General features: G+C 41.4%; 1 protein-coding gene across 1 annotated transcript; it reads left to right on the top strand.

The window, feature by feature from the left end:
- The first annotated feature begins 4,163 nt into the window (after positions 1-4,163).
- Positions 4,164-29,693, top strand: LOC101043355 (cyclin-Y-like protein 1B). Its single transcript, XM_074402140.1, has 9 exons — positions 4,164-4,219; positions 6,887-6,921; positions 12,248-12,348; positions 15,340-15,375; positions 17,507-17,558; positions 18,154-18,273; positions 22,287-22,453; positions 26,730-26,892; positions 28,441-29,693. Exons 1-9 carry the CDS (start codon positions 4,213-4,215, stop codon positions 28,552-28,554), a joined length of 795 nt encoding a protein of 264 aa, XP_074258241.1. The 5' UTR covers positions 4,164-4,212; the 3' UTR covers positions 28,555-29,693.
- The last annotated feature ends 32,379 nt before the right edge of the window (positions 29,694-62,072 follow it).

The following is a 62,072-nucleotide window of genomic DNA, read 5'->3' as shown; positions in this document are numbered from 1 at the left end:
ACACATGCACGTCTATATTCATTACAGCACTATTCACAATAGCAAATATGGAATCAATCTAAATGCCTATCAATGGTAGACTGAATAAAGAATATTTGGTATGTATATATCATGAAATAATATGCAGTTAGGAAAAAGAATAATATTATGTCCTTTGCAAAAACCTAGATGGAGCTAAAGGTCTTTATCCTTAGCAAACTAACACAGAAACAGAAAACCAAACACCACATGTTCTCAATTATAAGTGGGAGCTAAATGATGTGAACACACATAGGGGAAAAACACACCCTTGGCCCCCTGGAGGGTGGAGATTGGAAGGAGGGAGAGTATCAGGAAAAATCACTACTGGCTACTAGGCTTAATACGTGTTGGAAATTAATGTTGAGCTCTAAAACTGTTTTCCATGGTGTTGAGATGTAACTTCCCCATGTCATACTATGTGCTGTTTCCCATGTTTTCATAAGACGATGAATTAGGGGTGTTGCAAGCATTGGGAAAAGGAAACTGAGGTGGCTTAACGTTTCTGTGTTTCAGCAGTTGAATGTTTTTATTATTTATCTGTGTTTTTCTTTGTGTGATTATTTGGTTAGTATTTCATATCATGTAGTGCTCTGTCTTCTCCCAAAAAGATGTGTATTTAACTTAGGAAAGAAATGTAAAGTGTGGTAAATACGATGGGTCATGAAGGTACAGTGAGACTGACTCCATCCTACATTCAGGGATAAGGCATCCCTCTCTGACAGTGAAAAGAGACACTATCTTTAATAGCATTGTACCACACAGGGCTACAGCTTCCCTGAACCAGCTGGGGATTGTTACCTCGACCCAATGTTGTTTATTGTTAAATCTTGTGGCTTGAAACATCTACTAATTGAATTGTATATTTTAGACTAGGTTACTATTTTTGACATATGTAATTGAATAAAATGCAGGGTATATATTTTAATTTTTTAAATTTACCATTTCATTTCAAGTTATTCTACCAAGCTCATGAAATATTTCGCTATTTGTCATAAAAGTGAGGTTATGGCACGTGCGTTCTAAGATTTAATACATTGTTTCTGGGGCAGGTTCAAATATAGTATCCTGAATCTTAAATGTTATAGAAGTTTTAAACAATTTGTCTTAGTTGAAGAAGGCTGTGGTATATTTAAGGATGTTATGTATTCTACATTACTCCTTAAGAAACAGATTTTCAGGCATCGTGTGCTGGCTCACGCCCATACCCAGCACTTTGGGAGACTGAGGCAGGAGGATTGCTTGAGGCCAGGAGTTTGAGATCAGCTCAGGCAACAGGGCAAGACCTGGGTTCTATGAAAAAAAATTCAAAAAAGAAACATGCTTTTTAGATAATAGTGAGAAACATTTGATTCTGTTATAAATCACACTAAGACTAATTGAAGATAAGGAAAATTGATTCTGGAGATAACAGAGTCATGTTAGAACACATTGATTTCTGATGTAACAGTCAGTGTTCGATGAAACTGGTTATAGAAAGTAAAGCCAAAGTGCCTTGTTTTACTGAGATAGCTTTTAATAACCCAACTGTTAGATGAATAAAGCTTTTTTAAAAACTCAAAGCAAATGTTACTAATCATTTGGAGTCTGGACTTCCCAGTTCACAGGGTTACTTCTAACATGTAGAGCACATGCAGCCTTCTGATCAATCGAGAGTGAGGGGACTGCCCCTGCCAGAGTTCAATTCAGCCCGAGGACCCCATGGCAGCCCAAGGTCTTGGTTCATGCCGTGGAAACAATACAGAATTTATTCACTCAGTAAACATTCACTAGGGTTACAGTCATTTTAGTATAATTCATCGTAAGGCGATGATCTCTAGGAACGTCATCACAGTGGAGCAACCTGAAAGCTCCCAGCAGCCAGCAATGAATGAAAGGTAGGGGCGGGGCTGCCAACAGGGTGGGGCCTGGTGAGCCACGTGCCTGGGCTCCCACATCACAATGTGGGTAGGGCGCCTCGTGGAGGAGACTGTGCCTGATTGGTTCCTGGGCACCAGGTTGGAACTCTGGTGGTTGGTAGGGCAACCTCCTTCAGTTGGTAGAAAACACTGGAAGGAGGAACTCCCTCTGTGCTGTCTTCTCCGAAATCTCCGCTCTCAGGCTTGTTGTATCTAGACCCATTTTAAATCAAGTAGGTTCCCTTCAGACCAGTCATCTCAGGGGAGGCAGCTGAGGCGGGGAGTGAGCTGTCAGTGGGGTGCGGCCCCCTAGCCAGGGGCTGGCCCTGCCAGCGTGCCTGTGTTTCAAAGAGGGGAAGTCCTGAACTGTGCGGACCGGGAGGCAAGGGAAGGTCCAAGTTGCTGGAGCGCACCCAAGGTGCCCCATGGGGAACACGCTGAGTTGTTGTTTGTGCCCCAAAGGCAGACGCAGGCGAGGTCTGCGTAGGTGGCCTGAGGATCTGTCCTTCAGCTCTGACATCAATGGGGCGGTGGCAAGCAAAGGTCCAGGCCAACACAGAAGGAACAAGTCCAACACCGGTGCCAGACCCATTTGGTGCCCGTGCTGGCTGTGTGGGGCGGTGTCCGGCAGCTATGACCTCGATGAGGCAGTGTCGAGCACAAGTACAGACCAAGGCAGAGAGGAGCAGAGGCCGGGCAGAGAGATCACGGTGCTTCCCAATGCCAGACCCAAGCAGAGCCAGCACAGGGTGCACTGGGCAGAACCGATCTACAGCCATAACATCAATGAGAGGGAGGTGGCGAAAGCGCCAGACCTTACTGCTGTGGAGCCTGCCCTGCGGGATTTGGGAGCCGGCGACGGCCATGACCTGCAGCACATCAGTGACCAGGAGATGCCCAAAGGTAAGGCAATGAATGATACTGTTTGCCCTCAGGCACGCCTCTGGCTGACACTCATACCAGTTCTCATTCCTCCCTCCACCCCAGAGGCATCCATAGCCTTGGGCTCCTCCCTTCTGCCCCTAGCCATCTTTCCCAGACCCATGCACCAGGCAGTAGTACTGGCCCTGCCTCTTGCCTGCCCCCATCCTTGATTCTTTTTCCCTGCTGCATCTGGTGGTTTTTTTTCTCCTCCCTACCCCAATCCAATGCCCAGTCCTGGCCCCTTTCTCAACCCCAGGCTGGCTGAAAGCTAAGTTTTCCAGATAGAAAACGTATTCTACAGATTTCATTGCTGTAGAGGAAGTGTCTTATAGCTCTTCTGTTTACTTTCTTTGGTCTCTTAATTTATTTAAACGTTAAAATAATTAAGCTTCATGATGAATGTGACTTTGTAGCTGAAAGGTATTGTTGTCTCAGAATATTAAAAAATGGTGAAAGAATGAGCAAAGATAGAAAGAATGAACAATTCATGTGAATGAATTGTGCCTTTATATACAAAGCATGAAAGTTCTTGTGAAAGTTTTCCTTGTTTGGTGGTGTAAGGGAAGCCTCTGAGTGCTTTCACACACCAGGTAGCCGATGGGTAGTGTTGGATGATGGCCCAAAATAGACTCTTCATATCATTTTTGGGGATTTATAACACATTTACAGGTATGTCTCATTTGACCCTGTCTCTACAAAAAAAATGGTTAAAAAATAGCCAGATATTGTGGCTTGCACCCACAGTCCCAGCTGCAAGAGAATCTCCTGAGCCCGGGAGTTTGAGCCTTCATTGAGTTATGCTGGCTCCATCTCACCATTGTACCACTCCAGCCTGGGCAACAGAGTAAGACTTTGTCTGTTTAAAAAATTGTTTTTGCCCCAAACAGCTCTTTGTTTTAACACAGTTGAAATACTGAGCTGGTGTCTGACCACAGTAATTGATCGCAGCATCTCTTAATGCTTGAGACTTTCCCTGAAATGTGCTGGTAATAGCAGCCTAGAGGAAGGTGGTTATATTTGATAAGTAGAGGGAGGAGGGCATATATGTGATTCATCTAAAAGTTGCATCCGTTTATTTAGGTGCAAGTTTGAAAAAGAAGTCCCAGCCCCAGCCCGGTTTTACTTCACATGCATGGAGAGATTCTGTGATTTTTGCATTCTCCAGTAGAATTGGGACATTGGTGCCTTTATTTTCTTGACATTTATTACTAAAAGCTTTTCTCAAGACTGTAAAAGTGATTAAAATGGTTATGTAGCTTTAAAAAGAATCTTTTTTACTCACCTCACTTAAGACATTGTTTCCTCTTCTTCCTCTGCAGGTCTTGCTTCTGACCGTCCAAGGGCAAGCACACTCTTCCTGAGAAAGTATCAAATGAGTGGTAAGACAGTGTTGTTTCTGCCTTCAAGGAAAGCCTAAACATTTTCTGTCTTGTGTATTACAGAAAGTATTTAGAGAAACTCAGATATTAGTTAAAAATGTTCAACTTTTCATAGACTTACTTGTCTTATTTTCAAATTTGATATAATTACCTTTAGTTGTCACTGTTTTTGGAAACATAGAGGCTTTGTGTTTACACATGCGGTGACATTTTTACCAACACAATTAATTGGCCACATGATTTAGTGTAGTAGTCACGGATTTTTTCTTTTTCTTCATACATCTTTGACATTTTTCCCTTGCTCTAAAGAGTATGTTTTAATAATGACTGATAGGATTTAGGCCACAGCTTGGATTTCACTGGAGCAAATCAAAAGAATCCATTGTTCTAGATTGGATCTGTGATTTTTGCCTCCTTTTTCACAGTACTCACTGTCACATCCAAGTGGATGCTAGAACTTTTTCATTGCAATGTAATAGAAACGTAACATGCCCTGTGCTGTTTTCCATATTAGCCTTAGTGTGTGAAACTAGTGTAAAGTTTCCATATCCTGCCTGTTTTAGGATGAGAATTAGAACTGTAGGATTTTTCTGTACTGTTGCTTATGTTTCATAATGTTCTGTTATCTTACTCTATTTTCAAAAAAGCCATACACCATGTTTTTCAGATAATTTTAATAACAAAAATACAAGAACTGGGGATTCTAGAATAACATCTGAAATAATGCAGCACAATAAAAAAGGGTCGTTCACCTGCATTTTCATAGTTTGTGTGGACGTTGTCTGACTTGAGCTAGTAATTTCTGGTTATGATTGTTGTATTTCTCAGTTTCTTCCAAGAGCCATGGGCTTCTCACACATACAATATATGGAAGTAGAAGAAAACCAATCCCCTACCCCTGTCACTACTGTGGTGATAAATGTGTGTCAATGAGACCAGTTCAATTTCAAAGGAGGAGATATTGTAGGGAAGAAACTGTGGCCCAAGTCCCTCTTTGAAGCCTTTATTCTTTGGACATTGGTAGAACAAAATGATTGTGTGTGCTGAGGATACCCTGTTCAGTTAGGTTGGCACACTCATTTTGACATTTAAGTTTAAGGTAGGCTACCTTTCAGTTGAGTAAAGACCCATTTATTTTTTCAGTAATGTATGACTAGATGACCGAGAAGTCATTTGGGATGCTGCCAGATATCTAGTGCATCTCGTGATTGACTCCTGGCCAGAAACTGGTTCTTAGAGCTGTCAGCTATTAGACCCTGGTAATGAAAGTAAGCTATGTGTAAATGTAGAATGAGAAAAGAAAACACTGCTGCATAGGGGTTCAGAAATACAATAGGTAAACATCTTTATTAGCTAAATTTCTCATCTCTCCCACATTTTGGCATTTTTATGAAGGAATACTCGAGACAGGATAATTTATAAAGAAAAGAGGCTTTATTGGCTCACGGTTCTACAGGCTGTACAGGAGGTGTGGTGCTAGCATGTGCTTCTGGCAAGGGCCTCAAGAATCTAATGATCTTGGTGTAAGGTGAAGTCATCATTCACATGGTGAGAGAAGGAGCAAGAGAGAGTGGGAGGTGCTGCAGGCTTTTAAATCAGCAGATCAGGCCAGGTGCAGTGGTTCACACTTGCAATCCCAGCACTTTGGGATGCTAAGATGGGCAGATCACTTGAGCCTGGAGTTTGAGACCACGTTGGGTCAACATAGTGAGATATTGTCTCTACGAAAAATGTAAAAATTAGTTAGATGTGGTGGTGCATGCCTGCAGCCGCAGCTACTCTGGAAGGGAAGGTGGGAGGATCACTTGAGCCCAGGAGGTCAAGGCTGCGGTCAACCATAATCACGCCACTGTACTCCAGCCTGAGCATCAGAGTGAGACCCCGTCTCAGAACAACAACAGTAACTACAACAAAACCCCAAGAAGATCCTGCAGGAACTCACTCATCACCAAGGGGATGCCACTAACGCATTCATGAGGGATCTGCCCCCATGATCCAAAGAATTCCTCACCTCCAACCCTGGGGATTACATTTCAACGTGAGATTTGGAGGGCAGGCACATTCCCTAATTTGTTTTGCCTTTCCTTATGTACACGGGGATTCTTTCATTTGAACGTAATAGAATATGTGTTAGGTCAAAGAGTAAAACTGTGTTTTTAAATTTTACATTATGAGATTTATCATGCCAGATTATTTAAATGTTAAATTTTGTTTAAGTTTTTTTTTTGCGACGGAGTTTCACTCTTGTTACCCAGGCTGGAGTGCAATGGCGCGATCTCGGCTCACCGCAACCTCCGCCTCCTGGGCTCAGGCAATTCTCCTGCCTCAGCCTCCTGACTAGCTGTGATTACAGGCACGTGCCACCATGCCCAGCCATTTTTTGTATTTTTAGTAGAGACAGGGTTTCACCATGTTGACCAGGATGGTCTCGATCTCTTGACCTCGTGATCCACCCGCCTCGGCCTCCCAAAGTGCTGGGATTACAGGCGTGAGCCACCGCGCCCAGCTAAATTTTGTTTAAATTAAAAAAAATTTTAACATTGATTTTTTGTATAGTGGTAATCAGATTTGTCTTGTTTTATATAGTGATGATCAGATGATTAGCAACTACTTTTATTCTATGGTATTTTATTAAACCGAATTGATTAGTTATATTTTTATTTTTAGTGCAAGAAAAGAGGAGAAGCTTTCGCATATATTCTGTAAGTAAGCTTTTGAAAAGTTAAGAAATTAATTGTTTAAATTAAAAGTCTATCAGTCATGATTCCTTAGAAATATAACAGGGACCCAGTGCTGTTAGTATAATCCTTTTTTGGTGAATTTGGTGAATTTTCTAACTTTTTTCTATTTTCCTAAGTGTCAGATTTATGCAGGAAAGTCTTTAATTTACTGTGCCCATTTTTAAGGCTGTCTGATATTTAAGTTAAATTTAAATATTTCAGTTGTGATATAAAGATCTGCCTTAAATATTTAATCATTTAAAATCAAATAAAATTGAAAATAGCTAAGTCCATTTTCAACACTTTCTGCCCACTCCCTGTCATAGCAGCTGAAAGCATAGCATCCTCACTCCACTGTGACCTTATTTCCCTCCCATTTCTTTCAGCTGTAAGACATTTTAATTTAATCATGAATTGATATTTACATAATTATGACTATGCACATATCATTCACTGCTGAGTCATATAATGTTGTGAGTGAGCCTCCTCCTTGTACAGCCTTCATTCTTTCTCTTAAATATTTCTGAAACAACACTTCTGCTCTTCTCCCAGGTAACCTCCCTTGTCCTAGCTCATGATGGCTCAGAAAGCCAAATATGACCATTAGTCTTCTGCTGGTCTCTTTGTTTTCATATCCTTCATTTTCGTGTGTGTGGAATTGATTTTCTGACTATATTCTTTTGGCTCTCTAACAACTATTCTTCCCCAAGAGTTGTAACATTTCTCACATGCCTATCAAAAATGCTTTATCTACTAAAGAATACATTCCATGTTTTTTTCTTGAAGCGAGTTTCCTTGGCCTTTCGTTATCCTCCTCAGGATAGCCTGTGTTTTCCTAGGTTACCCTGCGCCTGTTGGCCTGGGAGCTCTCTCTGAAATCTTCTGGGACCACGAATGTTGGATCCCTGAGTCCTAGACTGTGCATTGCCCTCTGCCTTGTGTTACTCCCCAATGGTGCTGGAGCGCAGTTTCTGACGAAAGGCTCATGTACACACATGTTTAGAGAGCTGGGCTTTCTTAAACCCCCTCCTTTCATATAAAGTATAAAATTCTAGAGTGAAAACTAAATGTCATGGCTTGAAGACATTATTGCATTTTTATTGTACTGTTTTTGAAAGTACTGCCATTGTGTGATAAGTCATATGTAATCAGTGTTTCCGTCTGTCAAGTTTTTAAGACCTTCTCTGTCCCTGAGATTCTGAAATTGTATGACAGATCTTGTTAGGGACCTTTTATTTTATTGTGGCCATTAAGTCTACAATAAAATTTAGAGAATTTTTCTGTATGCTCTGTTTCATTATTATTATTTTAGTCTAATGATTCAGATGTTGGACCTCTTAGACCAGTATTTCTGCATTGATCTGTAATTTCTTCACCTCCGATTTTTCAGTTTCTCTTTTGTTCTCTTTCTTAGAGATTCTTTGACTGTCCATGCTAACTGTTCTATTGTATTTTTAAAAATCTCCTTAAGGGTGTTTTAAGATTTTTAAAAAAGTTTTGCTCCTGAATTTTTACTGGTCCCAGGAATTCCTTTTTCCTGTTTTTTTGATCTTCCATTGGAGGCTTTGCTCAAATGTGTGGTGGTCTTTGGCTTTCTCTCATTGAAAGCAGGACTTTTTTTCACTGAGGGGTCTCACTGTAGGGATTTGGATGTCAAGGCAGCTTTTCCTTTGAGGAACATCAGTGTATTATACGAGGGAATGAGGGTATTTTCTTTGCCATGGTTCAGTTTTCTTCTAAGAAGGGCCTCCCAATTTTCTGCCTGGGCATTGCAAGCATGGCTGCTGGTTTTCTGGAAGCAGGGTTGGGAAGCAAGGTGGAGTTTCACTTTGTGTGTGCCATTTGCTCCCATTTCCCAGGTTTCAGCCCTGGTGGGTCTGAGCTCAGAAACCTTCAGGTGTAATATATCCAGGGAATACACATCCACATTCCTTCTAAGATGGGAGGATAGGTGGACCTGCGGTTCTAACCACAGATTTACTATTGACCTTGCCGGCTCTGTTGTGTTTCACCCTACCTTCCCAGGTACCATGTGCTATGATTTCGGAGACTGTGTTAGGTTCTTCAAAATACACGGGATTGCTTGTTTCTGTTCAAGTCACTCCCTGTGGGCACCAGGGTTGTGCTTTTATGTCAGTTACCACTCCTCTATCTGCTTGCCACCTTGCAACATTGACTCAGAATCATGTGCTCTCAATCCTGTCTCCTGGTCCTGTGAATAATGTTTATTTTATGACTAATTCTCATCAGATTTCAGAAGGAAGAGAAAATAAATTTGTGGTCAATCCATCATATTTAACCCACATTTAGAACCTATATATAAGTGTAAATCTAAGTTTAAATTGAACATAAGTATGACATTAATTCAGACAATATTCTAGTGATACCTATTATAAGCATATTACACTTTTCCACTCAGGCCTTGTGTAATAACTCTATTCAAACTCCATACCTGCCATGTGGTCCCATTGCTGTGCAACATAGGTAGAACTGATTTTGTTAGCACACAAAGTATTGGAAATGTTCAAGTTAGCTAAAAGTCATTAATTATTTTAAAAATATCTAAAACATGTCTTATAAAAAAAGTGGGGAGAAAAAAGTGATCTTGAAGGCTGGGTGTGGTGGCTCATGCCTGTAATCCCAGCACTTTGGGAGGCTGAGGCAGCTGGATCTCTTGAGGCCAGGAGCTTGAGACTAGCCTGGCTAACATGGTGAAACCTCATCTCTACTAAAAATACAAAAACTAGCCAGGCCTGGTGGCACACACCTGTAGTCCTAGCTGTATGGGAGGCTGAGCCAGGAGACTTGCTTGAATTTGGAGGTGGAGGTCACAGTGAGTGATAGGAAATTTTAAATAAAAAAAATGGGGACAGATATCACCTAAAGTTGTACCAACTAGTCTGTGTTTTGGTGCATTTTTCCTGTTATTTTTATTCTCATATATGGAATTTTCCTCATAATTGACTTTTGTTGTTTTAAAGTATTATGCTGCATTACCCGTAATAGTAGTGACGTTAAGGGATACCTTCTTTCCCTTTGAATGAAAGTATCTGAATCAGTCCATTTTTTATTTTTTATGCCTTATTTGTTTTTGAGACAATAAAAGTATGCAACAATGTTAATGTAATCTATAACAGAATAGCTTAAGAAACATAAGAGTTTAGCTAAAGTTAAAACATTTCTATCTTAAAGGGTAATTTTGTCCTTCAAATAGTAATATTGTTCAAAAACATCTTGGATTTTGGTTAAGAAAGAAGTGAATTTGCAGTACAAAGCATCTGAAGCAGCAAAATGCTGTTGGACTCAATGGATATTTCTGATTATTGGTTACTGGCAATGTTTAAATGCAGCGTAGGTTTATAAACAACCACTAGATCTTCTCCCTACCCTGCCTTTTTTTCATACTAGCTCATTAGTAGTAGATCCAACCCTGTTCTGTCTTTAATGAGTTTGCGAGAGACCCTAATGGAAGAGTGTGATAACATGATGCAAACAAGCATATTAGGAGGAGGAAGGAAGGCTCATCTGAGTTAGTTTTGTTTCCAGTTAAAATAATCAGTATTTTGTGGTTTTAAATAAAGCTGTTGATCTTTTCAACTATTTGGTGACTGGCATTTGGCTACTGGGATTATTTTTAAGAAAGAGCACTTTCTCTCTCTCTCTCTCTCTCTGTCTGTCTCTGTCTCTGTCTCTCTCACTTCCCTTTTTTAAAATTTGAGATGGAGTCCTGATCTGTCACCCAGGATGGAGTGCAATGGCACAGTCTCAGCTCACTCCAACCTCCGCCTTCAGGATTCAAGCAATTCTCTGCCTTAGCCTCCTCAATAGCTGGGATTACAGCCACACATCACCACGCCTGGCTAATCTTTGTATTTTTAGTAGAGATGGGGTTTCACCATCTTGTCCAGGCTGGCCTTGAACTTCTGACCGTGTGATCCACTCACCTCAGCCTCCCAAAGTGCTGGGATTACAGGAGTAAACCACCTCACCTGGCCAGGAGGAACATTTACTTAACATAATTGAGGCAGTTTCCGTATTGACTATCGCACTCTCAACAAATGAATAGATATTTTGAAAGTGTTTTAGAGATAGTTGATTTTCTACAGGGCTCAAAAGGTTCACTGTCATATCTCTGATAGCACTGTGGATGAATTTTCACTCATTTGTATCTGTAGGAAGATTTACTTTCCAAATTGTAACTGATTTAAATATTGGTCAAGCTCTTATTGAACGCCTTAATTTCTCCCACATTCTGTGCTCAGCAGCTGCAGGTAGGACAGAAGGGGTTCTCCCTCTCCTGGAGAGGCTCACTTTCTCATGAGGGTGATGCCCTGCAGGCAATTGTATCATGTAACACACTGTGAATTAGACTGATGAGTACGCAAAAACAGAAATGTTTTGTGGTGTGGCTGCAGGCAAAGGGATCCCAGAAGGTGGATGAGGTCAAGCTTGCTGGGACAAGGGGGAAAGGAATAAATATTCCAGACAGAGAGCAGCACGAGTGAGGCAGGAATGTGCCATAATGTGCATCAAATAACTTAAAGAATGAAATCAGTTAACTTTTGAAATGAATGCAGAGTATTCTCAGAAGTTCTCATTTGAGTAGTGTCATAGCAGTCTTATGTAAACATGAAGTGTAAGGTAAATTCCCAGATTTGTTTTCATCTTCTGATTTTTGGATGTGAGAGAGTCTTAAAGCAGTACTTTTTCCATCCTCCCACAAGGAAACAGTCCCAGGGAGACCTATGGCCCCTCACTTGTTTGGTGAATGAGCAGCTCTGGCACACACACTCTCTGACTCTAACACACTGGTTCCATCGCACTCTCTCTTAAATGCACACACTTAGGATTAGTAAGGGAGTAAATGTAGTATTAGGTCTTCATTTACTGCAATCAAATGCTCTTGTGTCAATATTATTTAATGTATGACATTTTGCTGCAGTTAATGAATAACAAATAGAAAATCTCAGTGCTTTTTACTGCATAAGAAAAAAAACCATGAAATTCCATTTTAAATGTTTCCCATTATTTATAAAGGGAATTTATAATAGTGGCTTGCCAGGTTTGATGATCAGTGTCATATCAAGGGCAGCATTTTATAACCCATTTCTCAAACATCATCTGTGAAAGTTAAGAGCCTCCAATGAGTTTCCCATAGAGCTGCACATGATACCACACTCGGACAGGTCACGGGGTATAAAAAATACCTTAATGCCTTATTGTTTGACATTTTGACAAAGGGAAAAAACCCACACTTTGGTAAGTTTATCCTACTGTGATGTCTTTCTCTATCTTCCTTCTTCTTCAGATACCTCCATGGCATCTTGATAGAAAATACAGCTCATGTTCCACCATATTCCTGGATAACAGCACAGTTAGCAAGCCTGATCTCAGCCAAATATTAGGATGGTGAGTACAACGAGGTTGCCAAGGGCTGAGTGACAGACCCCCGTAAGCTAAAAGCATCCCGGCCATCCGCTGTTAGTTCAGCCATTTGGTTGCCCTTTTCAGCAGGCAGTTGGAGAATTTGATATCAATGATAAATGGCTTTTTCGGGACCTAAGTATGAATTTGCTGTATCTCTATTTATCTTAGACACTGTGTGGTAAAAGGGAAAGCCAGTTAGCAAATAAGCAATCCCAGAAAAAGCATAGTTATTTATTTGATGCATTTATGTTATGGCAGTATTGAACCTAATGGGCAGGAGAAGTGCTTTTTATTGGATGTTTCTAGGAAGTATTATTAGTTCATTATGGGCCATAGGCCTAGCACGATGGGCACTACTTTGGGAACTACTCTTGGAAGAAGGAACAGCTTGTCCTCCAGTGGCACCATAGTGTATCTGCATTTAAATTTTCCCATCATGCACCAGCACTTCATAGGCCACAATCAGAGATGCCCTTTCAAAACACCCTTGAAAAATGGGTTCAAGTTGATTTAAAAAGCCAGCTCAAGTGGAGATGTCCAAAAAACATTATTAACATCTCCTTCGATTATGAGTGTTGATTTTCAGAAAAAAGTTTGACAAGTGGTACCTTAGAATGTTAATCTCCTTAACCCTAACTTGACTTTCCAGTCTATTAATATGACTAAGTTATAAGCTTAATTTTTTTTCTCTCCTGTAGTAGTTTTTAAGCTAATTTGTTAGTAACTTCTACTTTAGTCAAAAATGGCCGTTTATACTCATAATAATGTGATTTTCCTCTCTCATGTATAACAATAATTGAGATCCAATTCTGTTTCAGCAAGAACTGGACTCCACCTGTGTCTAAAGCCCTGAGCTTTGATCTGTATGGTGGCATCACTTAATGTTTGTATTCAGTCCTAAGTAAAAAGCCACTCTTTCTTGGCTAGAGTCCCTGACTTCTTCTGATTTCAAAAGATTCTAATGTCTCAGTATGCAATTCAAAAGTAGTTTTTAAGCTTGCCCTTGTTCAAACAAGTAAAAGTCCTACTTTTTCTTTCAGTGTAGTCTAAATTTTACAAGATTTTTTAAAAAATTGAAATATATATACAAAAAATATATATATTTTTGGAGAAGGGGTTTTGCTGGTTGGCCGGGCTGGATTCAGACTCCTGGGCTCAAGCAATACACCCAAGTCAGCCTCCCAAAATGCTGTGATTACAGGCGTAAGCTACCATGCCTGGACTAGATGTCTATTTTTGAAGCATAGTAAGTTTTAATTTATTCTCCAGGTTTAGAAGGGATTATTTGGTATATTTGCTTTTGATGAAAGAAAGGTTTACTGAGCAAGTTAATATAGAAAATTGGCTTTTAGGAATGATTTTGAAAAACGTATTTCATGGTTAGTAGAGCATTGTTCTCAATGGAAGAAGTGAGCCATATTAGAATCACTTATACTGTTTCTTCAAAACATATGTCTGCAAACACATGCATCTTCCCAGCTCCACCTTCCAACCGGCTCTGGACATTCACAAGCCTTTTAGGAAAATGAGGAAGTATGTGAGACATCATTATATGAATAAAAGCATCCCAGATGATTCTGATCTTCACCCTAATTCAGTCATTCCCAACCTTTGCTGCACATTGGAATGACCTGGGGAACTTTACCGACAACCCTGATGCCTAAAGCATGCCCAACACCAATTAAATCAGAATGTCTCCAGCTGACATTGAGGTCCTGTTTAAAGCTCCCTGGGTGATCCAGTGTGCAGCAAATGTGGAGGCTACTGCTTCCTTTGTGTGAAAAAGTGATGGTTCTAATATAAAAACTACATGTTTTCCCTGTCATTTGCTGTTCTTTCTAACCATAAAGCCTTTCATCTGTGTGAGTCATTTCTATCTATGTGTGCATATGCTTCAATTTATACCCTACCATAGTGTTTTGTGAACACCTGCAGTTCACAGGAACACTGTTGGGGATCTTGAGTGAATCAGTTTTAAGCTTTGGTTCTCTTAATTATAAAATGGGCGGTGCATGGAGTGTCACTTGAGGTTCGGTGGTCCTTGTCAGCATGTAACTTCGAATTCTGTGATCTTACAATTTGGAGATGACACTGTTGGAAGCACTATAGAAATATCTCTCTTAGATGCTAATAATGTTGTAAGGCCTACTTTTTACAACTCCAATTTGCCTTCTGAAATTATTCTGAGCCTCATTTTAAATGTTGAGGGTGAATGGAAGGACAGACCTTATCAAAGAAAAGCCCCTGTTTCCTGACACACAACATCTGTGGATGTCTTTGGAACACAGTAACATACATCCGAAGAGTTGTATTTGTTCATTCATATTTTCTTTAAACTAATGTGGAAGTACCTGTTATTACTATTGTATGATGTGGTGTTATGCTGTGTGTTTAGTACTGCTTATTTTAGGAGAGTTACAAGTGTCATCGATTTTTGGATGCGTTATACTGTTTACTAATAAATTTTCTGCTAATCATGCATAGGCGATTTTAAATTACTTTATTTGGTATAAAGCATATTCCTTCTGTGCTTTTAGGGAAATAATGACAAATGGGTGAGTAAGTGATGGTGAACTAAATCAGATGAAATGCAGGGCCAAGCAACTTAAAAAGCAAAACACTATTGTCTGGCCTAAATGTAAGCATATGAACACATAGATATAAGTAACTTGCACAGAATGAAAGGTTCTATGGGCAGAAGAGCAAATGACAGGTAAAAGATGTCATTATTTATACATAATAACCATCTGCAGACACAAGTCTTCTAATAGCATATTGCCTAGCATTTTGGTTTTCCTATTTTTGCTGTAAAGCCAGAGGACTAAAACAAAAGAAAAGTGCTCACATTCTACTGTTTTGAATACAGGATTTCAGGGCCACTGAGAGGGTTCCCTCCCCCCGCTTTAGAAATACATCTTCAGGCCTAACAAATGATAAAATCAGTTCTTACAATTGTTTTTTTTCCCTCCACAGTGTGACTTTGGCAATATGTTACAACATAAAGCACAGGTGAGCTCCTTGAAACCTGTCTTGTTATTCCAGCTCATCACTTTGTGTCATATGAAACATGCTGTCAGGTCACAACTCTAGACATTATAACCTGTAGAGTGCTTATTTTACAGTGTTACAGTGAATCATTTGTGGGTTGTTTGGTTCCTAAGACTCTTTTAAATTATTAAGGGTTCCAAAGTGTGTTTGTTTATGTCTTTGTTTGCAATTTATTTGTAAAGAAAAAGTAAAAAGTTGCCCTAGATTCACGCAAATATATAGTAGGAAAAAGGCGTATTTTTAAAGCTTTCAGGTGACTGCGGGTATTCTTTAACCCCACCAAAACTCCAGAAGTGCTAACTGATTAAAATAGTTATAGTGGGATTGTACATATCAATGAATTTGTTCACTAATAGCCACTGATCTTTATTGTAGAATAAGTGGATCTTTCCCCTTACTGGCTTTTACAATATTATGCATTGGCTATTTGGTTTATTTATAGTGTCAAAGACTCACTTTCATTAATATCACCACCATTATAAAAAAGTCTTCAGATATGGAGTTGCTGTGAAGCTCACAGTAGTAGGTATGAGTTTTCAAAGTCCTGATTTTTAGCTTGAAAGTTTTAGCTTTATTATAGACAAATCCTTGTTATTCTCCTTGAAATGACAGACTCACTTGACTTAATTTTATGGATAACAGTCAGTTATACTTTCAGATACAAATGGTGTTCTGTGAAAAATTGGCTTGTTCAGCTCACAATTTAATCACAAGTGCTTTTCTTTAACATGACCATACTTTAGTATGCAGAAGCACTTTATGTGAAGTTTCTACTTAGGATACTAAAAAGAGAGGTCAAAATTTAATAACACCATTAATTTTTACTGTTTCATCAAGGACATTCTTCAGTGAAACATGCTACTTTAATAAAACCTGCAAGGGGCAGTGAAGAGTCGAATGAATACTGGTATAATTTGGTACCACTGCCTCTATTCATACTGAGAAACCATCAGTTTTACCCACTTTTGCTTTTAAACAGTCATTACAAGTGTTGAACAGGGAGAAAGCAATCAATGTCATAATACTTTTAAAAAGTAATAAATTATTTGTGGTTTTATTTTCAATCAGCTTCTCAGGTTGAATTAGTATTCTTGTAAGAACAGTTTGGGCCATACATTGTGTATGGCCCAAATACACCATACATGGTGTATGACACTTGTAATCCCAGCACTTTAGGAGGCCAAGATTGGAGAATTAGTTTGAATCAGGTGTTTGAAACCAGCCTGGGCAACATGGCAAGACCCCATCTATCAAAAAAAAAAAAAAAAAAAAAAAAAGAAAAAAAGAAAGAAAAGATCAGCTGGGCATGGTGGTGTGGGCATTTTGTCCCAGCTACTTTGGAGGTTGAGGCCGGAGGATTGCTTGAGCCCATGGAGTCAAGCCTGCAGTGAGTCAGGTTTGTACCACTGTGCTCCATCCTGGGTGAAAGAGCAAAACCCTTTAACAACAACAACAACAACAACAACAACAACAACAACAACCAGTTTTGACATCATGGGTCTCCTAGGGAATCTCGGGGTCCACAGACCACACTGGGAGAACCACTGGTTTTTTAAATGATCATGTAATGTGTTAGTCTGTAAAGTTCATTAAAGACTGCCATCTTTCAAAATAAAAAGGCAATTAAGCCTACAACTCAAACTACTTCAGCAAACATAAAGTACAATAAAGAAAGATTTGGGAAATCTTAATTGATTCTAAAAAGTTCTAAAATCTCTATTGCCAACAACTACTGCTTCCTAAAATGTTCCTGTGTTCCACTCCACCACGAGGTTAGAGGAGTAAAAATAGACATAGCTTCTTACCATTGCCTCTTAGCAGGAGTCGGTATTTAAAGGCAAGTCTGACTCATCAATGTAGAAAAGACTTCCCAGTTCAGAATGTGATGTGTTGAAGAAAAAGAGGTCAGGAAACCCTCTGAAGGCCAGGATCCAGGAGAAAAACTGGCAACAACTGTTTTGGTGAACAAATTTTACCAAAGCAAACAAGAAGTATCTCCCTCCACCCTCCATGCCCTACTCCCAGCAGATATTTTACTAAGATATTAACAATTCCTGAATTAATCTCTTAAATGCACATTCTTCTTTTATAGATATGCAAATAGATCTCTGGCTATTTTTGATGAGCCAATACATCCACTTTCAGTAAGTGTCACTTTCTCTGAGGTTCTTTTTATGTCTTAAGAAAAAGTTGTGTTGATTTCATGATGAAGTCAAAATCATCCACCATTAAGTCTTCACTAAGTTGTGTCTAATCATCTTATGTAAGGAGTGTTGTAAATTGGTCACACTGGAGTAAGAGCTGACTTACAGCTTTGTTTAATTTGTGCATTAAGGAGAATAAACCTACCATCCAAATAACAAAATGTGTCATTTTAAAAGGTAAATTTTTATAGTAGCAAACAATATGAATATTTGTAAGTAGTCTTAACAAATATGAATGAACTCTGTGAATAGAATTAGAAAACAATTTAAATTTAAATTTGTCTCAATGATATAAAACTTAAAAACTTCCTTCTTCAGGCATATGATAGCCACAGGGCCACCTTAGCACCTATGTTTACAGAAAACCAAAAATATTTTAAGATCTTACTGTTTATATTTTTAGAACTAAAAGACATTTTATCCCAGCAAGATTATTCTAAGGGACATGTGGGCACCAATTTGAACATCCCCATCTTAAGAGTACTTAAGAAGTTTTCTTGAATGAATATGTATATTGACTTTCTTCTTCTTTCAGCAAGAAAATATTCCAGGGAAATATTTTGAGGATGATCCCACACGCAACTGCATTTTCAGTTATTTCTGTGATCTTTCTAAAGTCACAAAACTAACAGCTCCAGGAGCAATCGTAGCATTGGTAAGCTATTTCTTATTTATAAAGCATCTTTAATAACTGGTCTCCTACACAGCATATGACCGTGTTTCTAAATAAAAGTTCCTAAAGTTATCATCAGATCTTTTAAGAGAAACCTATGCAAACAAAGTAAATACACATATTAGAGTTTAAGCATCATCATGTTTTAAAATGATGCCATTGCTTTTCTTATCATAGAATAATTGCTACTGAAAGCAGCAGGAGAGACTTCTGGTTTCTCCCTCAACAGATTCCAATGTAGGTCTAAGCTGAGTTCCAGGCTGTATTTCCCCACAGTTCTGACCTGGAGCTGCTGCTCTGAATGCTTTCTTGTTCCTGTTGACCTCCTGTGCCTGTTCGGGAAATTGCCCAGGAATGTGGAACTAGTAAGACTTGGACATGGGCTTTGCTAGTTAGCCTGCCAAGCCATAGCTGTGTCCTTACCTCTACATGGTTCTCCCAGAATTCCTGTGGTGAGACTCATTCAGAAGATAAAGTCTTGTTCAGATGGCTGGGATTGTTTCATCCTCCCCACACTAACCATGTGGTAGAGGAATGTCAACTACATGGCCTGGAGAGAAAGGATACTTAGAGCAGTACCCTCTCCTTTAGCATCTGGCTAGTGCATAGGGGTGAAGGCTTCTGCTGGGCACCTGCATAGAAACCTCTCTGTGAGCACTGGGTCAGACTCAGGCCATGCCATCGAGTTTCAGCCATTGGGAATGCCCAGCACATGCTGGGGGGAAGCTGGAGTGGTACTTCCAGATGGAGAGAGAGAGAGCTGATACAGGAAGGAAAGCTGGATTGGAAGAAGGGGGAGTTCCCTGTATACAGGCTAAATTTGGTGTGCCTGTGAGATAGCAGAGTGTCATGTGCAGTCATTATTTGAATCTACGGACTGGAACATGAATCTGAGCAGTACTGTCATCATTTGGATGTATGGGACTGGAGCATGAATCTGAGCTGGAGGTAAGGAATGAAGAGTAAGAGTAGCTGCTCAAGGTGCGGCACAATGGCTTACACCTGTAATCCCAGCTCTTTGGGAGACCAAGTCAGGCGGATCACCTGAGGCTAGGACTTTGAAGTCAGCCTGGCCAACACGGGGAAACCCTGTCTCTTCTAAAAAAATACAAAAAAATACCTGGGCATGGTGGTGGACACTTGTAATCCCAGCTACTTGGGAGGCTGAGGCAGGAGAATCTTTGGAACCTGGGAGGCAGAAGTTGCAGTGAGCCAAGATTGCACCACTTCCCTCCAGCCTGCACAACAACAGCAACACTCTGGAAAAAAAAAAAAAAAGAAAAAAGAAAAAAAGAGTAGCTGCTCAAATGCAAAGAAAGTGTTTAGAATGAAAGTGGACAAGCCGGACATGGTGGGACACACCTATAGTCACAGCTACTCAGGAAAGGGGAAAAAAGAGAAGATGGACGAAAGATAGCTCTGTAAAGACCACCAGCATGTGAGGGACAAGCCCCCAGTAAAGTGCCAGAGTGAGAGGAGGAAGAGCAGGAAAAAGTGATAAGAACAAAGGGTTCGCGATAGGAAAGGCTGGGGTCACAGTGCTACAGGCTGCCAAGAAGGTGCCCATTCCATAAATACCCCTGGGATGCCAACCCTGTGTCACTCTTCTAAATGCTGGGGTAGCGAATAGGACAGGCTGAGCACAGTCCTTGTCTTTATGAGGCCTTTGTTTTAATGAGGAAAGCATTTTGTTTTTAGGTAATGGCAAATAGCAAAATGATAAAGCAGGATTCAGAGACAGTGATGGGAGGGGCTCGCTGTTTCTGACAGAATGATCAGGAAGAGCCTCTCTAGAGAGGTCACATCTGAGCAGTGACCTGACTATAAAGCGAGGATGATAAGGAATGCTGGCATTATAGGCAGTGGGCTGAGTGCCAAGACTGAGACAGGAACACATTTCACGTGTGTTCAAGGAACAGACAGCAGGGAGCCCGTGTGGTGAGAGAAATGAAGGAAAGAATGGAAAAGATGCGGCCGCACAGGCGGAGCCGTCGCTCACAGGGCCCTTTGGCTTGCAGACCAGGGGACGAAGTTAAGGTCTTATTCCAGTTTGAAGCGGGGACTAATGGTAGATCTTGAGCAGGGGAGTGCAGTGTTCTTAATTTAGAGGTTATCCCAAGTGCTTTTGGGAGAGTAGTTGATAGTTGGGAGGGGGGTTGGGGCAGAGAAGAGGACTAAGTAGCAACTAGGCTGTTACAGGTGAGCCGTGACACGTGGCGGCCCAGAACCTGAAGCAGGCAGCCTGCCAGTGAAGGTAGCCATGGAGGGATTACGCACGGATTGGAGGAGGGTAACTCACATGTAAGTGTTAGTCCTTATGAGCTAGGCCAATGGCAATTTCCTGGGTAAGATTAGGGCCAGGTTGGGGAGTGGAGCCTTGGGGTGAAGGGTTCTGGTTTGTGGGTGTGAAGGCTCCAGGGACCTCAGCAGGAGGAGTCTCAGGTGAGTGATGGGGGTGCGGTTTGGTTAAGGAGAAATGGGAGATGAGGAGCTGGCACCAGGGCATGACACTGTGAGCAAATGAGAGGATGTCGTGGGGGAGCTGGGGAGAGCAGGATGGGAACAGGCAACACATTTGTATTGGGGAAAATCTCTGGCAGAGAGAGAGAGAAAGTCTTCAAGAAGAGGTGATTTGGGGAACAGTGTTCTGCAAAAGTGGATAGGATCCATCATGGTGATAGAAGAGTCAATGTTAAAATAGAAACTTTCTCACTGCCCCAGGAGGGCAAGTGGTATCGATGAGTGTCAGCGGGTCACTGGCTTACCAGTAAAGGTGACAGGAAGTTGAGGGCTTGCCAGTGCTGTTTCAGTGCTCTCTCATGAGTCTTGTGGAGTTGAACCCTGGGAGGGAGGGTTATTCTTTTGATACCCGACAGTGCAGGGTTTTGGAGAAAGGGAGCAGGATCTCTCATAAGAACGTGTCATGTTCAAGGGCCATGTGATTTGGAAAACACAGTTGACTTTGGAGAACATTGCCAGATCTGAGCCGCCAGTCTGATAATGTTCATACAATAAATGAACTCTCTTAAAATGAACTGTTTCCCTTTCACCTTGATACAAAGACTTCAAGTAGCATAGAGTCATACTCTTCTACAGAGCACCGTCTGAGGTAGCAACACCGCACAGCTTATCTCAGTAACCTTTCCTCAGCTATTCCCTCACCCAGTTCTTTATAGGATAGAGATTGGATAGATAGAGAATACTTTCTGAAATACTTTCTGAGATTATCTCACAAACTGCTTTACAGGTTTAGAGGCACCCCAAGGTTACAGAGGCCGGCAGCTCTCTCTGCCTTCAAATCCCCAGAATTGACTGAATGCAGATACTGTAGCATAAAAAATAAGTTTTCGTGATGTGATTGTGGAGACATGGAAAACAGGGGCTGTGAGCAGGGCCCTACATTCATTCACATGCGTTCCTCATCAAGGCTCTGAATACAGGGACTGTTTCTCAGCAATAGAGACCTGCCCTTGTCATGCTGTCTGCCCGGCAGCACTGGGAGGCAGTCTCGGCCCGCAGTTCCTAAGCCTGTGTCCCAAGAGTGGGTTCGTTGTTGTGAAAAGGAGAAGATAGCAGTGTTCTCAGTATGACTTGGGTGCTACACGTTCTAGCATGGCACACCTGTAAAATTCCTATCTACCTGCCAGCCAGGTGTGACGCTGCACGTGGATGGCACTGTAGTGTTTCCTGAACAACCTTAATCTGCACCAGGCCTGTGTTTGTGCTGCCTTTCATGAGTGTGAAGGTGCCTTTCTTCATGCTCACATCCCTGTGAATGAAATTGGCATGGAAATTTCTGTGGGCAGAGTATGCTGCAGAAGTATCTGACTACGATTGTGACTTCGCCTCTTGCTTTGTCTGAGCAAAGTTTCTGCAGAACATGAGAATAAAAGGCACTTACTTTTTGGCCAAAATCAGAAGTCTTTCATTCTTAAATGTTCTTGTCACCACAGTGAAACAGAACTGAAATCAAAGACAAGTGCTCTCTTTTGCAGGTATACATTGAACGCCTTTTAACTAATGCTAACATCGATCTTTGTCCTACTAATTGGAAACAAATTGTCCTCGGAGCCATGCTTCTGGCCTCCAAACTTTGGGGAAATCGTCGTCACTGGAGTGAGGATGACAGCCAGAATCCCAAGGATGCTGCAGTTGAGACAATGTGAGTTTCTAAGGTTTTGGCAAACTTTGCCGTCATTTTCCATGCCTCATTTGCTCTTCAAGTTATCAGTGTAAGAAATATCTTTATAGGTTTCATTGTGCAGATAAAGGAAATAGGCATAAGACCACAGACTTCAATCTATCCAGCTTTAGTATAACAGTTTATATTTTCCAGCATTAATGGGTAAGTCTTGATGTGTTATTGTTGTAATAACTGGCTGATAAACTGAAAAGTGTTTTTCTGATTGTTTTTTGACAAACCTCTTACAAGTGTGCTGTCAGAAAGACACAGTACAGTAAATATCTTTATAGGTTTTTAGAAGCCACCTGCCAGGTTCCGTCCCCTTTGAAGGGGCAAACATCTGACCTTTTAAATAATTGGCCACTGTTCAGGTCTTAAGGCCTCTGGACCATGCAGAAGTTACAGCTTTAACTGAAGTCACCCATTATGTATTTGCTTTTGCTGGTCCTTGTCTCCCCCTTTAATCTGAAGATCTATTTTTATAGGAACCTTGAGATGTGATATTAAATAGCTGCAGATTTCGGTGCCCCGGCTCCTCCCCATTAACATTGCATGTGTTTGGAAATTGATCTGATGAGTTAGAAGCTTTCGTGTTCACCTCCCACAGTGTGAGAAGCATTTCTGGGGCATCACCCCATGCCCACCACACTCACAGGCTCCCTGGGTACTCAGACATTCACAGAGCAGGCTGGGGGCCAGTAATTGTTTATGAGAGTGCGGGGTGCCTTGCGGGGTCATGGGGTTCCTCCCAGATGCACCAACATGACATTGAAACACAGCTTCCCCAGAGTTCCATTCCAATTTGGCCTTATGACTGTTGTGAAGTGAAAGGCCCTGAATCAGGCAGGCAGGGTGAACAGGAGGGCATTTACAGCAGAGCCGCCCTGGGTGCCCGCTGGACAGTGAGGACAGCTGTGTTGGCTGCATCTGGTGAAGATGAGGGAGCAGCTCTTGTTTACATTGAGCAGCAGCAGAAAAGACAATGCCAGGCAGTGGCACAAAGTTAGTTTTGTGATCTTTGCCCGTGACTCCAGATAGGATGATTACTCAGAATCACCTCAGTGTATGGCTGCAATTGAATATATAGTGTATATTGTAGATATACTGCAGTGAGTATATATGTACATTCAAAAATAACCACTTGGTGCCTGAGCTCAGTGGCTCATGCCTGTAATCCTAGCCCTTCAGGAGGCTGAGGTGAGTGGATCACTTGAGCACAGGAGTTCAGACCTGCTGGGTAACGCAGTAAAGGCTGTCCATATAATTTTTTTTTTTTAATTAGCCAAGTGTGTTGGCAGGTGCCTGTAGTAGTCCCAGCTACTTGGGAGTCTGACGTGGGAGAATTGCCTGAGCCTGGTAAGTTTAGGCTGTAGTGAGCTGTGATCACGTGACTGCACTCCAGTCCTGGATGATGGAGCCAGACTCTCTAAGAAACAAACAAAAAAACATTTTTGTCACCACTTTGCTAATAGTATAAACCAAGTGATCCTTGTGATATTTGTGGTAGCCGTTTTAGCAAAGAGTGTGACAGCAAATGAATTTGAAACAAATGGAAGTACTTTGAAAGTTGCAAATGCTAAAGTGAATTTAATCATAGTCATCCATTTGCAAACTTGTCCCTCAAAGGAAGCAAGATTTGTGACTGCCTGATTTCTCCTTGCCTGCTGCCTAGCCAGAGCTGATTTATCAGTACAGGATAATTGCAATAGAGAAAGAGTTGAATTCATGCAGAGACAGCTGTACGGGAGACCAGAGTTTTACTATTACTCAAATTAGTCTCTCTGAAAACTCTGGGATGGTTTTTTTAAAGAATAATTTGGTGGGTAGGGGGTCAGAAAGTGGGGAGTGCTGATTGATCAGGTCAGCGATGAAATCATAGGGAGTTGAAGCTGTCCTCCTGCATTGAGTTGGCTGCTGGGTTGGGGCCAAAAAACCAGATGAGCCACATTTATTTGTTGGAGTGGTGTCACCTGATCCCAGTACAAGGTCTTCAAAATTATCTCAAGCACTGATTTTAGGTTTTACAATAGTGATGTTATTCCCAGGATCAATATGGGCAGGTTCAAATTCTTGCAGCCTTCAGCCTCATGACTCCTAAGCCACAATTTCTAATCTTGTGGCTAATTTATTCGTTGTGGAAAGGTCATCTATCTAGTTCCCAGGTGGGAAAGGGGTTTGTTTTGGGAAAGGGTTGTTACCATCTTTGGTTTCAAAGTTAAACTACAAACTACATTCCTTCCAAAGTTAGTTTGGCCTCTGTGTAGGAAAGAACAAGGACAGCTTGGAGGTTAGAAGTGAGATGAAGTCACATCAATCCTCTTTGACTGTCATCATTTTCTCAGTTACAATTTTTGCAAAGGTGGTTTCAAATTTGTAATCATGAACACTTAGTTCTGCCATTTTGGCAGCTGAATTGTTCTCAAAACCTGCAGCTAAGCTGGCTGGGGCTCTGATTTCCAGTCACAAGATCGGAGAGCATGCAGGGATAAGTGCAGGTTTCGACAGAAGTGAGCTCCAGAAGCAGTGGAGGCAGAGGCCAGCCCCAAAAAGACAGGCTCCAAACAGAGCTGTTTCTGTGTGAACGGAGAAACACCAGGAGCTATGTTCTGAACAGGCTGCTTCTGTTTGTGATCTTGGGAAGCTGAAAAGCATTACGTCCAAGCATTTAATAGGCATGTGTCCCTACTGCTGTTGACTGTTTGCAATGATCTCATTTTGAGTGTCAGTTTAACAGATAAGAAACTGCTGTCCATCAGATTTTTCTTAAAACGTTCCAACATTGATATGTCTCCCCAGAATATATATTCTTTCTAGAGAGTTAAACTGAGTAGCCACTATGCAGAAATGCTGTGTTGTAAAGGGTATGCTGTTCAGTCAACTAGCTGTTTAAAAAACCAGAAATCTTAGAAGATGCCTAGGCTGTACACAGAATTCTTTTCTTCAGTGATTAAACCTCTATTAATAGATACGTTAATTCTGTGAAGTGCCATTAATTCCTGTAGTAAGTCACATCCTGATTAGCTTTCTGTTCAAATATTGTTTGATTTACATTTCTATAGATTATGGATATGTGAACAGGAAATTAATTTTGGAAGTAGGTTCAGTTGGGTTTTAAGTTCAGCAAATGACATCCCCACATGTTGCCTTAGAGTCTAACTGCCCTCCACTTTCAAGCATTTGCTTCCTTAGCCAATGGGTAAAAGGTTAAAACTTTCAAACCAAGAAACCAAATGTATTGGTCAGATACTGATCATTTTTAAGCAATTAACTCATTACAGGGGTTACTCTGTAAGCAGCCAGAATGACTCTATCTTTGTACCTATTAATTTAGCTTTGGTGAGGGCAGCTGGATGACCGTGAGGCAGAGGACGGCTCCCAGTGCTTTCCTCTCCTATTGCCTCCAACTCCCCCACATTCTGTTCTGTCCAGGGGTGACAGATGCCGAGTTCTTCAGGGTTGCATTCCTAACTCAAAAGCAACACTGCCTGCGTTAAGGCCAGGGCCCTACTATAAATCACATTATAAAATGAGTTTAGCCAAAATGTCTCTCCTTGACTTTTCTGCCTTTCAAATTTTAAATGTTATTCTTCCCCAGTCTCTTCATAATATTAAGGTGAGCAGAAACTTGCATTATGCCTCCTTGACATCGCCTAGTGTTCTGGAGCAGAGGGAAGGGGATTCTTTTTGCCATAAAATGTATCTTGCTTATGTATTTATTTGGGATGAATTCTCCTTGTAGCCTTACAGTTTTTCCTCCTCCGAGGTAATAGGGTGGCTCTCCATGGGTCCCCTTGTTGCCATGGTGATGCACCCCATCTTCCTGTTGGTGCTTCTCTACTTCAGTAAGTCCCTTCCTGTTATTGTCCTGGGAAATATGCCTGGAGCTTCTTCAGAGCTAAGAAATGGTACCCATCATTCCTGTCATCTCATCACCATTGCGGGGTTTGTGAGTGAGCTTGGAGTCTGAGTTGCGCAGCTGCCCTAAGGGAACTGTGAAGAATAAGCCGCGAGGCAGCAGCAGGAGTGCAGAAGAGGCTTCCACCTCTCCCTCATCCCAAACTTGGGCTGCTGGGATGCAGAGGAGACCCCAAGCAGCTGTGCCTTGTTTGGACATTAGTGTAAGGACCCAACCACTCAGCCTTTATTTGTTTCAAAACAGAACTTTGAGCATCCTAGTAGCTCAGAATATTTTTAAAGATAACCCACTTGACTAAAATTGCCCTGTGTTCGCTTTATTGTGTTTCTCCTCCCACAGGAGTAAGATGGAGAAGAGTTTTTTGGAGCTACTTGAGTTTAATATTCATGTGTCTGCCAGTGTTTATACGAAATATTACTTTGACCTGCGTGCCTTGGCATACGACCATGACCTGTGTTTTCTATTTAGTTTTCTTCGCAAAGATAAAGCAGAGAGATTGAAGGTAAGGCTGTGAAGTCACTTAGTGGAGTTTCCCATTGGCCGCAAAAGCCAACATCTGTGACAAAATCATATTAAGTAGTGATTAGGAAAATGAAAGCCTTAAAATCAACAGACCAAAGTGCTTATTTCTTTGGCATCATATTTCATGCCTTTTATGCATTATACAAGAATCATTATTATTATCATCATTATATTATTTTATGAGAAGGAGTTTCGCTCTTGTTGCCCAGACTGCAGTGCAATGGCACGATCTCAGCTCATTGCAACCTCTGCAACCTGGGTCCAAGCAATTCCCCTACCTTTGCCTCCCGAGTAGCTGGGAGGATGTGCAGGCACCACCATGCCTGGATATTTTGTCTTCTTACTAGAGACAGGATTTCTCCATGTTGGTCAGGGTGGCCTCTTCGAACTCCTGACCTCAGGTGATCTGTCCACCTTGGCCTCCCAAAGTGCTCGGATTACAGGGATGAGCCCCTGCACCTGGCCAAGGATCTGTATTTTAAAAAGTTATTGATATTCTCACTGCTTTGACCATAATTCAGAATATTTTTAATTAAATTTAATCTGTTCTTAATGGGTTTTATTTTTTTTTTCTACCCGTTCACATAGCATACATGAATAAATGCAGTTGTATTCCTAATTATATCTAAATGGACAATGCACTTAATGCTCTTGACTGTCTTTTACTTAAGCAATTGCAATTTCATGTCCTTGTCTATTCTGTATGTCTCGGTGCAGTCCCAGGAGTTTATCGGACAAAGCAGTAGTGGCTGAGAGACTTGTGCTTAGACTGTATAAGGTGCCAGTGTTTCAAGTACTAGGTGTAGGAACGACATGGGTTTTTAGTGAAAATGGCTTCATGGGACAATGTAGGATTTATGGCTTATGACTCTTGGTGAGTACACAGGAAAATTCCAACTGAGACAGACACATTTAAAATTGGCACTGTCTCTGGTGTCTCGGTCGTACTTTGGAATAATACATTTCTCTACCACAATGTGTAAGTAGTGTAGCACCTTGTGGTGCTTCAATCATTAGGCTTCTTGGGTGTTCCCAAACAGCCCAGCACGCACCTGCCTCATTAAAATCTGCTTGGAGTGTGTAGTAACTACTAAGGATTCGGTAGAATTTGAATCACTGAGTAAGTTGATTGTTTGGCACAAGTGTATGTTGATTATGCTGAAGGAACAAGTGCACAGGTAACAGATAATATTGTTACAAGCTTGTCACAATACTCTGAAAATCTTTTGGAGCCCTATTTTATTTTTTATGTGATAATATCACCAAGCAATGAACCTAATTTTAAACTTATATAGTAAGTTTCTCTTGCCTCTGGCAATCTTTTCATAGTTCTTAAAGGAGACAACCTTAGTGAATGGGCAGGGAGCTGCATCCTCAGAACCTGGCACTGTAAAACTCAGCCAAAGCAGCTGCAAGGGAACCCTCCAAAGGAATCTGTACGTGTGACTTTTCATCCATGATGCCTTTTAAAAAATATTGGAGCCTTTTAAAAAATTGTACCAGTTTTCTCTTTGATTGACTTTCCTAGGCTATGTCACCACCATGTGAATACAAAGACTTGCATCAAGATGTTGCCACTATGAGAAGGGCCGCCAGCATGGATTTCATCGCTCTTCGTCATACTAATGCCATCTTACCTTAAAAACAGAAATTAGCATTATGATCCTGGACTTCTCAACTCTAAAGACTACAAAATATCACTTCTCTTGCTGAAAAAGTCCAGGAAAATTAGGATTTTGTTTTTTTTACGTTTTTAAAAAAAATTTTATTGTTGTTGTTGCTCTCGTTGTTGTTGTTGTTGTTGATTAGGATTTTCATAGAGCGCAGATTTCTTCAAATAACCACACTGTGAAGCTGTGTGATGGTGGAATGAACAGTGGGTGCCAGGTGCTACCTGCCCTTCTTGTTCCACTGAGTCCAGATGGCATTCCTAGGGCACTACCTTCTTGAACAACTCTTGTGGAGGAAGACTGTCACATGGACACAGCACATCCCAGTGCAGAGTCAACAGTCACCCACAGTCCCAAGCAGGTGACAATCTGAACTGAGCTGGAATACAAAAAACTTTAGAATTGGCCCCAGATTTGTGAGAGTGCCTGGGTTTGGATCTCTGTCCACAGAGGCACTGAATGCATGATGGCCCGAAACAACAAGTGTGGGAAGTTAGAATGCATGGGGACAAGGCTGTCATTACTCCAAGTTCCATGGGGGCTCAGGCCTGTTCATCTCGTCTTTGAAGGGAATCTGTGCATGTGAAATGAGGCTCCCACATCATGGTTATAATGGGAGAGAGGAAATCAGCTCATCTTCCCCCAGGCCCATAATGGTCATACCAAAACACAGAGTCTTGCTGTGTTGCCAGGCTGGAGCGCAGTGGCGAGATCTCCAGTCTCTGCAACCTCTACCTCCCGGGTTCAAGTAACTCTCCTACCTCAGCCTCCCAAGTAACTAGGACTACTGGCATGAACCACTGACCCAGCTAATTTATATATTCTTAGTAGAGACAGGGTTTCATCATGGTGGCAAGGATAATTTTGATCTCTCGACCTCGGGATCTGCCTGCCTCACCTTCCCAAAGTGCTTGATTACAGGTGAAAGCCACCGTGCCCGGCCTCTTGCATTTACGTTCACAATAAAGTGGTTTGGAATATCCCACTGTTAATTTGTGATTTCCTCCTCCAAACATAGTCTGTGGCCCTGTATACATAACTGAATATTTTCATGTATTGATATTTTGTGTCTGAAGATGAAATATTAAATGAAACATGTTGAAACACTTCATGCAAAGCCTTTGGTGGTTGTAGAGTCTACTCTTTGGTGAATACACAAATTCATCTATTTTAAATATTAACATTTTTATTAGATGTGATAATGATTTTTCCTTTTTTATCTTCACTTGTTAGATACAGTTACTTACATTCTTCCATAATTAATGATATTGTATCTGATATTTGATGTAAAAACTCCTAGAATATTTGGAATTGATACTTGAAATTAAACAGGAAAATGAGAATTGCTGAAATCTAGTGATAATATACTTATGATGGGTTTATTATCTATGATTTCTGTCTTTGTAAATTTTTAAAGTTTCCATGGAAAACTATACTAAGAACTTAAAATTTTCTTTAAAACCCTTCATGCCCTGCATTTTAGCTCCAATGAACAATGAATAAAGGAAAATGGATTCTCCTGTGGGAATTCTGCTGAACTCTTCCTTTCTTTTCCCTTTAACCTTGGGGGAGCATATTCAGGTCACCATGGGGTGAGGTGACCATGAGTGGGGTCCCTTGAGCTGCCGCTGGGAGGAGTGTGTATGTGGAGATGGGTTTCATGACCACGTTTCTTCCTCGGGTCTTTCTGGTTGTGATGGTGGCTTTGAGGATGGTTTCTGAGGATCCTCTCCAGGGGATTCCTCCACCTGTGGTGTCTCCCTTGGGGGAAGGCCTGAGAATATCTGGAGAGGGATTCATAGGGTCGCCTCTGTGTGACAGAGGTGCCTTGTGCGGGTCCAGAAAGCCGTGTTTTAGGGGCAGTGGAGCCTCATCCCCCCTGTAGGGTGGGCGGGATGTCTGAGGGAGTGCTGGAGGAAAGCCCTGTGTGTCGGGGTCACTGTGCAGTCTCAGTACAGCCCTAGACCTGGGGAAGTCATGATGGAGACTCAGAGGTGCTTGGGGCAGGGAAGGGGGTGGCCTAGGCAGTCACCAAGGTGTGACAGCATCGCTGATGCCAGGAGGCAGTTTGGGGAGGGGTCTTTGGAGGGGAATAATTGTGGAGTCTCCACAGGCGGGGAAAGTGTGAGGGTGCTCCAAGGCTGGAGATCAATGCGGGGTGGGTGGAAATAACCTAGGGAAGCTCTCAGGAGATTAATGGGCCCCACAAGGGTTGGGGTGGAAGGAAGGGGCCTCAGCATGTCCTGTCTTGCAGGGGCCTTCTGTAGGCCGTCTGAGAGATGGATCCCTGGGGCTCCTGAGGTCCCCGGTAACCCGGGTGGGTTGTTTTCCAGGGTCAGACCTTCTGGGTCCTGGAGCAAGGAAATGAAACTGGCTTCTTCCTCCCCACCACCTGTGGGCGCTTGACAAATTCCCTTTGGGGAGTCCCAATGCTCCTGGGCAGGGAAGCTCCTTGAGCCCTGGGGGACAGAAGGGCGACCCCTTAAAAGCCAGCAGCAGAAACAGATGGAGCTCTGCACCTCTGTATCCTTTTATTCTGGAATTGGAATTGGGTTTTCTTGGCGATGTGCAAGTCTGAGGGTGGGTCCGGCGCTCCCCCTGCTCCTTCTCTGCCAGACGCAGTATTCATTGCAGATCTGACCCCCAGGGCTGGCACTGAGGGGACCGAGGCCTGGTGCAGGGTGACATCCAGGCTCCAGGGACTGTCAGGGGCCATCTGCACCCTGCGAGTACCAAGTCCACCCCACAGCTCCTGCGCTGGCCAAGGAGGGTGCCTGGCACCAAACGCAGACCCACAGCCTGAGCTCCAGAGATTCTTTTTATTTTTGACACAGAGTCTTGTTCCAGAACCAGCCACGCCACGTAGGTATACAAACAGAAGTAATGCGGGGGGCTGGAAAAAAAAAAGAAAAAGAAAGAAAGGCAAATTATTGAATGTGGCAGTCATGAAATATGGGGTTTTGTATCGGATTTCATTGTTACTTTGGGTTTAGAATGAGTGACTGAAGATAGTTCTAGGACTGGGATAGACAACTGTAAAGCTCCAGGCAACTGGGACCAGGAGGGTCTTGCTAACCTTCCTGTGAGATGGCTCTTCTGAGCTGTGTTTGACAGGGGATATGCCCAGCCCTATGAGTACAGCTTCACATTCCTAATACTCTGTGGGTCACAGCTGTCTTCAACAAATTAAAATCATTTCCTTTGCTTTTCTGACCTGGTTATATGAATCACATGTTTCCTGCCCATTAATATCCTTACATCAGTAACCAAACATGTGGCTGTTAGCTTGCTGCCTCCTTTTTCTTTATTATGCTTTGAACTGGATAAGAAATATATTTCATTATTACAATCTGTTACTTGGGTTTCTGAAAGTTGGAAGTACCTTAGTGTATGTTGATATGTTTATTTTTTTGAATGCTTTACTGGGGTATACTTTGCATTCACTCTCCTTTGCCATGTCAGATCTAGACAACGATCAATTTTATGTCTCTATACATGAGCCTATTATCAAAATGTCTGATACCCAGGTTTATGAATTATGTGGTCTTTTGGGTCTGGTTATTTCAGTCAGCCTAATAATTTTGGGTTTCCTTTCTGTGGTAGCGTGTATCATTACATCATTCCTCTTGGATGGCAAGTAGTGTTCTATTGCATGGACCAGACCAAATGTTATGAGCATTCATATAAGAGTCTTTATGATTATAGGAATTTTATTTCTTTTGCATACTAACTTTGGGTTAGAGTTTCTGTGTCCTCTAGTGATTTTATGTGCAACATTTTGAGGGATAGCCCCATTTTAGTTTTGTTTAGTTTAGTTTTCAAGGTGGCCACAGTATTTTACATTCCCATTTGCAGCATATGTGAGTTCCATATTCCTCACTTCTTTACTAACATTTGTCATTGTATCTTTGCTATAGCCATTTAAGTGGGTGTTAATTAGTATTAATTGTGGTTTGACTTGTATTTTCTTACCAACGAATGAAATTGAGCCTATTGGCAAACTGTGTATCTTCTGTGGAAAATGTCTATTCAGTGATCATAGAACCTCTCTCCTCCCCCTAAATATCTGCCATTCAAAATCCCACGAAACACACAGAGGGGCAGTGTTCAAGTTGGGGACCCTGGGAAGTCCTCAGGCCACCCCTGCATGAGGGCTGCCCCAGGAGAGCAGGGCGAGCTTGTGAAGGCCCTGAAGCTCTGACAGCCCTGCCCACCTGAGACAGGGGCCCACACAGAGGAGGTGGCCTTGCCGGTCCCCCAATGCCTGGGTGTCCTCTAGAGACATTAGGGAGAAGGTTCTTTGCCATCAAGGATCCCTGCTAGCCAGCAGGCAGATGTGTGTGTGTGTGTGTGTGTGTGTGTGTGTACCAGAATTCTAGTGTTCATAGCGGAATTTGAAAATGAAAGTGTAAAGCTGAAAATTTAATCATGCATGAGAACACACCTGCAAAATTAAACCACTGCATAATAACACTCTGCTCTGTGCTAGGTGGGTTGTTCCACAACTCAGGGCCCCGGGAACCTCCCTCCCGACAGAGCCCTATAGTGTGTGAGGCCCCGTACATGTGAACCAGGGCGGAAATCTGCACAAGAGCACGGATGCGGACCCATCTGATGCCTCTGACAGGGCTGAGGGTAGCCCCTTGTCCTTCCTCAGCATTTTCACTGGGGCTGACCTGGGAGATGCATGAGGCACTGGGGCTGGGAATTGTGCAGAAGTGCAGAGAGCATGGGGGCCGGGAACTGGTGAGGGGGGTGAGAAATAGGCCTTCCCACTGGAGGGGTCTGCGGAGGCACCCAGACCAGGACCCCATTTGGGAAGAGAGATAACTGGCCCTGGACATCCTTTCCTTGTGCTGACCAGTGGCCGTGGGGCCCTCAGAAGGGCTTGAAGATGAACCCCCTCAGAGGCACACCACCTGGGCACATCCTTCCAGGGAGCCAGGAGCAGCCACGGTGTCCCCTGCAGTCCCAGATCTGTGACTGGAAGGTGGGACTCCCTGGAGGAGCAAGGAGGAGGCTCTTCAGTGGGGCGGAGGGCCACACTCCAGGAGGAGCGGTGCATTCACACTTGACCATTCCTGCATCCCTTGCAGTGCCTGAAAGTGCTCAACATAAGCAGCTGGAACCTACCTTCTGGGGACCACAGCAGGCATGGGGACCTCACGTGCTTCTTTGTGATCATGGCTGAGGACTGGCAAGGCCAAATCATCGAACACACACGGGGCTTTCACCTGAATCAGTGGGTCCCTGCCAGCCTGCCATGACCCTCTGACATGCTATCGGTTCGGGGTCTATGGGAAGACACTCAGCCACCCACTCAGTGACCACCCCCTCTTTGTAGATGCATGACCACTCATCGCAACCCCAAACCTACCAGCAGCTCTTCTGAAGCCCTTCCCTAGCAGATCTGCTCAACCAGATTAGCTGGACCTGCAGAATCCACTTTGTGGGAATGCAGAAGAAAAGAGGGTGCGTGTGCCTCTTCTGCCCTGCCTGTATCATGCACACAGGGGAAGGGGATGAACCGGCCAGCCTGAACTCCAGCTGATGACCTGTCACTGTCTCCCATCACCCCAAGATGGGACTGTCCAGTTGCAAGAAAACAAGCTCAGGGCTTCCTTCTGCTGATTCTACATTATGGTGACTTGCATAATTATTTCATTATATATTACAGTGTAATAATAATAGAAATAAAGTGCACAATAAATGTAATGTGCTTGAATCATCCCAAAACCATCCCACTGCCTCTCACTCCCAACCTCTCATCTGTGAAAAGATTGTCTTCCATGAAACCAGTCCTTTGTGCCAAAAAGAGTGGGGACTGCTGGCATAATGCATTTGAGATTCATTTATGTTATTTTTAGTTTTTTTTAGACAGAGTCTCACTCTGTCGCCAGGCTGGAGTGCAGTGGTGCGATCTCGGCTCACTGCAATCTCTGCCTCCAGGGTTTCAAGCAATTCTCCTGCCTCAGCCTCCTGAGTATCTGGGACTACAGGCACACACAAGCACACCTGGCTAATTTTTGTATTTTTAGTAGAGATGGGGTTTCACCATGTTGGCAAGGGTGATCTCAAACTTCTGACCTCAAGTGAACCACCTGCCTTGGCCTCCGAAAGTGCTGGGATTACAGGTGTGAGCCACCATGCCTGGCTTCATTGATGTTATTGTTTGTATCAGTTCTTTTTAAAATTGCTGGGCAGTATATCATTGCATGGCTGTACCACAGTTTGTTTATCCATTGCCCAGTTGAAGAACATTTGAGGTGGTTCCAGTTTTTGCAAGGACGATGGAAAGTGCTGTACATATTTGCATACAGGTTTTTGTGTGAACATACGTTTTCATTTCACTTGAGTAAAATGTGTATGTGGGATTGTTATGTCTCAAAGTGCGTGTTTGACTTTTTAAGAAATGGCCCTACTGTTTTTCCAAGTGTTAGCATCATTTTGCATTCCCACCAGCAATGGAGAAGAATTCTGGTTTTGTGCATTCTCACCAACTCTTGGTGTTGATAGTTTTTCTTTCTTTTTTAGTCATTCCAATAGGGGTATAGCAGTATCACATAGTTTTGATTTGTATTTACTGAATGATCACTAATGCTGAGAATCTTTACATGTGAGTTTCATTCAGTCTGTATGTCTTCCTTGGTGAAGTGTATGCTCAGATATTTTGCCTGCTTCTTTTTTTTTTTAGATGTAGTCTCACTCCGTTACCCAGGCTGTGCAGTGGCACAATCTCAGCTCATTGCAACCTCCTGTTCCCGGGTTCAAGTGATTCTCCTGCCTCAGCCTCCCAGGTAGCTGGGATTACAGGCCCCCACCTGGCTAATTTTTGTATTATTAGTAGAGACAGGGTTTCACTGTGGTGGCCAGGCTGGTCTCGAACTCCTGACCTCGTGATCCACCTGCCTCAGCCTCCCAAAGTGCTGGGATTACAAGAGTGAGCCACCACGCCTGGCCAAGGGCTCATTCCTTCTGAGGGTTGTGAAGGAAGGATTTGTTCTAGCTTCTCTCCTTGGCTTGTAGATAGCCATCTTCTTTCTGTTTCTTTCTTTCTTTTTTTTTTTTTTCCACGTTACTTTCTTTTTCTCTGTTTCTGTGTCCAAATTTATCTCTCTCTCTCTTTTTTAAATACGGACACCATTCATATTAAACTAGGGACCACTGTAATGATCTCATTTTAACTTGCCTACCTCTGTAAAGATTCTCTCTCCAAGTAAGCTCATAGGCTGAGGTCCTGGGAGTCAGGACTCTGACATATCACTCTTTTAGTTCTGCCTATTGAAGAAGGGATGCCTTACAGAGAGGTAAGAGATTCGAGTTCCCTTCCTGGCTTAAGTCCTGGAAACCATCCAAGAAAGATTACCCATACTCTTTGCTCTCAAGAGAAAAAGCATAGAGACATCTTTTGCTATGGTTTGTTTGTTAACTATGATAGTTGGTGAGATTTTATACTCACCTCTACCCAAAAGAGAAAGGACTGGAAGTGTTCACTGGTTAGCTCTATTACCTTTTGAAGTTAAAACCTATTCCCTGCTCACCCCTGTCCTCAGGCTAGGCTCAGTAGGTGATCTCCTGGCCATCTGTCTCATATTGCCTCTTGTGCCAAATGAATACTTAAAAAAATATGGTAAAAAACACATGAAATTTACCACCATATCTTTTTTTTTAGGGGGGAAATAACTCTAACACCCTCAATGTACCATGTATAGCCCTCAAATTCCTCTAGTTTTTCTTTATCTTTAAGATGCGGCTGGTTTGCCAGAGGCTCTTTTTTTTTTTTTTTGACAGTGTCTTGCTCTGTTGCCCAGGCTGGAGTGCAATGGTAAGATCTTGGCTCACTGCCACCTCTGCCTCCCAGGTTCAAGTGATTCTCCTGCCTCAGCCACCCTCTCCCCGTCCAGTGGCTGGGATTACTGGTGTGTGCCACTGTGCCTGGCTAATTTTTGTATTTTTAGTAGAGACGGGGTTTCTCCATGTTGACCAGACTGATGTTGAACTCCTGACCTCAGATGATGTGCCCACTTCAGCCTCTCAAAGTGCTGGGATTACAGGCATGAGCCACCATGCTGAGCCTCTATCACCAGCTTTAGGTCTTTCCTGTTGCCTCTCTCCCGCAATAGGCCCCTGGTGGGGTGAGAGCAGGGGTGGGCTCATGTTTTCTGTAGTTCTGACAAAGCCTCTATATCAGACTGGCACTCTTCTGTGGCTCTTCTAGGGGTCCTGCTCCCCTCCCCACCAGCTAGAGGATATATATATTTACCTTAATACCAAATGTAATAGTATAAACTACTTTCATTTTTTCTTTTTGAGAGAGGGTCTTGCTCTGTTGCCCAGGCTGGAGTGCAGTGGTGTGATCATGACTCACTACAGCCTCCAACTCCTGGGCTCAAGCAATCCTCCCACCTCAGCCTCCTAAGTAGCTGGGACTACAGACATGTGCTGCCTGGCTACAGCATGCCTGGTTAATTTTTTTTTTTGTACTTTATTACTTTTTTTTTTTTTTTTCTGAGACAGAGTCTCACACTGTTGCCCAGGTTGTAGTGCAGTGGCGTGATCTTGGTTCACTGCAATCTCCACCTCTTGGGTTCAAGCAATTCTCCTGCCTCAGCCTCCCGAGTAGCTGGGACTACAGGCATGTGCCATCATGGCCAACTAATTTTTTTTGTATTTTTAGTAGAGACTGGGTTTCACCATTTTGGCCAGCATGGTCTTTATCTCCTGACCTTGTGATCTGCCCACTGTGGCCTCCCAAAGTGCTGGGATTACAGGCATGAGCCACCGTGCCCGGCCACTTTTTTACTTTTTTAGAGACGGTTTCATCATGCTGCCTAGGCTGGTCTCCAACTTTTGGGATCAAAGCAGTTCACCTACCTTGGCCTCCCAAAGTGCTGGGATTACAGGTGTGAGCCACTGCGCCGGGCTAGAAGGCCTGTAATGGTCTAGCCTCAGCATGTGCTCTTGCCACTTCCCTAAAAGCAGAGGTGTTTTTTTTTTTTTGTCTGTTCCCTTCTCTCAGATTCAATAGATTTTTCATCTGTGTTCTAGGGATAATAAAGCCTAATACTTCCTCTGTGAGATAGCAATATGGTAATAACAATAGCAACTCTACAGGGATTTTTTTTTTTTTTTTTTTTTTGAGACAGAGTCTCACTCCGTTGTTCAGACTGGAATGCAGTAATCATAGCTCACTGCAGCCTTGAACTTCTCTATAGGGATTGTTATGATAAAATAGTAGGATTTAAGTTTTAAGGCATCTTACTCATATGTGATAGACAGTTGCTTATTGCATTTCATTCAATAGTTTCTTCCCCCACATCTTCATGTTATTTGCAAGGCTGAGCTCTTACCTTTTACACCTCCATCTAAGTCACTACAAGTGCTGATTATTACAACTCCTGAACATAACAACACACATGAAAAGTTTTCAGAAAAACAAAAAATATCTTACTGAATATCCTATTTGATTTAAGTTCTATTCAGTGTTACTTAATTTGAGGTGAACATTCCAGAAAGCTCTTCTTCTTGAGAGTTGAAATGTGGTAGAGTGCCCCTAAGATAATGTTGTGTCTGGTGGAATATTTGCACAAGGCAGTGAAGATGGGGAAAATCCACATTACAGTTTAGAGTAGAGGTCACAAATGGAAGGTGAATTGCAAGGCTGGAGGCTATTACAGTTAAGGCTCCAACCATAGTCAGTGTAGTAAGTGAGTAAGCCTAGTGTTATTTTAGAAAACTCCTTGACTATTCACAAGAGCAAAGACATGGAATCAACCTAAATGCCCATCAAGGGTACACTGGATAAAGAAAATGTGGCACATATACACCATGGAATACAACAACAGCCATAAAAAATAATGAGGTCATGTCCTTTGCAGCAACATGGATGGAGCTGAAGGCTATTATCTTAAGTGAACTAACACAGGAACAGAAAACCAAATGCCAAATATTGTCACTTATATGTGGGAACTAACGATTAAGCACACATGGACACAAAGAAGGGAATGGCATAAACTGGCTCCTAATTTTAGGTGGAGTGTGGCAGGAGAGTGAGGATTGGAAAACTACCTATTGGATATTATATTAGTCTATTTTCATGCTGCTGATAAATACATACCTGAGACTGGGCAATTTACAAAAGAAAGAGGTTTTTGGACTTACAGTTCCACATGGCTAGGGAGGACTCACAATTATGGTAGAAGGCAAGGAATAGCAAGTCACATCTTACATGGATGGCAGCAGGCAAAGAGAGCTTGTGTAGGAAAATTCCTGTTTGTAAAACCATCAGATCTCCTGAGACCCATTCATTATCATGAGAACAGCACAGGAAAGATCCACTCCTGTTATTCAGTTATCCTCCACTGGGTCACTCCCACAACAGGTGGGAATTATGGAAGCTACAAGATGAGATTTGGGTGGGGCACAGAGCCAAACCATATCAGGTATTATTCTTAATTCTGGGTAATGAAATAATCTGTACACCAAACCCCAGTGACACCACACAATTTACCTATATAACAAACCTATACATGTAGCCCTGAACCTAAAATAAAAGTTAAACATTTTTTTTTAAAAAAGGCTATGGACATTTTGAGGATCCCATGACCAACTGAAGTGAAATACACATTCAAGGAGTGATTGATATGGGTAGAATGTAGGGGGAAGGGGACATTCTGATGGTGAAATGAAAGGTATGGTTATCTACCGTGTGCTCTGGCTTACAAAGTTCATGCCCTATTATTTCTACCTCTAAGATATGAGCAAAAACCAAGACAAATATGGATGTATTCTTTCCCAGTGTGCTAGAACGGTGTACAGAATAGGAGTAGAAAGAAAACTGGGGAAAAGCATGGTGAATGTACAAGAAAGAACACTTATTTCTGACATCTGTGATACAGAGAAGTATTAGGTGATGTACCTCTTGATTTCCTAGTTCCCTGGTGAAAAGAAGATTAATCCTTTTTTAGGTAATTAATAGGAGCACTGAACCTTTTGTTCACCTGTATACAAATCATTAACAGAGCAAGATACCAGCTGGAGGCAGGCAATTTTGCAGCTCCTCCAGAGAATTCTTTGGGGATGAATATTTTTCCTATTTTCAAGCTGCATTGTTATTAAAAAAGGGAAGTGCATTTCAACACCCATGTTTAGCTACCTTGGTTATATCAGTGTCTAAGTAGAGTGCCCCAAGTGACCAATTCCATGGATTATGTGAATTTACTCATTCTTGAGGCCCATTTTCATTTGTTATCAGCTGAATTCAGCGTTCACTTTTTCTTCTTTACTGTCTCCTTTCTATTTCCCTCAAACACCGTAGACTGTGGCCAGGATTAATGATCAAGCCCAGGTCCTTCACATCACCCCACATCAGACTCAATCCCTACAAGGACTGGGTTACCTTTTGGGAACAGGTGTGTCACTGACCCAAAATTTGAGCCCTCTTTAATTTTTTAAATGTTTCCGCTGATTTTCGGGTTCGAAGATGAGTGAGCTTGTCTGTCAAATTCTTGAGTGCTTTAGAAAAACTGACATTCAGTAGTACCATGCATGAAAGGCAGCCTGTGTAAAGAGATTTCTTTCCATCCTTGCTTCCTTCCATTCTCTCTTCCTCTTCATCAGCTTTTAGTATCCACTGTCTGCTAAGTTCATAACCATTTGGTTTCGAGGAGTGAAGGCTCTTTAAATTTGGTTCAGCTTAAACAGAAAAGGATAGAAGGGTATCAAAAGAATACAAAACCAGGCCTCATAAATGTCTGGAACTAATACACTGAAAAGCCAGTGAGAAATACGGCAGGTTTTCGACTCCTTCTTCTCTCCTCCCTTCCTCCTCTTCTTTCCCCTCTTTCAAACATGTGCTAATCTCTCTCAGTTTAAGACTATATAGAAATCAAGTGGCAGGGGATAAGTGTGGGAGGAAGCAACTGGCTATATTCGGAAGACATCACCTGCCCCTGCCCTTTTGTTTCAAGTAATCCTCCCACTACGCTGACTAATTTAATACCACCACTATGCTGGCTAATTTAAAAATTTTGTTTTGTAGAAATGGGTTTCACCATGTTGCCCAAACTAGTCTCAAACTCCTGGCCTCAAGTGATCCTCCCACTTTGGCCTCCCAAAGAGCTGGGATTATAGGCATGAGCTGCCATGCCTAGCCTGAAAGATGCTTTCTTTAGCTCCTCCTTCCTCTTGCCAAAGAGCCCTGTTTACTGGCTTGGATTCCTTTTCAGCAGTCTTTTAGACTCTTAAGAACAGAACAGAAATATATTCTGACATGAATTCAACAAACATTTCCTGAATGCCTAGGTTCTGATGCCACTGAGATAAATGAGAGCATGCCTTCCCTTTAGGAGCTGCGAGTTAATAGAAAACTTTCAGTGAATTGACTTAGAGCTTTTTGCTCAGATTTGTGGAGAGAAACAACTCTCCCCTTTTTTGAAAATTCAAACTTTGTTTTTATGAGTGTTATAAAGGTCCCGGTGAAACCTAAAATGGCACATTTGGTAGGGTGTGTTGTTGGCCAGTTGTACTGAAATAGTCTGTCTTGGATGTGCCAAATACTCCTTCATTCAAAAAAACTGAACTTAAAATCTGCCACTTCCCTCCACCTCTTGACACACATGGGTATGCAAACATATGCAGAAAAAGGCATCACAATTCATCCTGTTTTACCAGTTAGAAACATAGGAGATATTCTCAATGCATGCCGCATTGGCGTACTCAATTAATCTTGTTCAACTAGTCCTTTTTATTTTACAGATACCTCATCTCTCATAGCTGCTTCTTTTTCTTTACCTCTTCTGGTATCACCTCAGACATTCATTACCTCTCACTTAAATCACTGCCACTGTCACTACTTAACTGGTCTCACAGTTTCCAATCCACCCTTCTTCCAACTGTTCTCCAGGCATAGTGTCTAACAAACAGTGGTTGTTGCTGAAGTTGGGAAAAAAAAGAGAAACTTTGATGATGAGTTTTAGTTACCTTGCCCCAGATTATTATCTGTGAAGACCCAGAGTCTCTGTTTTATTTTTTACTTGATCATCTCTAGATCCAATATCAGTGCTAAGATAGTGATAGTCTTTATATTTTCCATTGATTTTGATGTTGAGCTATTTTAAATGAGTTGTTTTTTTTATTAAAACCTTATACATAGATATTTCAAATGTGTACAAAACATTATTCATTCAATCTATACACTATGTCTTTTGGAAAATCAAACATCGTATGTTCTCAGTCATAAGTGGGAGGATGCAAAGGCATAAAAATGACACAATGGACTTTGGGGCCTCAGGGGGTCAGGTGGGAATAGGGTGAGGGACAAAATACTACGAATAGGGCGCAGTGTATACTGCTTGGGTGATGAGTGCACCAAAATCTCACAAATCACCACTAAAGAATTACTCAGGTAACCAACACCACCTGTTCCCCAAAAACCTATGGAATAAAAAACAACTATAGACTATTATCTTTCAAATAGAGATTCGTGTACTATGTGTAATACCTAGCTAACTCCTTCCATAAGCTTATGGACTAAATTACAGAAATCACTGTTCTGGACAATGTCCCTTTCATGGTAAAGCAAAATATAGCCTTTCTCTGGTAAATAATAAGGTGTATATTTTCTTCCCTCAGTGCCCTGGTAATTGCATTTGATGCTAAGTGGATCCCCATCCATAAGATTCAATCATTTAATTGGTCTAAAACTTTCTTTCTAGCTTATTCTTCTGTTACTCCCTGATAAACCCTCTCAATTCTCATCATATTGCATACTCTCATCACAGGGTGTGCATAAATATTTCCTGACTCTGCCTGTGTTTCCTTCGACTAGTATAGCCATATGCTGTACACCATGTTTCAGTCACTGATGGACTGCATATACCACGGTGGTCCCTGAAGATTATAAGGGAGTTGAAAAATTCCTATTACCCAGTGATGTAGTGGCTGTCCTAATGTCATAGCACCACACATTATATTTCCTATGTTTAGATATGTTTAGAGACATGAATACGTGACATTGTGTTACAGTTGCTTATAGTATTCAGTACAGTACCATGCTGTACAGGTTTGCAGCCTGGGGGCAATGGCTTTACCACATAGCCATGTGTGTAGTAGGCTATAGCATCTAGGTTTGTGTAGGTATACTCTATGATGTCCTCACAATAATAAAATTCCCTAACAACACATGTGTCCCCCCTTGTTAAACAACATATGGTGGTTATGTACTCTTTCTTTTCTAAATTTTTTGGAGATGAAGTCTCACTTTGTCACCCAGGCTGGAGTTCAGTGTCGCAATCTCGGCTCACTGCAAGCTTTGCCTCCTGGGTTCAAGTGATTATCCTGCCTTGGCCTCCTGAGTAGCTGGGATTATAGGCTCCTGTGACCATGCCAGACTAATTCTTGTATTTTTAATAGAGGCAGGGGTTCACCGTGTTGGTCAGGCTGGTCTTGAACTCCTGACCTCAGGTGATTCACCTGCCTTGGCCTTCCAAAGTGCTGGGATTACAGGTGTGAGACAATGTGCCAGGCCTCATGTACTCTTTCTTTCACATTTTTGTCTGTTGAAATATTCTCCACTTCAATTCAGCGTATCTGCAAAACTTGCCTTAGTCCATTTTGTGCTGTTATAACAGACTACCACAGACTAGGTAACTTATAAAGAACAGAAATTTATTTCTCACAGCTCTGGAGGCTGGGAAGTTCAAGATGAAGGCACTTGCAGGCTTGGTACCTTGTGAAGGCCCAGTCTCCACTCCCAAGATGAGGCCTTGAAGGCTGCATTCTCTGGAAGAGAGAAACTGTTCCTCACATGGCAGAAGAGCGGAAGAGCCAAGAGACAAAAGGGATCAAACTCACCCTTCTATAACAGCAGTAATTCCACCCATGTGGACAGAGCCCTCACGGCCCTGTCGCCTCTGAAAAGCCCCACTTGTCAACACTGTTACAATGGTGGCTCATTTCAATGTGAGTTTTGGAAGGAACAACCATTCAAGCCATTACAAAGCTTTTCCAAGATCCTTTTTCAGTGGACTGTATTCTCTTTCCTTTGAAGCAACTGAGTTTTCTATTTTCTTCCTTTCTTCTTCTGCCAGTTCTTATGGGTAGAAGAGCCTACTATGTGCCTTGGGGACTACAAACATGAGTTTTTTCCCTAAAGGATTCTACCGTCTTTTAGAGAAGACAGACACATTACACACATCTTTATAGTTAGAAGCCCTTAATATTTTCTTCTCTGGCAGACCACAGTGATCTTGATATTATAAACTGTGCTTTAATCACCTTTGTGTTCCTTTTTCATCACACATTACATCAGTGATCAATTATAGTAAGTGCTTAAGATATTTCATAAATGAATGAATACATTAGTTAATGCTTATTGTATACTTACTAAGTGAAGGTTACTAGGGTAGGTGGAAAGTGGGGGAGGCAAAGAAGAATAAGATGTGGTCTTTAGTTTTGTGTAATTCCTGTGTTTGTGTTGTTGCATATTCCTACAAATAAAATAAAAATTGTTTTTTGTCTTCAAGTACATAAAAAACAGTAAGCCAACTCTGTACCGCTCCCTAAACGCATGCTTGGGGTGGAGGTGCAGAGAGGTGGGTTATGCAGCTTTGCCAGGTGACTAGCTGCTCATTCAGGTGTAAGTTCTGGTCTTTTTATTGCCTCTTCCAGTGTGGCATGACAAGATTTTAAAGTATTTGTGTGATGCAGAATAGGCGTTAGTTGGAGCCAGTATTTATGCAAGTAATAAATTTCCAGTATTTCAGGAAAGAATGTTAAATACAGCCTGAGAAACAAAGGCGATTATAGAGTCAGGCGAGCACAGTGCCTGAAGCACAGTTAGGACTCAATCAGTATTTGTTAAGAAGGAAGAAGAAAGAGAGGAAGCAAGCGAAGGCAACCACCATGGGTCTAAATAAACAGAAGCAACTGAGTAAGAGCAAGACCAAAATGGAGTCAATAAATGTGAACCAAAATTAGAAAGCAGTAAGGCAGATGAGATATTACTCGTATAATTATTATTTTATTAACAATACTATAACAACTTAATGTGTTTTTCTTCTTGGACTAGGCATCTCACATATATTAACACATTTATTATTTAGAAGAGCATTTAATTATAGCTACCATTGTAATTACTTTATGGATGAAGAAATTAAGGTTTAGAGGGCAAAGAAGTTTGCCAAAGCTCGCACAGGTAGCAAATAGCAAATGTGGCACCATGCCCTCTAAATTAGTCAAGATGAGACTCTTCCTGGGGGACACAGATGCTGGTCATACCCAGGCCACATCACCTCTGCCTATCTTTTTCAGCCCAGTAGAGGCAGACAGTTCCTGTTCCTGCCCGCATCTCACCTCAAGCATTTCCATGTGTGTCCTGTTCTCTTCTGCCTTAAGGACTCTTGAAAGCCATGGAAGGACAGTCAACTGCCTTATCCCAGATGTGCAAGAGACCAATCCTTCAACAGGGAATGAGAGTTGGTTGATTAAATATAAGGTGATTAAAATATAATTTATATAAAATATAATTTATAATATCAAGATCACTGTGGTCTACCAGAGAAGATAATATTAAGTGCCTTTAGCCATAAGGATGTGTATAATGTCTGTCTTCTCTAAAAGACGGTAGAATCCTTTAGGGAAGAAACTCTAGAGGCTGGATGTGGTGGTTCATGCCTGTAATCCCAACACTTTAGGAGGCCAAAGCAGGAGATTTGCATGAGATCACAAGTTTGAGATCAGCCTGGGCAACATAGCAAGACCGTGTCTCCAAAATAAAATAAAAATGACTAGGCAGGGTGGCATTTGCCTGTGATCCTAGCTACTTGGGAGCTGAGGCTGGGTGACAAAGAATGATTCTGTCTCAAAAAAGAAAAAAAGAAGAAAAAGACACCAGGCTGTTGCCCTTTAGCTGCATAATTCTACATAGGTTCTCAGAAATTCCCTGGTGGGTCTGAGCTCCAATTGACCCAAGTGTAAACAGCTCAATAACCCAGACCTGCTTTTTTCCCCCTTCCTGTTTTGCTCCTGGCCTTCCACACTCCTGCTTCAGACATCACCTGCACTCAAATCCTTGTCTCATGTTCTGCTTTCAGGGGAGCCCACTTCAAGACTCTGGTTAATCAGCCCCACCAATCACATCAAAATCATACTTGGTAGGGCATCTTAAAGGAACACCAGGTATCTGAATCTGTTAAGCCATCAGTATCACTGCTTTAGAATTAGAACTTGTGCGATAGGGAAAGATGTGTGTTATTTTTCTTTCTTTCTTTTTTGAGACAAGGTCTTGCTCTGTCACCCAGGCTGGAGTGTAGTGGTGCAATCGTAGCTCACTGCAGACTTGACCTCTCACTTCAGCTTCCGGAGTAGCTGGCACTACAGGCATGCACCATACCAGGGTAAGTTTTCAATTTATTTTTTATTTTTTTATTTTATTTTATTTTATTTTTTTATTTTTTTTGTAAAGAAGGGTTCTTGCTATGTTGCACAGGTGAGTCTCAAACTCCTGGACTCAAGTGATCCTCCTTCCTCAGTCTCCCAAAGTTCTGGGATTACAGTGAGTCACGAAGTTTGGCTTTTTTTTTTTTTCCCCTCCTAAAAACAAGAGTGCCTTTTAGGAGGAAGGATGTGTTTCTAAAAAGCCTACCTTTTGATGTTTCAGTGGTGGTTAAAGTCATCTGGACTTTTTTTATTTCCTTGTGCTTCTATTTTCCTCTAATGGGAAGTCATGGGATTGATTTCTAGAAAATGGTGCTTATTTAAGAAAAAAGCGAGGAGGAAATAGAGGCAGCTCTGTGGGCTCCAACTTTGAAAAATGGATTTTGTATTGCTGAGCGGGTCATGACCATTAGTGGACACGAGGGGGCAGCCTCATCCCGGGCTCTGAGAAAAGAGCTGCGGCTTCTTTTTTCCTCCCATGTGCACAGTAAGTAAAACTCAGTTTTGTGGAAGAAGATTGATTTTTTTTTTTCTTTTCCTTTTTGAAGGACTTGAGTAAGGGACCAGGGTTCACTCTGCCGCACATCACAGGGAGTGTGCGTCTTCGCGTCTCACCTCTGAGGGCCTTTTGATGACGGGGAAGAGGCACCAACTCCAAACAGGCTGCGTCTAAGGACGCCGAGAGTCACCTCACTTCCTTTGTTATTTTCAAGCACTGTCAAAGAACTGCTGTGTGTGAGATAAAAAAAAGCACAGAGCTCCTCGCGGAAAGGAGCGGGGTGGACTGATGCTTCGCAAACATTCCTCCTTTTGCCCCGTGACCTCATCCAATCCCATGACTTGAAATCACAGCCCTAAGGTGGTAACTCCCAATTGGATGCCCCTATCCCAGACATCTTCCTAGAATCCCAGGTTTGTATATTTCTATACCCAGCCGTCTTGCTGATATCTCACATGGGCGTCTTATAGGCACCTATTTGGCCCAAAAGAACTATTTCTTTTTCTTCTTTCTCCTCCTCCTTCTCCTGCTTCTGCTTCTGCTTATTTATAACTTTTCAGGGATACATGTGCAGCTTTGTTACGTAGGCAACAAACATAGGGAGTTTGTTGTAAAGATTACTTCATCACCCGGGTATTAAGCCTACCACCCATTAGTTATTTTTCCTGATCCTCCTGTCTCCTTTAATCCAGTCTCTGCACATCTGACAGAATGATCTTTTTAAGAGAATTCAGATCACTCCTTGTTTAAAAACCTCCAGTGGATTCTATTTCACTTGTAATAAAATTCATGCACACTATCATGGATGTGCAGGGTCCTGTCTTATCTACCCATGCCCTGCTATGCCTCTGTCATCTCCTTCAGCCTCCCCAGGCCTTGGCACCAACCATCCCTATCTGCTTTTATGCCCTCCCTCTGGTCCTCACATGAATAGCCTGCATGCTACTCAAGTCTCAGCTGAAATGTCACCTTTCAGGGAGAGCTTCCCTGGTGGTTCCATCCGTAATAGCCAGTCACTGTCACATTCCTCTGTTTTAATTTTCTGTAAGCATTGATCTCAGATGCATCTTTCCTGCTTCTTTGTTGGGTTTATTGTCTGTTTTCCTCCAGTAGAAGGCAAGCTCCATGACATCATGTCTTCTTTGGACACACAACCACTTCCCAGTGACTAAACAAGATCTAATACATGCAAGATGCTCATTAAATAATTATCGGACAATTAAATGACTAAATGAGTGGAAAAAGCACATCTGATGCTATGAGGGTGGACAGCAGGGTCCTCTACTATTACCTTTCTTTTTGACCTTAGGTGAATTGTTTCCTTTCTCAGGGAACCAGTTTTCTCTTTCAGGTTAATAGTATTCTGTGATATGTTTATTCTATTCTATTTTATTTTCTTTTTTGAGATGGTGTTTCACTCTGTCACGTAGGCTGGAGTTCAGTGTACAATCTCGGCTGATTGAAACCTCCACCTCCCGGATTTAAGCAATTCTTCTGCCTCAACCTTACGAGTAGCTGGGACTACAGGTATGCACCACCATGCTTCGCTAGTGTGTGTACACACACACACACACACACACACACACACACACACACATATATAGATATATATGTATATGGTATTTCTGGTAGAGGTGGGGTTTCACCATGTTGGCCAGGCTGGACTCAAACTCTTGACCTCTGGTGATTCACCCACCTTGGCCTCCCAAAGTGTTGGGATTATAGGCATGAGCCACCATGCCCAGCCCCTGTGGTATGTTTTTTCTAATCCGTAAGTATGCTTCTTACTTAGGAACTTCTGTAGAAGTTTTTGAGGCATTGGGAGTGGAAAAGCCTCTCGCTGATGAAGGGTTTTGAACACTGTTGAAACTGGTGGGAAGCACTAAGATTTAATGGTTTCTATTATCCCCTTCATTCACTTTCATGTAATGAAGCAAAATCTGAAGTTGCCAGAGTTTTTGAAGTCTCTGGTGAAACTGATCCTAGGTCGTGAAACAGACTGAGCTCACCCTCTCAAGGTGCTAGATGAGCTGTAGGTCAGGCTGCCTTTTTCTAAGCCTGTGGTGAGCGATACCCGGTTTGAAATTCTGGACCTTCTATTTCAGAAACAACTTAAGCACAGCAGATCTGTTCCATCTTATTGCACTTTAGGTGTGATCTAAATGAGGCAACAATTATAGACCCACACTCTAGGATGTTAAAGTGCTATTCATACCTAACCAGGAAAGGTCACCAAATAAATACTTTGACGTTTGCTAAGAAGGGAGATTAGTGAAAGTCTTGACTCTGTGTTCACCCAGACCCCGGGATGTAGGAGTGTTTTTATTCCTTCTCAATTCCTTTGTTCCTCTGGGATTCTGATGTGCTTCTAAGCTTTAATTTCTTGAAAAGCCCTTTCATCAACCCTGTTGACTGTACTCTAAGATTCCCTCCTCCCTCCTCCTCTACATTTGGGTCAGCCTGTACCAAAGGAGAAGGTTATCTGGGCTGTTAAACCTTTGACTCGGTGTCTTTTGAAGAGTGAATTTTGCATTTTGTTATGTCAGGCTTGTAATTAGATCCGTTAATTAAGGGAAGAATGAACTTTTCCCAAACTCTGCACCTCTTTGAATTTTTGATAAGTTTGCTTAGGTTGCTGCTGACCTTTGCTGAGGGGTACGCCACTGCTCATTAATTGGCAAATTTTAATGAGGAGAGTTGATGAAGAGTGCTGGCCTTGACAATAAATAAAGCTGGCTACCACTCCAGGCTCTACCACCTTCGCTTACTTCAAAATGTGTAGTGTTTCTTGACTAGTGACCGTTAAACTCCGGACACTCAGATGACATTTTCCCATACGACTGAGCGAGGGCTTCCTTACCCAGGCACTGTCCCAGATAATTCCTCACCACCGTCTCATTGTAGTCTTACAGGAATCTGTTATACCTGTTTTATGGAAGGGGAAACAGGCATAAGGAGAGTAGTAACTTGCATAGGATGTGGAATCAGTTAATGATGATTATATATATATATAATATAATATATATAATAATGATGATAATAATAATGATAATAGCTGATATCTGAGTTCTACTTATGTGCTAGGTAGTCTCCCAAGCTCTTTTTTTTTCTTTTTTCGAGATGAAGTCTGACTCTGTCACCCAGGCTGGAGTACAGCGGCGTGATCTCAGCTCACTGCAAGCTCTGCCTCCAGGTTCAAGTGATTCTCCTGCCTCAGCCTCCCTAGTAGCTGGGATTACAGGCATGTGCCACCATGCCTGGCTAATTGTTGTAGTTTTAGTAGAGACTGGGTTTCACCATGTTGGCCAGGCTGGTCTTGAATTCCTGACTTCAGGTGATTTTCCCACCTCAGCCTCCTAAAGTGCTGAGATGACAGGTGTGAACTCCTGTGCCCGGCCCCTCCCAAGTTCTTATAAGTGCATATCACCTAATACTCAGAACATTGCCATGAGATAGGAACTATTTTTGTCCCATTTTATAATGAAGTACTAGAGACAAAGAGAGCCAGGTAATTTGTCCAAAATCATACAACTTACAAATGGTAGAATCAGGCTTTCAACCTAGTCTGCAGGAATAATTCTCTGAGTCATACTAAGTGGGTGGCAGGCCTGAGTTCCAACCAAGTTCAGCTTCATTTTAAAACATGTAGCCCTTTCTCTTCACCCATTTGCCTCATTGATTTAGCTTTACTGAGTGTGTGTGTGTGTGTGTGTGTGTGTGATTGTGTGTGTATGTCTCTGTGTGTATTTGAACTTGGATTGTTTTAATTTGCTGGGCATAATTCTTCTGGAGTTATAACATCTAGAATATTCCCTGTGATTACAGGTAGTTAGAATACAAAGAAGAATAAAATTCAGATTCTCTCTCACACACACACGCAAACACACACACAGACACACACACTCTCTCGCTCTCTCTGTCTCACAGATTTCTCTACTCAAATATAAAATTTTTACTGCACCTAGAAATTGAGTGAGCTGTGACACTTCAAAATATAATCAGAGGTACAATATTTAACAGATAGAATTGGGTGATGAAAGATTTACCTAGTGATCACAGTCTGGGATGTGAATTTTGGCTTTATTAAGTCATACTCACTATGACTCCCTGGATTATAGTGAGTGAAAAAGTATCTTCTGTTTGGGGAGCATTGGTGGGAAATGGAATAAGTCTGAGGAGTGCAGTCATTAAGTAACGCTGCAGCACTTTTTTTTTTTTTTTTTTGAGACGGAGTCTTGCTTTGTTGCCCAGGCTGGAGTGCAGTGGCACAATCTTGGCTCACTGCAGCCTCAATCTCCTGGACTCAAGGGATCCTCCCACCTCGGCTCGCTGCAGTCTCGACTTCCAGGCTCAAGTGATTCTTGTGCCTCAGCCTCTTGAGCAGCTTGGACCACAGGTGTGCACCACCATGCCTGGTTAATTTTTGCATTTTTTTTTTTTTTGGTAGAAGTGGGGTTTTGCCATGTTGCCCAGGCTGGTTTCAAACTCATGAGCTCAAGTGATCCACCCACCTCAGCCACCCAAAGCACTGGGATTACAGGTGTGAGCAACAATGCCTGGCCCAGCGCTCCTTTTAAAGGTGCTCCAAAATGCTATAACTTTTAACGATGATCAAATATAGTGGTGACATCACTTTACCCCTTGCTTAAAATGTGCATTCCTAATAGTCTATAATCACAATGATCCCCCCAAATAATCACCAAATACTCAACAGTTTAAAATACACACCAGCATCCACAGTTGCCACAAAGATTCCTCATTTTTTGCTAAAGACATCCTCGCTTGCAAAATGTCATCATTTCTAGAATTTCTGTCTCAGAACATTGTCCTAAGTGAGTTCTTTGAAATTTCTTCCAACTGTTGCTGAAGATAATTTGACATCACTGGGGAGCCTGGTTCATTTGGGAAAATGCCATACTCATTTGGTCCTCAATATGTTCTATTATGCCTGCTTTATGCAGGGGAGACACGAGATAGAAAGAACGTTGGTGTCTTTGCCCAGAGTACCACTTAGCAAATACTTTGTTAAAGTGGGCTGATTATAAAAATCAAAATAAGCCTGTGTATTTGGGTATACACCTTATGATCTGCTAGCATGGTGAAAGCTCCTATTATCTTTAGAGCCATGTACACAGGCTACCTTATCCAAAAGGGGATTCTTTCACATACTGAGAGGAGGAAGAACTTAACTTACCTGCACTTTTTTATAAGCTAAGAGGCAACTCAAGGATTAGGGAACTTCAGGGCAGACAGAGAGCATAGTGTACCTTGAGGCAAGATGCTGCCTATGAGGTTAGCCTGAGTTCACATAAAACTGTCCACTCAGCTGCTATTGAGTCACATGTAGATCAAGAGAGTGTGACTGCTGTAGTCTGCAACCACCAATGAGATACATATCTGTAAGTATAGTGTCAGCCTTGGGATGAATGGGCTCAGTTTACAAATACTGTCTTTGTTTTTGTACTGCTATAAGAGAACACCATAGACTGGGTAATTTATAAAAAAATAGAAATTTATTTCTCACAGTCCTAGAGGCAGAGAAGTCCAAAATCAAGGCATTGAAAGGTTCAATTGTCTGGTGAGGGCTGCATCCTCTGGAGGGAAATAACGCTATGTCCTGACATGGAGGAAGGTGGAAGGGCAAGCTAACTGAGTTCTGCATGGACTCTTTTTTGAGAGCCTTAATCCCATTCACGAGGCCTAATCACCTTACAATTTTTTTTTCAAATATATTTTATTTTAGATCCAGAGGGTACATGTGCTGGTTTGTTATATGCATATATTGCATACTAGTAGGGATGAATGAATATTGTACTGGATAGGTAATTTTCAACTTCCCTTCACATACTCTTCCCCTCTTTGGAGTCACTAGTGTCTGTGATTTCCAACTTTATGGCTATGCATACCTATTGTTTAGCTCCCACTTATAAGTGAGAACATGCAGCATTTGATTTTCTGTTTCTGACTTAGTTCACTTGGTATAATGGCCTTCAGTTCCAACCAAGCTGCTGCAAAGGACACTATTTCATTCTTTTTAGTGGCTGCATAGTATTCCATTTTGTATGCATACCGCATTTTCTTTCTCTAGTCAACTGTTAATGGACAATTAGGTTGGTTCCATGAGTTTGCTGTTGTGAATAGCACTGTGATAAACATATGAATACAGATGTCTTTTTTATACAAATATTTCTTTTCCTTCTGGTAGATACTCAGTAGTGGGATTACTAGGCTGAATGGTAGGTCTATTTTTAGCTCTTCGAGAAATCTCCATATTATTTTTCATAGTGATTGAACTAATTTACATTCTCATCAAAAATGTATGTGTTTCCTTTTTTTCTACAGCCTTACCAACACCTGTTATTTTTTGACTTTTTGGTAACATCCATTTTGATTGGTGTAGGATGATATCTCATTGTGGTTTTAATTTACATTTCTTTAATGATTAGTTATGGTGAGGATTTTTTTTTTTTTTTTTTGAGACAGAATATCACACTGTTGCCCAGGCTGGAGTGCAGTGGTGCGTTCTCCGCTTACTGCAACTTCCACCTTCTGGACTCAAGCAATTCTTCTGCCTCAGCCTCCCAAGTAGCCGGGATTATAGGTGCACATCACCACATCTGGCTAATTTTTATATTTTTAGTAGAGATGGGGTTTCACCATGTTGGTCACACTGGTCTCGAACTCCTGACTTCAAGTGATTCACCTGCCTCAGCCTCCCAGAGTGCTGGGATTACAGGTTAGAGCCACTGTGCCTGGCTAGCATTTTTTTCATGTGTTTGTTGTCTTCTTGCATGTCTTCTTTTGAGAAATGTTTGTTTATGTCCTTTGACGAACTTTTAATGGGTTTGTTTTTTCTTATTGAATTGTTAGAGTTTCACGTACATTCTGAATATTCATCCTTTGTTGGGTGCATAATTTGCAAATATTTTCTCCCATTCTGTAGGTTGTCTGTTTACTCTGTTACTTCTTTTGTTGCGAAGAAGCTTTTTTGTTTAATTAAGTTCCATCTGTCAATTTTTGTTTTTGTTCCATTTGCTTTTGAGGTCTTCATAATAAATTCTTTGCCTAGGTCAATAGCTAGAAGAGTTTTTCCTAGGTTCCCTTTCAATATTTTAATAGTGTCAGGTCTTATGTTTGAATTTTAGTTTCAGGTCTTATGTTTAAGTCTTTAATTCAACTTGAGTTAATTTTTTGTTCATGGTGAGAGATAGAACTCCAATTTTATTCTTCTACATATGGCAACTCAAATTTCCCAGCACTACTTATTGAATAGGGAGTCCTTTTCCTTTTAAAAACCCCAGATCTTAATACCATTTTATTGGTAGTGCTTGAATTTTGGAGGGGACTCATTCAAACCATAGCACATACTATGAGCAAGTCAAATCCTGTAGCTGAAGAGATCACGAGAGCAGATTCCAGGTGAGATGCAGGCAAACAGTCCAAGAGCAAAGAGAGAAAGGAGGAAGGAAGTCAAAGTCAGGCAGGAGTCACGGGGAAGGTTGGCAGTAAAGAGTCAGCAGGTTGGGGTCAGTCTCTGGTCTATTGTTTGTCTATTTATTGAGTTTTAGCTTTTTTTTTTTTTGGAGACAAGGTCTTGCTCTGTCACCCAGGCTGGAGTGTAGTGGTATAGTCACAGCTCACTGCAGCTTTGACCCCCTGGGGTCAAGCAATCTTCCTGCCTCAGTCTTCTGAGTAGCTGAGACTACAGGCATGAACCCCCATGCTTAGATAATTCTTTTAATTTTTTTAAATAGAGATGGGATCTCTCTCTATGTTGCCCAGGCTGGTCTTGAGCTCCTGGCCTCAGGTGATCCTCTCATCTTGGCGTCCCACAGCACTGGGATTATAGGCATGAGCCACTGTGCCTGGCCTTATTGAATTCTTTGTACATCCTGACTAATGAATCGTTCATCTGATACATATGTTGTCATAGTTTCTGTCTTGCCTTTTCATTTCTTAACAGTGTCTTTTGAAGAGCAAAACTGTTTAATTTTGATGAAGTCCAATTTATTTATTTATTTATTTATTTATTTTGAGCGGGTTTTAGCCATTGGGTTTGAACTTGGGCCACATGGTGGGGGCAGCCAATGTTAGATAAACCCAAGTGTGAGATGATAGAATAAAGTTGCACTTTGGTCTCCTCTGAACCAAAAGCTGAAAGCTGCTTTTTGTTTACATTTTCTAGAAACGTATAGAAATGAAATCGTATAGTATCTACTCCTTTTTAGTCTGGCTTCTGTAATTCACCATAAATGACTTGGAGATTCAGCCATGTTGTTGAAGTGTCAATAGTTTTTTTTTTTTTCCCTATGTTCTGAATTCATTGTAAGGACATAGATATATTAACTTAAAATGAATCAAATTGTGCCCTTTAAATATGTGTAGTTTATTGTATCAATTATACCTCAATAATGCTCTAAAATTAGTTCGTTAATTGGAAGAAATAGCTGTTCTGAGGCGGCTTACACTTTTGCGACCCAAAACAACTTCTAAATCAGAACCAAAGGTTAATTTTCCTTAATTACATTTAAGTTGGGAAGAACCTTTTAAACTTTTTTTTAATTAAAAAAGGGTATTTTATTTAAAAAGATTCATAAAAGAGTATTTGTTATCAATCTGCTTTTTTTTTTTTTTTTTTTTTTTTTTTTGAGATGGAGTTTCATTCTTGTTACCCATACTGGAGTGCAATGGCGCGATCTCGGCTCACTGCAACCTCCGCCTCCTGGGTTCAGGCAATTCTCCTGCCTCAGCCTCCTGAGTAGCTGGGATTACAGGCACTTGCCACCATGCCCAGCTAACTTTTTTTAAAAAATTATTTAATTTTTTATTTTCAGTAGAGACGGGGTTTCACCATGTTGACCAGGATGGTCTCGATCTCTTGACCTCGTGATCCACCCGCCTCGGCCTCCCAAAGTGCTGGGATTACAGGCTTGAGCCACCGCGCCTGGCCATCAATTTGCTTTTCTAGTGTAGTTGTCTTTAGATAAAGAAGGGGCACAATGAAAAAGTTTTGTGATTTTATTGCAAAGTGCTGGTTTTATTTTTATATATTTTTAAAATTAGTGTCATATCTTTTACATCTGCAATTAACTAGAGCTGGAAACTTCAAGAATAAACCTTGTACCTAAACACGTTGGCACTTAACCCTGCATTACCCACAGCAGCAGCTAAAATCCATTTCTTCCCTTAAAGCAGAACCTTTATTTGGGAGTATTAGAAACACGTGCACACTGAGATCAGCTATAAAATCTACACCTGTTCAAAAAGAGGGCCAATCTCTGAAAACTAGGATTGGACAGTCCTAAAAGAAATGTCCCATCTTCTGCTTCTCAAAAGGAGTCAATTTGCAGCCAAAAAAAAATTGAGCTTGGATGACCTTGCCTTGAGCATGCCACCTGGTCTCTTGGGCCTCATTTTCCAGCCTAACCTATTGGTTTATTGGGTTAGATAATTTTTAATAGTGTTTCCTATAATGTGTTTCCAGAATCAGTTGCTAGAAACCATGTTGTGGCCCACCCTTAACCTACCAAATGCGGCCATATTTTTGTTCCAAATGTTAAATATTTAATCAACTTTAAGGTGAAACCCAAATGTAATTTATTAAGCAACTTGGTGTTAAGTCAAATGTGACGGACATGAAAAATGCCTTTTCATTAGTGTCCATTGGCTTCTTTGGTTCAAGAATTCTGGCTGATGGAATGAATAGCAACATTATTCTCTGTTCAAGCAAACTGAATGTATATGAGTAAAAATAATATAAAATAAGCCAGGAGGCTTTCCAATTGCTTTTTGCTAATTGTGATGTATTGATTTTCTATGCTGCATTAATGTCTACAAAGCTCTCCTTCGGCTAATCCAAAAGATGAGAATTTAATGAAAAATTTTATTTCAAAGTGTGTATAAAAGGTTGGAGAAAGGCCCACGTGCATGTGAGTGTGCACATACACACAAGAAGGTGTACATAGAACTTGGAGAAGAAGATACACGTGGTGCAATTTTCATATGGGGGCAGTGGTAGAGACTACCATCAAAGAATCTTTTGTATACTGTCTTATTTTACTTTTTTCCCTTGACTATAGATCTTGAGAAATCAATCTTTCAAAAAAAATAACAATAACTATATATATTTTTTGAGACAGTGTCTCACTCTGTCACCCAGGCTGGAGTGCAGTGGCACGTTCATGATTCACTGCAGCTTCAACCTCATGGGCTCAACTGATCCTCCCACCTCAGTGTCCTGAGTAGGTACGACTACAGGCACATGTAAACATGCCTGGTTAATTAAAAAAAATATTTTATTGTAGAAAAGAGATCTTGCTATGTTGCCCAGGCTGGTCTCAAATTTTGGTGCTCAGTGAATGATTCTCCCACCTCAGCCTCCCAAAGGATTGGGATGACTGGCATGAGTCAGTGTCCAGCTCTAAAATCTGAACTATGTTTTAAATAATAAGGATTTGGCTTTCCTATTTTTCTATTAGTTAGACTTAGAAAAAAAGCCTAACAAATATTAAACATAATCACACTGAAAGTACAACCAGAAAACAAACAAACAAACAAACAAGGGAAGGAACAAAGGGAAAGAAGGAAGAAAGGAAGGAATCAAGTGTTGTCAGAGCATGTTCTATGCCCTGGAACATCACTGATGCTTTACTCAGTAATAGCCAGTCTTTAGCAGTTTAGAGGGCATTGTTGCCCTTACATTGACATCCTAAAATTCAGTCACTGTGGGCTTGGTTAAGGAAGTTCAGCATTCCATGGAGTTCGACTGTCTTCTGATGGTGACTGTTGCAGTAGGTTTCCATCCTCAATCTTCAGGGAAAGGCACACTTTTTTTCTCTTTTACTGCCTTCCAGAAGAACATGCCCTCCTCTTTAATTTCCTAGAGCATGGGATGGCAAACTCTAATCTATGGTTCGTATCTGGTCCTCTGCCTGTTTTTATGTGGCCTGTGAGCTAAGAATGAATTTTACATTTTTAAATGGTTGAAAAAAGTCCAAAGATGAATAATATTTTATTGTATGTAAAATTATATTAAATTAAAATTTCAGTGTATATAAAGTTTTATTGGAGCACAGCCACACTCATTCATTTACATATTTATGGATGCTTTTCAGCAACAGAGTTAAGTGGTTGTGACAGAGACAGCATGGGCACAAAGCCTAGAATATTTACTATCCAGCCCTTTACAGAAAATGTTTGCTGAATTTTGTCCTAGCTCATGGCAGAGATTTTACTGAAGATTGGTAATAAGGAAAGGGAAGTAAAACATGCAGAATTTACAATTCTGGCACAGTCTCAGGGCCTTTCACCAGAGTGGCTTCTTGTTCCTTTCTAGAACTGTGTCACTGTGGCCAGGAGTAGACAATATCAAATGTATTGCCCTAAGTCCTTGCCCCAGAAGGACTTCTTTGCAGGATGGTTAAGAATGAAAATATTGTTTCACTTCAAGAAAACTCTACTCTCATCTGTGGGAATGTAGTTGGGACCTGAGATCCCTCCAAGACAATTAATTACACAATAAACTCATATCAGCATAGTAGTTCCTCCTTATCTATAGATTTGCTTTCTGCAATTTCAGTTACTGGTGGTTTCAGTTACCAGAGGTCAATTGCATCAGAAAGCATTATATGAAATAAGATATTTGAAACTCACACACACAAACACACACACACCATTTATCTTTTTTTTTTTTTTTTTTTTTTTTTAAGTGAGACAAAGTCTTGCTGTGTCACCCAGGCTGGAGTGCAGTGGTACGATCTTAGCTTATTGCAACCTCTGACTCCTGGGTTTAATATTCATGTTTCTCAGCCTCCCATGTAGCTGGGATTACAGACTTGTTTAGTCATATCAGGCTAATTTTTGTATTTTTAGTAGAGATGAGATTTCATTATGTTGACCAGGCTGGTTTCAAACTCCTGGCCTCAGTGATCCATCTGTCTCAGCCTCTCAAAGTGCTGGGATTGAAGGCATGAGCCACCATGCCTGGCCTACAAAACATTTAATATCGTATATTGTTATAATTGTTCTATTTTATTATTAGTTATTATTGTTCATCTCTTGCTATGCCTAATTTATAAATTAAACTTTTTCATATATATGTATGTATAGAAATAAAACATAGTATATACAGTGTATAGGGTTTGGTACTATGTACCAATTTGGTACTATGGTTTCAGGCATCTACTGTGCATGTTAAAAGGCATTCCACAAGGATAAAGGGAGTGATATGATCTGGCTGTATGTCCCCACCCAAATCTCATCTCGAACTGTAATCCCCAAGTGTTGAGGGAGGGACCTAGTGGTAGGTGATTGGATCAAGGGGGCAGATTTCCCCCTTGCTGTTCTCATGACGGTGAGTTCTCATGTGATCGGTTGTTTGATGGGTGTCTGGTGCTTCCCCCTTCTCTCTCTCTCTCTTTTTCTCTCTCTCTCACTCTCTCTGTCTCTCTCTACCTCTCTCCTGCTGCCTTGTGAAGAGGGTACCTGCTTCCCTTTCTCCTTCTACCATGATTTTAAGTTTCCTGAGGCCTCCCCAGGCACATGCAATGGTGAGTTAATTACACCTCTTTTTCTTACAAATTACTCAGTCTCAGGTATTTTTAAAAAAATAGCAGTGTGAAAATGGATGAACACAGGGGGACTAATGTGTACTCCTCAAAGTCTAGTTTATTCCATCTTGTGGTCTAGTTGAGGCTGAGTAAAATTAAGCAACACTTTTTAAAAATTTTAGTGTCTTTGAATAAAGGGATCAACAATCTTGTTTATAGTCACACCCAAGGTTATTCTTAACCAGCATGTTCATCTGAAAAATAGGGATTATAACATTCACCTCATTGAGTTTCTCATAACCACCCTGAGGTGTTAAATAAACTTGCCTGAGGTTGCATAGACTACAAATGTTAGAGTTGGGATCTGAAGCTAATTCTGTCAACCCCAAACTTTCTCTTTTGGTAGTTTCTTCATGAGTAAATGTATGATATCCACTGAAGTTTTGGAAACTTTTCTGAGCTTGTAGATTTCCATATAATAGCATATGGGACTCTTAGAAGGTGCTCACAAGCTCACCCTCTGGAACCATAGACACCTGTGTTTGAATCACCATTTTGCCACTTACTAAATGAAGAATGTCTCTTCAGATGTCTCTTGGCATCTGGAGGAGGATATCATCCATAAAGTTAAAGGGCATACAAATGTAAGGTATTTGTTAGTCTGACACTAAGCAAGCGTTCTATCACTATTGGCTATTATTACTTTCTAACTGGATAAAAATGGAACTCCCATGTAGTAATAGCTTACTCTTCCCACTGTGAAACATCAATTTCTCAAATCTTATTTCAGGCTTAACTTTTTTTTTAAAGCTCGGATGTACACTGTTGAATTCCCCTTGAATTTTGCCGCCAGCTTTTGAGAGCCTTCAAATGCATTTGAAGCTTGCATTGGGGAAGGGGCACTTGGGAGATATCATTGTAGCAACCACTGGTGGTTTTTGACAAGGTCTTGAGAATCGATGACATTCAAGGACAAGGGGGCTTCAAATGCTCTTCATGATCCATTAGTCATGGATCATTTACATGGCTCAGAAGTACATGGAGACATTTGTAGAAATCTGTACTAGCAGTAGCCTACAGTGAGCCCATTCTTGTCACCACAGACTCTTAACATCTCCATTCTAAGAATTGCAGTGATGGCTGACACTTCATTTCAAAGAACAGGCTGAACACACTGTTCTTTATGAAGACGTTAGCAGATGTACTTTTAACGTTTTAAAATGTTTCTGAGTGGGACAGCTATGTAAAAATGGCACTGTGTGCCTTAATGTGCTAAGCATATTAAGAAGTGAGATACATTCTGTTAATTTCCTAATGTTAATTTCTTTCTCTCTTTCTTTCTTTCCTTCCTTCCTTCCTTTCTCCCTCCCTCCCTCCCTTCTTTCCTTTCTCCCTTCCTAGACAAGAGTCTCATTCTGTCACCCAGGCTGGAGTGCAGTGGTATGATCTCAGCTCACTGAAACCTCTGCTTCCTGGGTTCCAGTGATTTTCATGCCTCAGCCTCCTGAGTAGCTGGGATTACAGTCATGTGTTAATTTTTGTATTTTCAGTACAGACAGGATTTCACCATGTTGGCCAGGTTGGTCTTGAACTCCTGGCCTCAAGTGATCCACCCAACTCAACCTCCCAAAGTGCTGGGATAACAAGGGTGAGCCACCATGCCTCGCCACTTTCTGTTAATTTCTTAAATGTTAATTTCATATTTTTACAAAGCTCTGTACAAATATCTACATCTATATCCACATACGTAAGTATTAATTTATCAATAAGGTCTGTTTTTACCATACCACGTTGGATCAACAGTACATCTGTAAATCATGTAAAGATATCCTAGTACTATTTTTCAACCATTTCTCTCAAGTGGAGTTATTTTCATATAGTTTTCTACTTGGAGCAATTTCCTATGTTAAACTCTAGATGGGGTTCTCATTCTATCTCAAAATCTATGTGAAGGGGAAAACATAAGAGGGGAATGTTGAGAATGGGATGGAAATTCATTTACTTTCTTAACTGATAACTTTAGCCAGTCAGCCAGATTTTTGGTTACTGTTCTTAGAATGGAGTCAGCTCCAAAAGGAAGCTATTTGTATCTTGTCTGTCAGATTGTCAAGAAGGAAGTCAACGGATAGTTTATGAAGACTTCCTTTATTTCATTGTTTTCTTCATTTAGTGGGACCAAATTTCATGAATGATAGAATGTTTGCATTTTATGAGCAATGCTACCACACTGTCTTTCAGACCTCAATGTTTAATTGGTTCTAGTGCTTTGAGTCATTAGCTTGAACTCTTTAGGTTTTGGCTTGGATAATTAACATTTCTCTTTTTTTGTATTTTTACTGAAGTAAAACGTCTCTGAATATAGAACCCTTCAGTCCAATAGGCAAGTGCTAATGACTCCAGCTTTTTTTCCCCCCAGATTTACATTGCTTTGATACAAGGGGCTGGGGCTTGGTATGAGGGTAAATGTGGTAGAGGCATTTAAAATTCACTAGTACCAATGTTAGATGGCCTCTTGCTCAGCCTGACCCACTGGAATCTGTTTTACTTCTTTCTCAAATTGCCCCCCTTTTATTTTTCAACTACATATCCACCGCCACCACCTCAATGTCGTACTGTTAATAATTCACCTTTGACATCTCTCTTTTCTTACTCCTTGCCTGTAATCTAATGACAAATCCTGTCATTTCTAGTTCCAAAATATTTCTCCATCTCATTATTACCCCCTTGGTTTAAGACACTGTCATCTTCTCTACTTCAATGGCCTGTTTCCTCCAATTATACGATTTTAACTTCTACGTCATTTTCTATACTGCAGTCAGATGGACCAGTGTAATAAGCACTTTTGCTCATTTTTGCTGTGAACACTGCTGAAAAGCCTTCAAGAGCTTCTTAACACCATTGAAACAAAAACCCCGGTCCCCAGCTTGACGCAGAAGACCCCCCATGGTCTGGCCTCCACCTGTTTCTGCAGACTCACTTCACGCCCCGTCAACTCATTGTATTCCAC

This window comes from Saimiri boliviensis, chromosome 1 (assembly GCF_048565385.1).
Source record: "Saimiri boliviensis isolate mSaiBol1 chromosome 1, mSaiBol1.pri, whole genome shotgun sequence".
NCBI lineage: Eukaryota > Metazoa > Chordata > Mammalia > Primates > Cebidae > Saimiri > Saimiri boliviensis.
Note: the sequence above shows the minus strand (reverse complement) of the source record. Positions and strands in the feature narration are given on the sequence as shown.

Bases quoted from the DNA above. Each gene is read 5' to 3' on its own strand.
- LOC101043355 (XM_074402140.1), top strand. The intron at 12,349-15,339 runs GTGAGTACAACG...TTCCCTCCACAG, and splicing joins CTCAGCCAAATATTAGGATG to TGTGACTTTGGCAATATGTT. The intron at 15,376-17,506 runs GTGAGCTCCTTG...CTTCTTTTATAG, and splicing joins TGTTACAACATAAAGCACAG to ATATGCAAATAGATCTCTGG.